The 72,089-nt window shown below is 39.9% G+C and overlaps 1 protein-coding gene, 1 long non-coding RNA gene and 1 pseudogene across 4 annotated transcripts; 1 reads left to right on the top strand and 2 right to left on the bottom strand.

The window, feature by feature from the left end:
* Positions 1-34,046: 34,046 nt before the first annotated feature.
* Positions 34,047-46,298, bottom strand: LOC104118405 (uncharacterized). Of its 3 annotated transcripts, XR_011412044.1 has the most exons (5): positions 45,715-46,298; positions 43,794-43,918; positions 43,638-43,729; positions 42,245-42,323; positions 41,741-41,936 (listed from the first exon to the last, which is right to left on the bottom strand). It is a non-coding gene; the product is annotated as an uncharacterized lncRNA (long non-coding RNA). The 3 variants fall into 3 exon arrangements; XR_691252.4 differs by lacking the exon at positions 41,741-41,936 and adding an exon at positions 34,047-41,730 and having other exon boundaries at positions 43,638-43,918; XR_691253.4 differs by having other exon boundaries at positions 43,638-43,918.
* Positions 46,299-49,928: 3,630 nt separating this feature from the next.
* Positions 49,929-51,062, bottom strand: LOC138901963 (uncharacterized). The gene is made up of 2 exons (XM_070189764.1): positions 50,786-51,062; positions 49,929-50,401 (listed from the first exon to the last, which is right to left on the bottom strand). Exons 1-2 carry the CDS (start codon positions 51,060-51,062, stop codon positions 49,929-49,931), a joined length of 750 nt encoding a protein of 249 aa, XP_070045865.1.
* Positions 51,063-69,829: 18,767 nt separating this feature from the next.
* LOC104118410 (zeatin O-glucosyltransferase-like) lies at positions 69,830-71,296 on the top strand (annotated as a pseudogene).
* The last annotated feature ends 793 nt before the right edge of the window (positions 71,297-72,089 follow it).

Here is a 72,089-nt window from a genome sequence, read left to right as displayed (position 1 = left end):
TAGGGGCCTTTTCTTACTATCCTCTCACTACTTTCGATTGAAAATCTATACTCAGTCATGGTTATACTTGTTTACTGCATAACTCAGTTTTATGACTCTATTTTGATGCATATAAATGTTGTTTTGGGCCGAATGCCCTGTTTTTACTGGAATGCCCGAGTGGCTTGAGAGGTCTATAACTGATTGAGGCCGAGGGCCTGATTTGTGAGGATATTTATAGGATCGGGCTGCACGCCGTAGCATGTTCGATAAAGGTCGAGGGCCTGAGTGATTTATGCCATGATTTGGCTTGATATAGCGCTTGGGCTGAAGGAGCCCCTCCGGGGTCTGTACACACCCCCAGTGAGCGCAGGTACCTACTGAGTGCGAGTGCCAAGTGCCGAGTGCTGAGTGACTGTGAGGCATGAGTGATTGTGAGGTATGCTCGAGTGGTAAGAGTGATTGTGAGGTATGCCCGAGAGGTAAGAGTGATTGTGAGGTATGCCCGAGTGGTAAGAGTGATTGTGAGGTTTGCCCGAGGGGTTGTATATGAGTGATGCTTTGCCCGAGGCTGTTTATGATTTCATCATTTTTGCTCACTTGTGCATTTTTTCTTTGTTTGAAAACTGTTGAAAAATATCTTTAAATAAATTTTACTGGAACTGGGTTTAAACGAGATGATTTGATTCAAAACCTGATTTTTAAAGCATGTGTTATTTTACTGATTTCATAATATGAATGTTATATGCCTTATTGCTCGTCACTACTGCTCAGTTTTTATTTATTGTTGTTACTTACTAAGTTGGCATACTCACGTTACTCCCTGCACCTTGTGTGCAGATCCAGGTGTAGCTGGACACGGTAGTGGTTGTTGATTATTCTGGTTGCAGATTTTCTCGGGGATAGCAAGGTAGGTGCTTGGCGATCGCAGCCCCTGCTCTTCTCCCTCTTATCTTCCTTTAGTTGTATTTTGCTATTTTCCAGGTTGAGTTAGCTTTGATATTGTTAGGCAGATTGTAGTAGATGCTCATGACTAGTGACACCCCGATGTCGGGCTTTTCTTTTACGCACTTTTGTTTTGATTTGAACTCCTTTACGAAGGTTTTTACGCTAAATAGCCTTGAAATTTATCTTTGAAATAAAAATATCGGTTTGTTTAGAAATGAGTCGGCTTGCCTAGTCCCACGATAGGCGCCATCACGACAGGGTTAATTTGGGTCGTGATAGATTGGTATCAGAGCCTAGGTTACATAGTGTCATGACCCAACTGGAGGGTCATGACTAGCACTCGGGCCATACTTGCCGAGCACCAACGTACATTTTATCTAACCTTCCTTATTATCTTTAAGGGCCGACAAGATCAATATAAATAGTAGACATGGATCATGAACATCCAACAATGAAAGATAATGTCATGAACATACATAACATGGGACGACAAGACTGTCAAGAAACTATATATAAGGTACGAGCTACCATGATGCCATGAAAGACTATACAACAAAAATCAGCCGACAAGGCATTCTAAACCATACATAAGTCGACACCTGTCTATGAGCCTCTAAAGGAACATAAGTGCTACAACATTGCCGGAACAGGGCCCCGACATACCCATAATGTCTATAACAAAAATGCATACCAAGACCACGGCAAGTCCGGAGAAGGGATCTCGCCAATAACCGCTGAACTGGACAGCCTACTGTGGTGGGGGAGCTACGTCTACCTGTCTATCAGGACCTGCAGCACGACATGCAGCGTCCACAAATAAAAAGGACGTCAGTACAAATAAAGTACTGAGTATGTGAGGCAAGAAAGCATAAGTAAGAACAGTAATGTAAACAGGGATAGAGAATATACAACCTGTGACATCTGGGTACCTCTGAGGGCTACTGACATGAAATACATGATACATACATATATATACATAAACTTTTAAAACATACGCCTTTGTGGGCATCACCATCATCATATCGTACCCGGCCATAATAGGCTCGTAAAACGTACCCGGCCATCATAGGGCTCGGTAGAATCATACCCGGCCACGTGGAGCTCGGTAAAACCCAACTGATCAGTGGTTGCACAATAGGTGCCGTACCCGGCCGACTATAGCGCGGCTCGGTAGAGTAAAATAGATACATATATATGATGCATGCTGGACTCATTGGAATCACATTTTGAACCTTTCGGAGTGACATAAGGTTGGTATCCTTCGTACACGTTATTAGGATTAACTCTTCATCAAGAATCTTATAAGAATCAGGAACTACCAACAACATTGATAATATAAGAATAAGAGAAGTAACATCAATATCAATCGTTTCATAAGAAGGGCAGCAATGTAAGTACTGCTAGCTTCTAAGAGTAGAGTATCTTTGGGAGCTCGTTCATTACATTATGTACAATCGGAGTCGTGCAAAAGAATGAAGGGGATAGCCTCACATACCTTGTATATACTGCCCAACCTCAAGCTATGCAAATGTCACGACTCCTTAGTCTACAATAAGACAAATGACACTATCATTATCGTTTAAGCGTCGTAACTATTATGTATCGACCGCAACCTATTTTACGATGAAACGGACAGCACCTCCCCTATTTATATGACTTCCCACAAGTCAATACAATCACCAAACAGCCCAAACAACATCATTAATAATCATATTGAGCCTCCAAAACAGTCCACCAACCAACAACATTACTACCAAGCCTTTCGATATATATTTCACAAGTTCTAGCTTCAACGACTTAGCTGCAACTTGGATAATCTTAAATATATATAGAGTAAGAGGTTCCTTACCTTTAAACAGAAAGAACAACTCCAATTTGACCTTAATTTTCCACGAAATATCCCTTCAATTCTGCCACAAGAACAAGGAAGCGAAACTAGCAATTAATTCGGGTTTTTCGGCACTAGAATTACTTTAGAAGACTTGAAATCACCTAGGGTTGATATTAAAAACTTGAAGGTGTATTTACAGGACATAAAACACTTAAAACAACCTCCCACACGAGCTGGAACAACACAAAAATCAGCAACAACAAGAAGAACAAGAAACTTACTAGCGCCACGGGATTCCCGACATTTGATTTGTGTTGTTTGCCCTTTGTTTGGGTCTTGGATCATGAGAGAACCTTGAGAGACTGTTTTTAGGGTTATAAGGTCTGAATATACTGAAAAATAATGACTTAAAACGGGGTTGAGGTATCTTATATATGTCCATATGTCTTAAACCGCCTTTGTGGGCCCCATAGAGAGCAGCTTGGCGCACTCTCGCGAAAACACGAATATCTCTCTATTCCGAGATCGTATCGACGAACGGTTTAATGCGTTGGAAACTAGACTCATAGATATTCAATTTGATAGGTAGATCACCCCATAATTCCAAGCACATTGGGAGAAAAATGCAGTAACATTTGACCTAAAGTTTAAGTAAAATTATAAACCTAGGTTGCGACAACTTTTATCGACTTTTGTTTCATAACTCGCTTGACTTCAAGACTTATGATGCGGATATTATATGATTCAAATACATTAAAACAAGACCTCTTGGGACAATTAATCACCTCTAGTGTTACCCGAAAATACGGGTTATAACATCCTTGATTCGTTTAACTTCAAATACTTGTTAACCACTCTTATACACCCTTGTATCGTTTAAGACCAATAGGATTAACTTCTTATCATCTCAAAGATAATCTCTTCTTGGATTTACGTCGACTAACTTACGGTGTGATCTATGGTATGCGAATTTGGGTTGTAACACCCTCTCCCCTTAGGAACATTCGTCCTCGAATGTAAGGGTTTATGGGGTGTCTAACTCATCGTGGATTCCGACGGAGATTTCCGGCTGAGTTTCCCCTATAAAATGGACACTAGCCAAACTTGCAAGCAGTTAAACCCAACCTATGGCCTTACAAGACTATACAAAGCATTATGGATATGTACATTATCTGCATATCACCATTTTGTATTTAAAAAAAGAGTATTCACAAGCTATTGCTTACCTCATAGAGCCGTTTCACCTTATAATGCGTCCTTCTTTCCCCCGGCATCCTCGTTATCTTCACTCTGGAATAGGTAAGGGTATTTAGACTTCATCTCCTCTTCTGCTTCCCATGTCATTTCTTCTATATTCTTGTTCCTCCATAATACTTTCACGGAAGCTACATCCTTTGTTCTCAGCTTGCGGACTTGTCGATCTAATATAGCCACTGGCACTTCATCATATGATAGATCCTTTGTAACTTGTACATCTTTGATAGGGACGACCCGAGAAGGGTCTCCAATACATTTCCTCAACATAGATACATGGAATACCGGGTGGACAAATTCCAATTCAGATGGCAATTCTAACTCGTAAGCAACCTGTCCAATTCGTCGAAGAATTTTGTACGGCCCAATATACCGCGGACTCAACTTACCCTTCTTCCCAAAACGCATAACACCCTTCATCGGCGAGATCTTCAGGAAAACCCAATCACCAACCTCAAATTCTAGATCACGACGCCGGACATCAGAATAAGACTTTTGCCTGCTTTGTGCCGTCCTCAGTCGCTCTTGTATCACTTTCACCTTCTCAATGGCTTGGTGAATCAAATCTGGCCCATATAATTCTATCTCACCGACTTCGAACCATCCAACTGGTGATCTACATCTCCTCCCGTACAGTGCCTCATACGGGGCCATTTTAATACTGGAATGGTAGCTATTATTGTAGGCAAATTCTATAAGTGCCAGATGGTCATCCCAATTCCCTTGAAATCTAGAACACATGCTCGTAGCATATCTTCAAGCGTCTGGATGGTACGTTCAGCTTGTCCGTCAGTCTGCGGATGGAATGCAGTGCTGAGATTTACTTGTGTGCCTAAACCCTTCTGAAAAGACCTCCAAAAGTTAGCCGTAAATTGAGCTCCTCGGTCTGATATAATAGATACCGGCACACCATGAAGCCTAACAATCTCCTTGATATACAACTTTGCATAATCTTCAGCCGTGTAAGTTGTCTTAACTGGCAGAAAATGGGCAGATTTTGTAAGTCGATCAACTATCACCCAGATGGAGTCAAACTTATGATAAGAGCGAGGTAATCCAATAATGAAGTCCATATTAATCACCTCCCATTTCCAGGTCGGAATCTCTATATTCTGAATCAATCCACTAGGTTTCTGATGCTCGATCTTTACTTGTTGACAATTAGGACACTGGGCTACAAATTCTGCAATAGACTTCTTCATGTTATCCCACCAATACTGCTCCTTAACGTCATGATACATCTTTGTCGAGCCAGGATGGATAGAATATCGGGACTGGTGAATCTCAATCATAATCTTCTCTCGCAACCCTGCCACACTAGGTACACATAATCGGCCCTGGTATCTCAGTGTCCCATCTCCTCCGATCTTGAAAGCTGTAATCTTACACTGCTGAATTCCCTCTCTCAATCTTACTAAGGTAGGATCTTCATATTGCCGTGCTTTTACCTCGGCTACCAAAGATGATTCTGCTGTATTCTGTACAGTAACACCTCCGTCATCAGAGTCCAACAATCTGATTCTCATATTGGCCAGCTGGTGAAGCTCTTTGGTCAACCCTTGTCTACCTGCCTCAATATGTATTAAGCTTCCCATTGACTTACGGCTGAGAGCGTCTGCCACAACATTAGCTTTACCGGGATGGTACAATATCTCGACATCGTAGTCTTTCAGTAATTCAAGCCACCTACGCTGCCTCAAATTCAACTCCTTCTGCTTGAAGATGTATTGTAAACTCTTGTGATCTGTGTAGATGTCAACATGGACGCCGTATAAGTAGTGCCGCCATATCTTCAAAGCATATATTACTGCAGCCAATTCCAAATCATGAGTCGGGTAATTCTTTTCATGCTTCTTCAATTGTCTTGATGCATAAGCAATCACCTTCCCACGTTGCATCAATACGCACCCCAAACCTATACCTGAGGCATCACAATATACCACATAACCTTCTGTTCCTTCTGGGAGAGTGAGCACTGGCGCGGATGTCAATCGATTCTTTAGCTCCTGAAAACTATGTTCACAAGCATCAGACCACTGGAACTTGGTAGCTTTCTGTGTTAACTTAGTCAATGGTGCTGATATAGAGGAAAACCCTTCTACAAACTGCCTATAATATCCTGCTAGCCCCAGGAAGCTGCGGACTTCTGACGGTGTTGTAGGTCTCGGCCAATTCTTCACTGCATCGATCTTCTGAGTGTCGACACTAATACCCTCATCAGATATCACATGGCCAAGGAATGCTACTGAGTTCAGCCAGAATTCACATTTAGAGAGCTTAGCATATAACTTATGATCCTGAAGGGTCTGTAATACTATCTGCAAGTGGCCCGCATGTTCCGCCTCCGAACGAGAATACACCAGAATGTCATCAATGAATACGATCACGAACACATCAAGATAGGGCCTGAATACACTATTCATGAGATCCATAAAAGCTGCTGGGGCATTTGTTAGCCCGAACGACATCACCAAGAACTCAAAATGCCCATATCTTGTCCGGAAGGCCGTCTTTGGAATATCCTTCTCCTTAACCCTCACCTGATGATACCCTGAACGCAAGTCAATCTTGGAGAAATACTTGGCACCCTGGAGTTGGTCAAACAGGTCATCAATTCTTGGAAGTGGATACTTGTTCTTTATTGTAAACTTATTCAACTGTCGATAATCGATACACATCCTTAACGACCCATCTTTCTTCCGCACGAACAAGACTGGTGCACCCCAAGGTGAAGTGCTAGGCCTAATGAAACCCTTATCCAGCAAGTCCTTCAACTGCGCCTTCAACTCTCGCAACTCTGCCGGGGCCATCCTGTATGGAGGGATAGAGATCGGTTGAGTGTCAGGCAATGCATCAATGCTAAACTCAATCTCCCTTTCAGGAGGAAGGCCTGGGAGTTCATCTGGGAAAACATCTGGAAATTCATTGACCACGGGGATTAATTGTAGAGTAGGCGGCTTCGCCTCCGCATCCCTAACGCGAACAAGATGATAAATGTAACCTTTTGAGATCATCTTCCTTGCCTTAAGATAGGAAATAAACCTACCTTTCGGCGTAGCAATGTTCCCCTTCCATTCAATGGCGGGTTCACAAGGAAACTGAAACCTAACCATCTTCGTACGACAGTCAACATTTGCATAGCATGAGGCCAACCAGTCCATTCCCATTATCACATCGAAATCAACCATTTCTAACTCAAATAAATTTGCCGAGGTTTGACGACTACAAATCATCACAGTGCAACCTTTATATACCCTTCTAGCAATCACAGAATCTCCTATCGGAGTGGATACCGCAAGTGGTTTACTTATCAATTCAGGTTCAATGCCAAACTTATTAGCCACAAAGGGTGTAACATATGATAAGGTAGATCCTGGATCAATTAGCGCATATACATCATAAGAAAACATAGACAATATACCTGTAACAACATCCGGAGATGACTCGAGATCTTGTCGACCTATTAGAGCATAGGTTCGATTTTGAGCACCACTCGAACTCGGCACTGAACCTCTACCTCTACCACGACCTGTCGACTGTTGAAAACCTTGTGCTGGAGGTCGAACTGATGAGGAAGAACCAGACACAGATCCAGTCGGTTGAGCCATACCACCACCTCCTCTGTTAGGACAATCCCGCATCATATGGCCACGCTGTCTGCAAGAATAGCACGCATCGGAACCTCGACGGCACAGTCCAAAGTGGGCCTTGCCGCACTGATCACAATGAGGTGTTGGGGGTCTCGTCTGACTAGTATCTCTATGAAATTGTGAGCCTGATGCCCTCGAACTCTGACCTGAACCAGAATAGGTAAATCGATCATACCGAGGCCTCTGAAACTTTGGAGGAGCACTAGCTACAGGTGGCGCCGAACTCCTCAAAGATTGGGGCCTAATACTGCCTCTGAACTCATCAGAATACCCTGCAAATCTCGCCTCTTATGCTGGCCCCTATCCTGCTCCCTATCTGCCCTTTGCTGGCGCTTACGATCCTCTAGGGTCTGAGCATAAGCCTGAATACGGGAAATATCCATGCCCTCTACCAAGGAGGCTATTGTGCACTCATTTATCAGATGTGGTCCCAACCCGTTCACGAACACCCTATCACTCATCTCGGCCACCATATGGGGAGCATACCTTGCTAAAGAATCAAACTGTATACTATACTCTCGTACACTCATATTACCCTGTCGAAGGTTCAAGAACTTATCAGCTCTAGCTCGTCGTATCTCAACTGGCAAGTAGTGACGAAGAAAGGCCTCAGAAAATTCCTTCCACACGGCTGGAGGAGCGTTCGGACCCCTAGATCTCTCCCAACTATCATACCAGAAAACCGCTAAATCCCGTAACCGATAAGAAGCCAACTCTACTGCCTCCGTATCACTAGCATGCATAACCCGTAATGTACGATGAACCTGATCAATAAATAGTTTGTCATGACCCAACTGGAGGGTCATGACTAGCACTCGGGCCATACTTGCCGAGCACCAACGTACATTTTATCTAACCTTCCTTATTATCTTTAAGGGCCGACAAGATCAATATAAATAGTAGACATGGATCATGAACATCCAACAATGAAAGATAATGTCATGAACATACATAACATGGCACGACAAGACTGTCAAGAAACTATATATAAGGTACGAGCTACCATGATGCCATGAAAGACTATACAACAAAAATCAGCCGACAAGGCATTCTAAACTATACATGAGTCGACACCTATCTATGAGCCTCTAAAGGAACATAAGTGCTACAACATTGCCGGAACAGGGCCCCGACATACCCATAATGTCTATAACAAAAATGCATACCAAGACCACGGCAAGTCCGGAGAAGGGATCTCGCCAATAACCGCTGAACTGGACAGCCTACTGTGGTGGGGGAGCTACGTCTACCTGTCTATCAGGACCTGCAGCACGACATGCAGCATCCACAAATAAAAAGGACGTCAGTACGAATAAAGTACTGAGTATGTGAGGCAAGAAAGCATAAGTAAGAACAGTAATGTAAACAGTGATAGAGAATATACAACCTGTGACATCTGGGTACCTCTGAGGGCTACTGACATGAAATACATGATACATACATATATATATACATAAACTTTTAAAACATACGCCTTTGTGGGCATCACCATCATCATATCGTACCCGGCCATAATAGGCTACGTAAAACGTACCCGGCCATCATAGGGCTCGGTAGAATCATACCCGGCCACGTGGAGCTCGGTAAAACCCAACTGATCAGTGGTTGCACAATAGGTGCCGTACCCGGCCGACTATAGCGCGGCTCGGTAGAGTAAAATAGATACATATATATGATGCATGCTGGACTCATTGGAATCACATTTTGAACCTTTCGGAGTGACATAAGGTTGGTATCCTTCGTACACGTTATTAGGATTAACTTCTTCATCAAGAATATTATAAGAATCAGGAACTACCAACAACATTGATAATATAAGAATAAGAGAAGTAACATCAATATCAATCGTTTCATAAGAAGGGCAGCAATGTAAGTACTGCTAGCTTCTAAGAGTAGAGTATCTTTGGGAGCTCGTTCATTACATTATGTACAATCGGAGTCGTGCAAAAGAATGAAGGGGATAGCCTCACATACCTTGTATATACTGCCCAACCTCAAGCTATGCAAATGTCACGACTCCTTAGTCTACAATAAGACAAATGACACTATCATTATCGTTTAAGCGTCGTAACTATTATGTATCGACCACAACCTATTTTACGATGAAACGGACAGCACCTCCCCTATTTATATGACTTCCCACAAGTCAATACAATCACCAAACAGCCCAAACAACATCATTAATAATCATATTGAGCCTCCAAAACAGTCCACCAACCAACAACATTACTACCAAGCCTTTCGATATATATTTCACAAGTTCTAGCTTCAACGACTTAGCTGCAACTTGGATAATCTTAAATATATATAGAGTAAGAGGTTCCTTACCTTTAAACAGAAAGAACAACTCCAATTTGACCTTAATTTTCCACGAAATATCCCTTCAATTCTGCCACAAGAACAAGGAAGCGAAACTAGCAATTAATTCGGGTTTTTCGGCACTAGAATTACTTTAGAAGACTTGAAATCACCTAGGGTTGATATTAAAAACTTGAAGGTGTATTTACAGGACATAAAACACTTAAAACAACCTCCCACACGAGCTGGAACAACACAAAAATCAGCAACAACAAGAAGAACAAGAAACTTACTAGCGCCACGGGATTCCCGACATTTGATTTGTGTTGTTTGCCCTTTGTTTGGGTCTTGGATCATGAGAGAACCTTGAGAGACTGTTTTTAGGGTTATAAGGTCTGAATATACTGAAAAATAATGACTTAAAACGGGGTTGAGGTATCTTATATATGTCCATATGTCTTAAACCGCCTTTGTGGGCCCCATAGAGAGCAGCTTGGCGCACTCTCGCGAAAACACGAATATCTCTCTATTCCGAGATCGTATCGACGAACGGTTTAATGCGTTGGAAACTAGACTCATAGATATTCAATTTTATAGCTAGATCACCCCATAATTCCAAGCACATTGGGAGAAAAATGCAGTAACATTTGACCTAAAGTTTAAGTAAAATTATAAACCTAAGTTGCGACAACTTTTATCGACTTTTGTTTCATAACTCGCTTGACTTCAAGACTTATGATGCGGATATTATATGATTCAAATACATTAAAACAAGACCTCTTGGGACAATTAATCACCTCTAGTGTTACCCGAAAATACGGGTTACAACATCCTTGATTCGTTTAACTTCAAATACTTGTTAACCACTCTTATACACCCTTGTATCGTTTAAGACCAAAAGGATTAACTTCTTATCATCTCAAAGATAATCTCTTCTTGGATTTACGTCAACTAACTTACGGCGTGATCTATGGTATGCGAATTTGGGTTGTAACACATAGGTCTCGCGAGTCATAAGCGGGTTTAGTAGAGTCTTGCGGATCGGTACGGAGACGTTTGTACTTATCTTCGAGAGGCTACAGAACCTTTAGAAAATTCCACATTCTTGAATTTTGTCGTGCGAATCTATTGATTCTAGTAACTAAACATTTGTTGTTTCATTCTCTCACAGATGGTGAGGACTCGTACTACCGGGCAGGAGGGCCAGCCACCAGTACCACCAGCCAGGGTTACGAGAGGCCGAGGCCGTGGTAGGGGCATAGTTGCAGCCCGTACAGCAGCTAGGGCAATACCTGCAGATCCACCGGTTGTCCCAGATCAGGACCAGGTTCCAGTTGTTGATGCACCAGCTCAGGCGCCACCTGTGCCTATTGTGATTCCAGGCCTTCAGGAGGCCCTAGCTTAGATTCTGACAGCGTGTACCAGCCTTGCTCAGGCGGTCTCTATCTCGATGGAAGCAGCCACTTCTCAGGCCGGAGAGGCACTCAAACTCCCGTCGCTCGCACACCCGAGCAGGTTGTTCAGTGACTTCAGACACCAAAGGCACCACCACCCCAGCCGGTTGCAGCTGCACAGGATTATGTAGTTCCTGCTTTGCCTGAGGATGATCAGCATAGGTTGGAGAGGTTTGGGAGACTCCAGCCACCACCTTTCAGTGGCACAGAGAGGGAGGATGCCCAGGACTTCTTTGACAGATGTCATAGGATACTCCGTACTGCTGGTATTCTTGAGACTTGTGGGGTCTCACTCACTATCTTTCAATTTTCTGGGGCTGCACTCAAATGGTGGGAGACTTACGAGAGGCATAGGCCTGTTGGCGCAGCACCCCTTACTTGGCAGCAGTTCTCCGTGGTCTTTATAGAGAAGTTCGTGCCTCGATCCTGCAAACAAGAGCTGCGCAGATAGTTTGAGCGGCTTCACCAGGGTAATATTTCTGTGACGCAGTATGAGATGCGGTTCTCCGAGTTGGCCCATCATGCGATCTGGTTGGTTCCCACGGACAGGAAGAGGATCATGAGGTTTATTGATGGTCTCACTTTTCAACTACAGTTGCTTATGACCAGAGAGAGGGTGTATGGTGCTACCTTTGATAAGTTTGTCAACATTGCTCGATAAATTGAGATGGTTCACAGTCATGAGAGGGTATGGAGGCCAAGAGGCCTCGTGGTCAGGGTGGATTCTGCGGTGCTCCTTTTGGGGTCAGTTTTAGCACGGTAGAGGTCGTCATTTCAGACAGGCTCAGTCAGCTCGGCCATTTCACCATGGTGCATCATCTGGTCATGGTTCTCACAGTTCTCATCAGGGCCACTCATCACTTAGTGCCCTTCCAGCTCAGAGTTCGTCCCGTGCTCCACCAGTTCAGGGCTCCTCTATGCCAGGTTCTTCTACTGGTTATCCTGGTGCTAGGGGTTCCCTTCAGTTCCCGTCACCAGCACCAGGGAGTTGTTTTGAATGTGGGGAGTATGGGCATATGTGGAGGCATTATCCTTGTTGTCATGGAGGTCTATCTCAGCAGAGGAGTTAGCCTCCGACTTCAGCACCAGTTACCTCACCACCCGCCCAGTCAGCTCGGGGTGGAGGTCAGTCAGCTAGGGGTTGCCCTAGAGGGGCAGGCAGATCAGGGGGTGGCCAGGCCCGTTTCTATGCCCCCCCTATTGCTTTAGATGCTGTGATTACAGGTATTGTCTTAGTTTGTCACAGAGATGCCTCAGTATTATTTGACCCTGGTTCCACGTATTCATATGTTTCCTCATATTTTGCCCATTTTTTGGATTTGCCTCGTGAGTCTTTAGTTTCATTTGTTCATGTGTCTACTCTTGTTGGCGATACTATTGTTGTGGACCGCGTATATCGGTCATATGTGGTGACTATTGGGGGTCTGGAGACCCAAGTGGACCTTTTAAGGCTCAGTATGGTTGACTTTGATGTGATATTAGGTATAGATTGGTTATCTCCATGTCATGTTGTTCTAGATTATCACACTAAGATGGTGACGTTGGCTATGCCGGGATTTCCGAGGGTTGAGTGGAGCTGTTCTATAGATTATGTACCAAGTAGGGTGATTTCATATTTGAAGGCGCAGCGCATGGTTGAGAAGGGTTGCCTATCTTATTTGGCTTTTGTGAGGGATGTTAGTGCAGAGACTCCTGTCATTGATTCTGTTCTGGTGGTACGTGATTTTCCGGATGTGTTTCCTGCAGACCTGCCGGGCATGTCACCTGACAAGGATATTGACTTCGGTATTGATTTGGTACCGGGCACTCAGCCCATTTCTATTCCACCATATCGTATGGCAGCGGCAGAGTTGAAGGAATTGAAAGAACATCTTCAGGAACTCCTTAATAAGGGGTTTATTCGGCCTAGTGTGTCCCCTTGGAGTGCACCGGTTCTATTTGTGAAGAAGAAGGATGGTTCCATGAGGATGTGCATTGATTATAGGCAGTTGAACAAGGTCACAGTCAAGAACAAGTATCCTTTGCCTCGTATTGATAATTTATTTGACCATCTTCAGGAAGCGAGGGTGTTCTCCAAGATTGATTTGAGGTCCCGTTATCACCAGATGAAGATTCGGGATTTAGATATTCTTAAGACAGCTCTCAGGACCCTATATGGCCATTATGAGTTCTTAGTGATGTCTTTTGGGCTGACCAATGCCCTAGCAGCGTTCATGCATTCGATGAACAGTGTATTCCAGCCCTATTTGGACTCATTCGTTGTTGTATTCATTGATGACATCCTGGTGTACTCTCGTAGCCAGGAGGCGCATGCTCAGCATTTGAGGATTGTATTACAGAGATTGAGGGAAGAGAAGATTTATGCAAAGTTCTCCAAGTGTGAGCTTTGGCTCAGTGCAGTAGCATTCTTGGGACACGTGGTGTCCAGTGAGGGTATTCAGGTGGACCCGAAGAAAATAGAGGCGGTGCAGAGTTGGCCCAGACTGTCTTCAGCCATGGAGATTAGGAGCTTTCTTGGTTTGGCGGGTTACTACCGTTGCTTTGTGGAGGGATTTTCATCTATTGCATCACCCTTGACCAAATTGACCCAAAAGGGTGCTCCATTCAGGTAGTCGGATGAGTGTGAGGAGAGCTTTCAGAAGCTCAAGACTGGTTTGACCACACTCCAGTATTAGTTCTACCATCAGCTTCAGGTTCTTACACCGTGTATTGTGATGCCTCGAGGATAGGCATTGGTTGTATTTTGATGTAGGAGGGTAGGGTGATTTCCTATGCCTCGCGCCAGTTGAAGACCCATAAGAAGAACTGTCTTGTCCATGATCTTGATTTACCAGCCATTGTTCACGCCTTGAAGATTTGGCGTCATTATTTATATGGGGTTCATTGTGAGATCTATACCGATCACCGGAGTCTGCAGCATCTATTTAAGCAGAAAGATCTTAATTTGCGTCAGTGGAGATGGTTGGAGCTTCTTAAGGACTGTGATATCACTATTTTGTACCATCCGGGGAAGGCCAATGTGGTGGCTGATGCTTTGAGTCGCCGGGCAGAGAGTTTGGGGAGTTTAGCATATCTTCCGGCAGCAGAGAGACCTTTGGCATTGGATGTTTAGGCCTTAGCGGGCCAGCTTGTCAGATTGGAAATTTTGGATCCTAGTTCGGTATTGACTTGCGTGGTCTCCAGGTCTTCTCTTTATGACCATATCAAGGAGTGTCAGTACGATGACCACCACTTGCTCGTTCTTCAGGACAGGGTTCAGAGAGGTGATGCTAGGGATGTGACTATTGGTGATGACGGCATGTTGAGGATGCAAGGCCGGATATGTGTGCCTAATGTAGATGGGCTTCGAGAGTTGATTCTTGAGGAGGCCCACAGCTCGCGGTATTCCATCCATCCGGGTGCCGTGAATATGTACTAGGATTTGAGGCAGCACTATTGGTGAAGGCGGATAAAGAAGGATATAGTTGGGTTTGTAGCTCGGTGTCTCAACTGTCAGCAGGTTAAGTATGAGCATCAGAGATCGGATAGCTTGCTTCAGAGATTAGACATTCCGGAGTGGAAGTGGGATCGGATCACCATGGACTTTGTAGTTGGGCTCCCATGGACTTTGAGGAAGTTTGATGCTATTTGGGTTATTGTGGATCGGCTGACCAAGTCCGCGCACTTCATTCCAGTTGATACTACTTACACTTCAGAGCGGTTGGTTGAGATTTACATCCAAGAGATTGTTCGCCTGCATGGTGTCCCAGTTTCCATCATTTCAGATAGGGGTACTCAGTTCACATCACAGTTTTGGAGGGTCGTGCAGTGAGAGTTGGGTACTCAGGTTGAGTTGAGCACAGCTTTTCACCCTCAGACGGACGGGCATTCCGAGCGCACTATTCAGATATTGGAGGACATGTTGCGCGCTTGTGTCATTGACTTTGGGGATTCATGGGACCAGTTTCTGTCACTCACGGAGTTTGCATATAACAACAGTTATCAGTCGAGTATTCAGATAGCTCTGTACGAGGCTTTATATGGGAGGAGGTGTAGATCTTCGGTTGGATGGTTTGAGCCAGGTGAGGCTAGGATCTTGGGTATAGACTTGGTCCAGGATGTATTAGATAAGGTGAAATTGATTTAGGAGCGGCTTCGCACGACGCAGTCTAGGCAGAAAAGCTATGCGGACAGGAAGGTCTGTGATGTATCCTTCATGGTTGGGGAGAAGGTTTTGCTGAAGGTATCACCCATGAAGGGTGTTATTAGGTTTAGGAAGAGGGGCAAGTTGAGCCCCCGGTTTATTGGGCCTTTTAAGGTGCTTCAGAGGATTGGGGAGGTGGCTTATAAGCTTGCCTTGCCACCCAGCTTGTCGAGTATGCACCCAGTGTTTCATGTTTCCATACTCCGGAAGTATATTGGAGATTTGTCCCATGTTTTGGATTTCAGCACGGTTCAGTTGGAGGGTGATATGACTTATGATGTGGAGCCGGTGACTATTTAGGATCGACAGGTTTGAAGGTTAAGGTCAAAGGATATAGCTTCAGTGAAGGTGCAGTGGAGAGGTCAGCCTATTGAGGAAGCCACCTGAGAGACCGAGTAGGAGATGCGGAGCAGATACCCATGCCTATTCAAGACTCCAGGTATATTTCTAGACCCGTTCGAGTATGAACGGTTGTTTAAGAGGGGGAGGATGTAACGACCCGACCGGTCATTTCAAGAGTCATAGCCCCGTTTCCCCCATTTGTATTTCTTTATGTGTTATTTAGCCGTATTTTGTTGTATCGGGTTAGTTGGTTTGGGTCTAGAGTGGTTTCGGAGTGGAATGAGACATGTAGTCTCTTATTTAGAACCTTAAGTTGGAAAAGTCAACTAGATGTTGACTTATGTGTAAACAATCTCGGATTTGAATTTTGATGGTTCTGTTAGCTTTGTTAGGTATTTTGGACTTAGGAGTGCGTCTGGAATGTGATTTGGAGGTCCGTAGTAGAATTAGGCTTGAATTGGCGAATGTTCAAAATTTGGCGATTTTGGTTGGCAGTGAAAAATTTGATATCGGGGTCGGAATGGAATTCCGAAAGTTGGACTAGGTTCGTAGTGTCCTTTGTGACGTGTGTGCAAAATTTGAGGTCATTCGAACGTGGTTTGGTTGGTTTCGGCATCGGTTGTCGAATTTGGAAGTTTAGAAGTTCTTAGGCTTGAATCCGAGAGTAATTTGGTGATTTGATGTTATTTTGAGTGATTCGAAGGTTCGACTAAGTTTGTATATTGATATATGACTTGTTGATATTTTTGTTTGAGGTCTCGAAGGCCTCAGGGTGATTCCGGGTGGTTAACGGAATTGTTGAAGTTGGAAAATGCAGAAGGAGGAGTCGCAGGTGCGTTTGGGGTAACCGCAGATGTGGAAATGGAAGGCCAAGGCTGCGAACGCAGGTGCAAAGGATTTGCTGCATCTGCGAGCCCGCAGGTGCGAGGCCTTGAGCGCAGATGCGGAAAGGAAGAGTTGTGCCGGTTCCGCAGAAGCGGAAGTGTTGCGCAGGTGCACGCCTGCAGGTTCGGCACCTGGGGCGCATGTGCAGAATTTAGGGACTTAAGTGGTTCTCGCAGGTGCGAGGATTCGACCGCAGGTGCGGTTTCGCAGGAGAGAACATTTGGCCGCAGGTGCGAATATGCTGGGCAAAAAAGCCGCAGCTCGTGGTTTTGTCTTCATTTTTTCAATTTTTGGATTTGAGAAACTCGTGAGAGAGGCGATATTTTGAAGGTTTTCAAGGAGCAACGTTGTGGTATGTGATCCTAACCCATAATGGTATAAATTTCGTGAATATATGGCATTGTTCATCATTAATTAGTAGGATTTTTGAGTGAAAATGAGGGGTTAGGGCTTGAGATTTTTGGAGAGCAATTTAAGGATTTGAAGGATCAAATGATGTCGGATTTTGATAAATTTCATATGTATGGACTCGTGAGTGAATGGGCTTTCTAGTTTTGTAAATTTTGTCAGATTTCGAGACGTGGGCCGGGGGGCGGGTTTGAGCCAATTTCGGGTTTTGGGCTAATTTGATAGTTTTTCTTGTGGAATTCATTCCATTAGTGTATATTGATTGTATTGTACTGATTGTGAATAGATTCGGAGCATTTGGAGGTCGAGAGGCAAGAGCATTGCGGGGTAGAGATTTGACCGGTTTGAGGTAAGTAACAATTGTAAATCTAGTCCTGAGGGTATGAGACCCCGGATTTTCGTATCATTTTACTATTTTGAAGTGACGCACATGCTAGGTGACGGGCGTGTGGGCGTGCACTGTTGGGGATTGTGACATGGTCCGTCCAGTAGCAACTGTGAAGTTGCATATTTTGTTGATACTATATGATACTTAAATGTTTTAAAAAGAGTTTCTGTAAATTGGGCTGAATGCCATATTTTGGGCCTTGTGCCGGTGTTGTTTGGACCCTTAGGGGCCTTTCCTTACTATCCTCTCACTGTTTTCGATTGAAAATCTATACTCAGTCATGGTTATACTTGTTTACTGCATAACTCAGTTTTATGACTCTATTTTGATGCATATAAATGTTGTTTTGGGCCGAATGCCCTGTTTTTACTGAAATGCCCGAGTGGCTTGAGAGGTTTATGACTGGTTGAGGCTGAGGGCCTGATTTATAAGGATATTTATGGGATCGGGCTGCACGCCGCAGCATGTTCGATATAGGTCGAGGGCCTGAGTGATTTATGCCATGATTTGTCTTGATATAGCTCTTGGGATGAAGGAGCCCCTCCGAAGTCTGTACACACCCCCAATGAGCGCAGGTACATACTGAGTGCGAGTGCTGAGTGACTGTGAGGCATGAGTGCTTGTAAGGTATGACCGAGTGGCAAGAGTGATTGTGAGGTATGCCCGAGTGGCAAGAGTGATTGTGAGGTATGCCCGAGTGGCACGAGTGACTGTGAGGTTTGCCCGAGGGGCTGTATATGACTGATGCTTTGCCCGAGGGGCTGTTTATGAATTCATCATTTTTTCTCACATGTGCATATTTCCTCTGTTTGAAAACTGTTGAAAAATATCTTTAAATGATTTTTACTGGAACTGGGTTTAAACGAGATGGTTTGATTCAAATCCTGATTTTTAAAGCATGTGTTATTTTACTGAGATTTCATGTTATGAACGTTATATGCCTTATTGCTCGTCACTACTGCTCAGTCTTTATTTATTGTTGTTACTTACTGAGTTGGCGTACTCACGTTACTCCCTGCACCTAGTGTGCAGATCCAGGTGTAGCTGGACACGGTAGCGGTTGTTGATTATTCTGGTTGCAGATTTTTTTCTCGGAGATAGCAAGGTAGGTGCTTGGCGATCGCAGCCCCTGCTCTTCTCCCTCTTATCTTCCTTTAGTTATATTTAGCTATTTTCTAGGTTGACTTAGCCTTGATATTGTTAGACAGATTGTAGTAGATTCTCATGCCTAGTGACACCCCGATGTCGGGCTTTTCTTTTTTGCACTTTTGTTTTGATTTGAACTCCTTTACGAAGGTTTTTACGCTAAATAGCTTTGAAATTTATCTTTGAAATAAACATATCGGTTTGTTTGGAAATGAGTCAGGTTGCCTAGTTCCACGATAGACGTTATCACGACAGGGTTAATTTGGGTCGTGACACGCGAAAATGTATCAGGACTTGAGGCAGCACTATTGGTGGAGGAGGATGAATATGTATATAGTGAGGTATGTAGCTCAGTGCCTAAACTATCAGCAAGTGAAGTATGAGAATCAGAGATCGGCCGGATTGCTTCAGAGGCTTGAGATTCCAGAGTGCAAATGGGAGTGTATCACCATGGATTTTGTAGTTGGGCTTCCATGGATTTCGAGGAAGTTTGATGATATTTGGGTGATTGTGGATCAGTTGACCAAGTTCATGCATTTCATTCCAGTTGGGACTACTTATTCTTCAGAGTGGTTGGCTGAGATCTACATCTGCGAGATTGTTTGCCTTCATAGTGTGCCGGTGTCCATTATTTCAAATTGGGACATGCAGTTTACATCGCAATTTTGGGAAGCAGTGCAGCGAGAGTTAGGCACCCGGTTTGAGTTGAGTACAGCATTCCACCCTCAGACACACGGACAGTCCGAGAGCACTATTCATATATTGGAGGATATGCTACGTGCTTGTGTCATACATTTCGGGGGTTCTTAGGATCCATTTCTACCACTTGTAGAGTTTGCCTACAATAACAACTACCAATCGAATATTCATATGGCTCCATATGAGGCTTTGTATGGGAGATGGTGTCGATCTCCGGTAGGATGGTTTGAGTTGAGGCTAGGTTGTTGGGTACTGACTTGGTTCAGGAGGCTATGGATAAGGTTAAGTTGATTCAGGATCGTCTTTGCATGGCGCAGTCTAGACAGAAGAGCTACACCGATCGAAAGGTTCGTGATGTTACTTACATGGTTGGGGAGAAGGTACTGCTCAAGGTTTCAACCATGAAGGGTGTTATGAGGTTTGGGAAGAAGTGCAAGTTGAGCCCTCGGTATATTGGGTCATTTGAGGTACTTCAGATGATTGGAGAGCAGGCTTACAAGCTTGCCTTGCCGCCTAGTCTGTCGAATGTTCATCCAGTATTTCATGTTTCTATGCTCTGGAAGTATGTCGGAGATCCATCTCATGTTTTGGATTTCAGCACAGTTTAGTTGGATAGTGATTTGACTTATGATGTGGAACCGGTGGCCAGTTTGGATCGGCAGGTTCGAAAGTTAAGGTCAAAGAACATAGCTTCAATGAAGGTGCAGTGGAGAGGCCATCCATTTGAGGAGGCTACTTGGGAGACCGAGCGGGATATGCGGAACAGATATCCACACCTATTTGAGACTCCAGGTATGTTTCTAGACCCATTCGAGAACGAACATTTGTTTAAGAGGGGGAGAATATAATGACCCGGCCGATTGTTTTGATTGTGGTAGCCCCGTTCCCCCATTTATTGCTTATTCTATGCTAAATTGTTGTTATTTGACTTGACAAATTTGTTGGTTCAGTTCCGGGGATATTTCGGAACAAGTTGAGACACTTAGTCTCAAGGTTAGAAGCTTAAGTTGAAAAGGTTGATCGGATGTTGACTTATGTGTAAACAATTCCGGAATGGAGTTTCGACGATTCTGATAGCTTCGTAGGATGATTTTGGACTTAGGAGTGTGTCTGGATAGTGATTTGGAGGTCCATAGTTGATTTAGGCTTAAAATGGCGAAAGTTGGAAAATTAGAAGTTTTGGAAATTGAGGAGTTTGATCGAGAGTTGACTTTATTTTTACCGAGCTCAGATTTTGGTTTCGGGAGTTTGAATAGGTCCGTTGTGTCGATCATGACTTGTGTGCAAAATTTGAGGTCAATCGGACGTGATTTGATAGGTTTCGGCATCGATTGTAGAAGTTGGAATTTCTTAGTTTTTGTTTGGCTTGATTTGAGGTGCGATTAGTGTTTTTGATGTTGGTTGATATGATTTGAGGCCTCGACTAAGTTTGTATCGTGTTTTAGGACTTGTTTCTATGTTTGGTTAAGGTCCGGAGAGCTTCGGGTGTAGTTTGGATGGTTAACGGATCGAAGTTTGGAATTGAAGGATTGCTGAAGTACACCAGGTCTGGTGCGATCGCACCTGTGGAGTTTTGGTCGCAGGTGCGTGGCCGCAGAAGTGAAGGATTGGTTACAGATGCGGTTTGGACGAAGCTGGGCAGTGGTCGCAAGTGCGAGGGTTTGTCCGCACCTGCGTGGTCTCAGATGCGGAGAGGGGTCGCAGGTGCAAGGTCTGGAAAGGGAGCCTGGGGACGTAGGCGCAAAATGTTATCCGCAGATGTGTATGCATATCTGCGCATGGGCGATCGCATATGTGGAAGTGGACTAGATTCTTTGGATCGCAGAAGCAATGGGAAATCCGCAAAAGCAAAACCGCAGGTGCGGTCAAGTTGAGCGCAGGTGCGAAAGCACTGGCAGATTATATTTCAAAGGGCTTCCGAGATTTTATCATTTTTGGACTTTTAAAACTCGTACTAAGGCAATTTTTTAGCTGGATTTCGAGGGGTTTCTTGAGGTAAGTCACTTGTCATCATTTTCATTTAATAATATTGCTTCTCCATTGAATTTCCCACATAGTTTGTATGTTTTTGAGGTGAAATTTTGAGAGTTTTAGGCTAGGGATTGGAGAGTTAAATTTGGGGATTTGAGTGACGATTTGGTGTTAGAAATTGATAAATTTGATATGGTTGGACTCGTGGTTGAATGGGCTTTCAGATTTTATCACTTTTATTGAATTCCGAGATGTAGCCTAGGGGATTGACTTTTGAGTTGACTTTTTGACTTTTTAATAAAAGCTTAGCATTTTCATATGGAATTGATTCCTGTAACTCGTGTTGATTGTATCGAATTTTTTGTGGCTAGATTCGAGGCGTTCGGAGGCTGATTGGCAAGGCAAGGGCTTGTTGGAGTAGAGGTTTGTATGGTTTGAGGTAAGTAACACTTATAAACTTGATTCTGAGGGTATGAAACCCTGAATTGTGTGTTATGTGATTGGTGTTGGGGTGACGTACATGCTAGGTGACAGGCGTGTGGGCGTGCACCATAGAAATTGTGATTTAGTCGATTCCGTGGAACTATATAGTTGAATAATCTTGTTGTGTTAGAGTAATTGAGCTGCAAGTCATGTTAGAAATCATGCTTAGGCTACATGCTGGTACTGTTGGGACCCATAGAGGTCATGTTGCATGTTGAATTGTTTGCTTAAATTGCAACTATGTACTCAGTCATATCTATTATTTGCATATCATATCTCAGTCTCTATTTCCATTATTGATACATCATATCATCATTGTTTGATCCCGAGAGACTGGAGAGATAGATGATTGAGTGAGGCCGAGGGCCTGATTGTGAGGATATTTATGGGATCGGGTTGCACGCTGCAGCATGCATTATTGATTCATGCCATGATTGTCTTATTATAGCGCTTGGGCTGGATCTGTCCTTCCGAAGTCTGCATACCCACAGTGAGCGCAGGTACCTACTAAGTGCGAGTACCAGTACCAAGCGCGATGTAAGGCCCCATAAAATTTTGTAAAAGAAAATAATGTTTCATGGTGCTGAATGGTTTTTACGTGTTGAGGATTATAGAAATTCTGCGGGCCGCATAATCACTCTGCGGGCCGCATAATGGCCGCAGAAGTAAGCAGGAAAGGGGCCATTCTGGCAGCAGCTATGCAGTCGACTATGCGACCGCATAACTGTTATGCTGTGCATTATGCGACCGCATAACAGTTATGCGGACAGCATAGTGACCGCATACACAAACAGTTCTTTTGGATATTTTGTAACCAATTATGCGACCGATATGCAGTTCGCATATCGGTTATGCGATCGCATACCTTATTCCGGAGCTCTATTTTTGTGTTTTTAAAACCTGACCCTACTTCGTTAAATACACTCTTTGGGTCATTTTTGAACTATAATCTGATATTTTAGAGTGAGAGAGAGAGTACCCTAGAGTGAAAAGGTATTCTTCAATAATTGTTCTTCAATTCATGCCCAAGCTTTGGAAGATTAAGAAGGGAAACTCACTAGGTCTTCATCCTAGAGGTAAGATTCTACACCCTAACCCTCACTTTCGAATTTTATGTAGAAATGGACAATTAGCAAGATAATTTCCGGGCAGGAGGGTTGTTTATTTACATGCATGTGTTATAAAAGGGTGTAGGAAGATTGTTGAGCTAAAAATGGTAAAGATTGGGTTGTGGGATGATGGAATTCTCCATAAAAGTACCTTGGAATCTTATTGCACACTTAGTGTTTGATAAAATGCTCAAATGAGCTAGGACCATGATCATCTTCCTAATTTTAATTCAATTTGTTATATTTCTACAATAGATTGAAGTTGCTAAGAATTTCGGAACATTTAGAGTGTAAGGAAGCTCAAGTGAGGTATGTAGGCTAAACTTTCTCTCTTGGAATAGATATCCATAATGTCTCCGTAAGATCAAGTATGATTGGTTCAAGATTCCTAACTTCTATATTCCGGGTTATTCCCTATAAACTTATTTATTCCGAATGAGCCTTATGTCGAAAGATAGATGTTCAAAGTATTGTTTGTGTATTAAAATGGTGTGGCTTTGAGTCGTGTTTTAAATGAAAACTAGTATACCAATTGGGAGAGAAAAACTCGATATGCTTAAGACTCATAATTTCTCCAATGTGTACCTAAACTCTCGATTGGAAATGTATTATTGTTGATAACCTATAAAGGTGGTTGGAAATGAAATAATTGAATTGGGGTATATAGTGTGTGGCCAATGTGTCAAGAATTTAAGTTACGACTTTGGCTAGTAGTGCAAATGATTTGAGAGAATGAAATAAGGAATATGAAATGAATCTCGACTCAATTTTTTAAAAACGATTTCGAAATTAGAATTGCCTAAAAGCTTTTGTACTCAATTCACGCCCATAAGTGGCTGCTTTAACTAATGCTTCGCTTTATAAATATATACAGTGTGATTCGAGTTCTATATACTCATGTATTGAAGTTGTACATTGTCATTTCTGGGAAGAGTATTGCAAGAGTAAATGGTGTATTGATTGTTTATGATTTTTCATGTGTGTTTCTATTGTTGGTTGGTAAGCCTCATTCTTTGGAAAGAAACCGTTTGTGTTTAAAGTTGCCATTACAAAATGGATTTGAAGTATATGATTTCTGAAATGTTCTATAAGTTGGTATTTGATGGTGATCTTTGAAATTGAAAGAGTTGAAAGTGTGGAATATCAAATACGGTCATCGTGCCAGGAATAAAGAATCTTGTGAATGGCCCAATGTGCCAAGGAAATATTGTCGTTGTGAATGACTGGAAATACTAATGAGAATTTATACAATGTGAAAACGTTGAGGTGAGTAAAAATTGTATTTATGTTACCTTTGTGTGCAAATCAAATCAAAAATATTTTTGGGAGCATCATTAGCAAAACTGAGGAAGGGTGGGCCATAAGGCCCACACCTGAAACTACACGTGCTGGTGTAGGGGTGGATTGTGATTATTCCCCTTATTTGGGATGAAATTGGAACCTTTGGGAAATTATGATATTATTCCCCTTTATTGGGATAAAACTGGAACCTTTGTGGATTGGAAAAAGTCAACCCACACGGCATATGTGGGAAGGTGGCCTAGTTGATCGGGTGGAGATCAGACGCCATGTTGCGCACATGGTGGTACTACTCTTGGTAACAACTTTCTTTCACATCACCTGTCAAACCACATTGTCCGTGGGGAGATGGCCTAGCCGATCGGGCGTGATCGTACTCCGTGCTAACAAAGACGGTGGTATATCGGTGTTAATGATCTCCCAACCAAAAATTATATATGAAGTTCGTATTTTGAAAATTATTATATTTTAACTGGACATTCGGACATTGTTGATTGTGACTTGTTGTTTCTATGTGTTGCCTTTTCTTATAAGGGCATTCTATTTTGAAAGAGGATTTTTAGTTATACATACTAGTACTATTCGACAGTACTAATGTCACTTTTGCCGGGGGCGCTGCATCTTTAATGGATGCAGGTGGTTCTTCAGTAGGCGACATTGATCTGTGATAGCAGTACAACACTCTTTTCAGCTGATTTGGTGAGCCCTACTTCATTTCGGGGTCATGTATCTTTTGTTTCTCATGTACTGTGTTTTGAGGTATAGTTGGGGCCTTGTTGCCGGCATTTTCATATTACTCTTCTATTATACTTAGAGGCTCCGTAGACAGGTTGTGGGTTATGGTTGATGTTGGGAATTGAACTAGAAATGTTGGTACTTGAAAATCATATTTTTCATTAATTCTATAAACTTGTAATGTTTTGTAAATTATGAATGAAGCTGCTAATGGGAATGAAAAGGAAGTTGTTAATAAAAATCTTTTCAGTGAATGATTAATGGAGTACATCTCCTCTTTATTCATGGATGAGTTTGGGTAGAAGGAAATCTAACAGGTTTGCTCGGCCGGGTTCTCTCAGTTGAGTGCCGGTCGCGCTCCCCGAGTTTGGGGCGTGATACGCGAGTGCTGAGTGCGAGTGCCGAGAGCGAGTGCCGAGCGGTTGGGAAGATTGAGTGACTATGAGGATGGAGTGACTGTGAGGATGGAGTGGATGGGAGGACTGAGTGATTGATACTCTGAGAATATGCATATGATTTCATCACTGCTTTGTATTATAGTTGACATACATAACTGACATGTAGACATCGAGATGTATCATTTCTTATTTCAGTTACACTTGACATATCCTACCTGTATAAGCTTTAACTGTTGAACTTGAAAGCATGCCTATATTTCTGCATTGTATTTTTGTAATTAGACTGTACTTGTGAAGCTCGTCACTCCTTTCAGCCCAAAAGTTAGACTTGTTACTTACTGAGTTGGTTGTACTCACGCTACACCCTGCACTTTGTGTGCAGATCTAGGTATTTTTAGGTACGGTGATTGCTGACTTTGGAGCTATTGTTCAGTTCGGAGATCCTCGAGGTAGCTGCTTTGGCATCTGCAGTCCTTGACTCTCCTTCTTTATCATTTAGTTCTATTGTACTATTTTTCCTCTTCTAGACAGTGTTTCAGACTATGTTACTGTATAGATACTTATGTACTCAATGATACCTGGGTTTTGAGAATTTTTGTATTGAGTTGTGACGTTTTCATCCAGTTTTTATGAGATTTTCACTTATTTAAACCTGTTTTAGTACAATATGAATTTGAAAGTGTCAACATGTATAAGTTGTCGGCTGGCCTAGTATCATGATAGGCGTCATCACGACGGGTTGTGATTTGGGTCGTGACATGAAGATAGTTGGAGTCTCTTCCACGAGCAAACGGAAGAATAAATGATAAGCATATCTCCGGGATTCAACTAAGACACACAACAAGTAGCATTCAAAAATGTTGCTCTTCAATTCTTGAATCTATGATTTCACCATTTGAGCAATATTGTCTCTTATAATATTTTAAGAGAAAAGTAGTTTGTGAATTGCTTGTATTTTTTCAAAGAAAATCAGCCATATTTATAGGTTAAAGACTCTTGAAAGATGAGTTTTTTTAATTTAATAAAGATCATGAATATGTTCATGAATTTGGGAGATCAAGATATATGTGCTAATAAAAGAAGCGATGTAGTAAAACAAGAATGAATTCACATTCATTCACTTTGAAAAATAAGAGCCTTTTGATCAAATACATTGTTTCAATTTATTGAAACACTTATTCCAACAAGCCATACTAAAGAAACCACATATCTCTCCTAAACAGCCAATGTGGGAGTCTTCACACACACAACACCCCATCCCCATGCCTAGGGTTGGACATTTGAAGCGTGTGCAATATAATACGAGGGCCCAACATTGGGGAATCAAGAACTGGAATGGGTCCTGCTCTAATATCATTTTGAAGAATGGATCTTGGGTTTTAGTGAACCTCAAAAGCTAGTTCAAGAGGTAAGGATTGCCCTAGCCATATTAAAAAGATTACCTATTTCTTAAACCACCGATGTGGGACCCTTCATACAATGCGAGTACCAAGAGGGGCAGATCTTTCACATTGTTGCTACCACTGTTGTTCCTATGACGCATACTTCTCCGACTATTCCACTGTCTAGAGGAGGACTATATATATATACACTCCCTCCGTATTATTTTATGTGGCAAAGTTTGAATCAGTGCGAAATTTAAGGGGAAAAAATACTTTTGATTTGAAACATGTAGTCTAAAATAAGTCCTAGATATTTGTGTTGCTATAAAATTTTCTCGTTAACGGTAAAATAAAAAAAAAACTAAATTAATTTATTTCCAAATTTCAAAAGCTATCATTCTTAATTTTTTGGACGGAATTAAAAAAAATGTTAGCCAATTTAATTGGAACATACAGAGTATTACTTATCAAAATATAAAAATAATAGGGTCAAATATTACATTTCAACCTTAGTTATGTATAAATTTCACGCCCTAAGCCGGAAACACACAATGAAAAGACAGAAAGGTAGATATTTTTCGAAATTTAAGCAAAAGCGACAAACTCACAAGGCAGTAATTTGGTTATTCACACCAATAGACACGAAAATACTTGTAACATAAAAAGAAAAATAAAGTCGTAACTAAAAAAAAAAAAAAATATGAAGGGGTTGGAACAATTAATCATTTGTCAAAGCACCCATTTGGTAGATGGAAATGATACTTGTTTACTAGCAACACCTGGGGGTGATGCGAGCTCTCAGTGGATATTTCATGGTAATAGTGAAATCAAACTCCTCTGATAGATCAACTTCATCTCCCTCCACAGGCATCCATTCGAAATGCCAAACTAGATTAGCAGCAAAGTACTGTAAATGGAGCAAAGCTAATTCATAGCCTGGGTATATTCTCCTCCCTACACCAAATGGCATCATTTTGATCCCCTTGTTCCCTGTTATATCAAAATCTTCATCCACCAAAAACACCTCTGGCTAAAATTTCATTGGATCTTCCCACACATTTGGGTCCAGACCCATTTCTCTCACCAAGAAGTTGATTGTAGCATTCTTGGGTACGGAGTAGCAGTTCAATTCCATTTCTTCTGTCACCCTATGCGATATCACAAAGTGAGTTGGTGGGAGCTGCCTAAGACCTTCCAAGACTACTGCTTTCAACAAGTATGACATTTTATGTAAATCCGCCTCTTTCACTTCCTCCACCGTATTATTATTATTGTTGTTATTATTGTTTTCTCCCATAACTTGGCGTATTTGTTGGAACAATTTTTCCTGAATGGAAGGGTACTTGATCAAGCATGCCATAATCGACTGCAAGGTGGTAAACGTGGTATCGCTGGCGGCTCCCAAGAACTCGCCGCAGAGGCTGACCATCTCTTCATAATTGAGTTTTCTCTTTTCTTCTGGCAATTCCAACTTCACCAGTGTATCAACATAAGCGATTGGTGTGTGATCTAGTTCTTTGTGGTCATGAACTAGTATTCCAGTTTTAGCCGCCCTTTCTAAATATTTTATTCGATCTTGGATCAAAGGGATGAAGACCCCATCAAACTCTTTTCGTAGTTCAGTGCTCTTTCCACAGATTTCTGAATATTATATTTCCTAATCTGGGAAAGAAATCGAGTATTCTAAATCGGTGAAAAGCTACAAGTACTCTATGTTGTACGTCTTTAATTTGCTTAATTTGATCCTCCTCGAGTTTATTCCCGAAACACATAAGGACAAGAAGACAGAAGATTGCATGCGTACAATGATCAAGTAACATCACTTCATTAGTACTACTGGAACCTTCAGAATATTCATATTTGAGCCTTTGAATGAGAATTCCAAGAACCCAAGCTCGGTTCTTGGAATGGGACTTGATATGAGAGGGATGAAGCAATTCTGCGATAAGGTTTCGACGAAGGAGCCGCCACGTTGGGCCATAAGAGATTGATGTGATAGTCTTCTGGTTGCAGTTGAAAACATTACTTGTTGAAGCAATTGGCCTATCGGGGCAAATGGCACCATTTTGAACTAAAGCTTGGTATGCTAAGAAATGGCTGCTGATAAATACGGAGGTAGAAGACCATATTTTAATGGAAATGATATGACCCAATTTTCGTTTGAGGTCTCGGAATATGACTTCAAAATCGCCTGGGGTTTTTCTTAGCCATGGTAAGATCCCAATTACTGGGAATATAAAGGGGCCTGGTGGCAGCTTCTTCTTATTAATTTTCTGCTTGCGTTTATTATGAAAGAAAAATATGAGGAAATAAGATGTACATAATATTGTGACAATTATGAAGAACCAACTTCCCATTAATGTCTTCTTTAATAGCTTGAAGAGTAGAATTTGATATATCTGTCTTATGGAATTTTGTATTATGAGTCCCCTCCCCTTTTATAATGAAAGAATTTGAACAAGATCTACTAATTAATCAAGGGACTAAATATACTGACGAAGTCCCTATGAATATTTATGTTTTTGTGAATCATATTTAACTTTAAAATTTTTATTGCACTTGAATCACTAATATCATATCTTTTGAAGCAATTAAAAAAGGACAATGATCTAGCGTATGGCTGGATTGATTGAAATATTCTTGCACTACCTTTTATTAACTCTTTATCTTCTACATTTCACACTATGTCACACCTCTTTTTTTTTTTTACGGGGAAATGAATTTTTTTAATTTAAGTGACATTATTTGAAATGAGATTTATTTAATTTTATTTTTTATAGTCGTCCCTCGAAATAATTTAATTACGGTATTCCGAGTCACCATTTATTTTAAAATCTCAAATCAAGAAAATTTGACTCTATTTATGGTCCGCGAACACATAAGACCGGGTAATGAATTCTGCTGAACCGGGAGAAGGTGTGAGGCACTCCCGGATTCCGTGGTTTTAACATGATCGCTTTACCTTTACACGTGGCTTAATTATCCGAATATTACATGTTTTAAACCTATTGTGCATTTTTACCCTTTACCGCTTTTAATTAGATATCTACACCGCTTTTAGTATTTATGAAATTATTTAAAATAAGGTACGATGTCGTACACTTGTTTGCTTTATACACATCGCAAATCACGCCGCATGAAACGCACCAGCAATTCACATGTTTATTTTAGAATTACTTTGATGTTGGTTCAAGTCGCACAAGCGTGCGCTCGAGTTTGGATTTACGTATCATGACTATGCCACGGGAACCCTACCCATAGTCACGATAATTTATCATTTAATCACGCCTAACATAAACTATGAATGTTCATAATTTGTTTATTTTTCTAAGGTTTGTGATTGAGTGTGAAGGTCGGGATGTTATTGTAAGGTCCCTTAAAAAAAATTCGTAAATGAATTTAAGATTTCATAGTGCCGAGGTAGGCTTACGTGTTGGATTAGTGCGTTGGGGAGTTGAAGCAAATCTTCGAAAGTATAGGGCATTTCTGTGGTTCATTCTGCGACCGCAGAATCACTCTGCGGGCCGCATAACTACCGCAGAGTGAGGCAGAAACTTGAGATAAATTTTAGGACCATTGTGCGGTCCATAATGCGACCACATAAACCGTTTTGCGGGCCGCAGATCCCATCGCAGAACCAGCATGAGTAATTTTTGCAGTGTTGCCCAGTTCCGAAGGGCCATTATACGCCCCATCTGTGTCGGGGCGTCATTTTTCTGATTTTTATAACCCGATCCCATTTTTATAAAAAGGCTTTGGGGGTCATTTTTAAGGGTTTCATCTCATATTTTTAGAGAGCAGTGAGAGTATCTTTGAAAGAGAAAGAGAAGACCTAGCCATTTTATTTATCAATTCTTGCTCAAGGCTTGAAGATTTCACAAGGATCTTGCTAGGGTTTCAAAGACCTAAGAATTTCTTTCCCTAATTCTTTAATTTTGAGTTTGGGGTAAAAGATAGGTGATTGGGAGTATGATTCTTGGGTGTGAGAGTATTATGTATGCATGCATGTACCAATAAGGTTTATGGAAAGATTGTTGAGCTCAATATGTAAAGATTGGGTAGTGGAATGAAGAAAATCTTGCAGAAGAAAATTGTAGCAAAATCTGCACACCTAGTATTTGATAAAATGCTCAAATGAGATGAGACCATGAATAACTTCCTAATTTGTGTTCAATTTTGTTATGTCTCAAAATAGATTGGGATTTCTAGGATTTTTGAAACGTTGTAGTAATTTAAGAAAAGCTCAAAGCGAGGTATGTTAGCTAAACTCCTCTCTTAGAATTGAATCCCACGGTATTCATATAATTTATGTAAGTCCCGAATTGTTCATTATAAAATTGGCTATTCCGAATAAGCTTGTGTTGAAAGATATATGTTCAATGTGTATCCCAAATGCTTTTATCATGCTATATTATCATTTGAGAATGTGTTCAAAGTATGGGTTGTGCATTAAAAATGTTCCGACTTCAAGTCAAATTCAAACGAAGGCTATTATGCCAAATTTTGTGAAAAATCTCTATGTGCCTAACACTCTTAATTGCTTACATGTGTACTAAAAATCCTGATTTGAAATGTCTTGTTGTTGTTGATGATGATGATGCTTGAAAGTGAATAAGGTGAGCATGAAATACTAAATATTGCAGACGTGCCAAGAATGATTTTGTAATTATGGCCATTAGTGCCAATGAAATGAAAAGATGTGAAAAAAGTATGAAACGAGATAATTGGTAGAAAAGGATGATGTCGATCCACACATAATTGTGGTGAGATGGCCTAGACGATCGGGTCGTGATTGGACGCCATGCCGCACACATGGTGGTGATTGTGCTGGAAATTGTAATTGAAATTATGATTGTGGTTGATGTCTCGCATGAGGCGTCCTAGCCGATCGGGTCGTGATCGGACTCCGTGCTAAAAGTACGATGGTAATGGTATTGTGAATAGTGACATATTGGTACTAAATATCTCCCAACTTAAAATATAAAAATTTATTTGAACATTGTCTTGGTCCTAACTTAAGGTTTGATATTGTTTGAGGCTTCCACTAATATTATGATTGTTCTTGCTTGTATTATTAATCGTTCTATTAAAAGGGTGTTTTGTCATTCATACTACTACTATTCGATATGTACTAACGTCCCTTTTTGCCGGGGGCGCTGCATCTTCAATGGATGCAGGTGGTTCTATAGTAGGAGACATTGATCAGTGATAGCGGTACACCTTCTTCCCAACTGACTTGGTGAGCGCGACTTCATTTCGGGGTCATGTATCTTTTGTTCCTTGTGTATTGTGTTTGAGGTATAGCCGGGGCCTTATTGCCGGCAATATTATAGTACTCTTTTGTATCTATTAGAGGTTCCGTAGACATGGTGTGAGTTGTATTGGTATTGGGAAGGTCAGGATAATATTATTGTATGTGTGGTACATCTTCCGCTTCAAACTATGAAAGTGTGCGTAATTTGAAACTTTAAAATGAAATAACTACTGGTAATGAATTGGTATTGTATACATGATCTCTTTTTGGTCTAAATAACGAAAATATGTATTATCTTTATTCATAAGTGAGTTTGGGTAGAAAGTATCTAACAGGCTTGCTTGACCGGGTTCACTCGGTTGAGCGCCGGTCGCGCTCCCGAGTTCGGGGCGTGACAGTTATGGAGGTTGATTTTGGAACAAGTCTTACAAAGTAATGTACATGGGTTTTTACGGGACTTGAAGATTTATTTGGCACTAATTACCACAAGGCAAGAAAGGACGAACATCTTAGTTAAAAAGCAATGACAGATGTTTAGCTTGTAAATTAGAAGTTTGTTTCATGCTTTATCCATACTTGGCTTAATACTACATTAGTTAATGGGTAATTTAGTGATATTACAAGTTACATGCGATTAACAACCCACATTAAAAACTCCAATAAGTCTGAGTGAGTCAAAATTGGGCTTAAGGTGAAGCCCAACGCTTCAAAGCCTGTCCGAAATGGCAGACCCCCTTTTGCACATGAGGTTACAAACCTCTAATTGGACCTGGAATTGTGACCCGACCTGTATTGTGGTCCAAAGTCCTCAAGACTTCAAGCTGATGGTGCAACCTCGCATGGGCCAATTATTCAGGCCTAAGAATTTTGGAGTACAAAGGGCCAATGGATATCCAATTGTTTTTCCAGACATCTTTCATACTTTATCACATAAATGACAATAATAACAAGCTGCCCTAAGTATCATTACATGATTATCTGAATTCCAAATTACGGTAATCGTACAGTTCATATATTCAGAGGCATTCGTATAGTTGACATAAATGAAGGCTGGCCCAAATTGATTTTAAAACATTTCAGACATAGCCATAAATTGCTACCAAATTGATTTTGGAAAATTTAATATTACTTGAAACAATCACTATTACATGCCCAAATCCAAATAAATTATCATACAACTTGTCAATTTACAAAAGAATCTCAAATTCTAGGCTAGTCAACTAGGATTAATTGTTATACAGATAACCATTTCATGCTTGTTTAGCATTCCAAATCTATTCAAAATTGATTGAACTCATGACTTGAGGCTAATACTTTCCTAATCTCAAATCGACCTGGAAATTATAAACTTCAAATATGATTTCAAGTAGACAAACAATACTCGTATTTTAACACATCCAAATACACGAGTCTATATCACAATTATGCATTAGGATAGTTTATCGAAATAGCAATTGTACTACTCGAAATCAGAAGTCACACCTTCGTAGCATGTAAACAGACTTCAAAAAAACTCAATAAAAGAAGAATAGGAGATGGATTCAACATATAAAATAATAGCACATCTAGACTTCATGGAGAAAACAAAGGAAGTAAGTCATTTCTTCCAAAAGCAGTACTCAGGTTCGTAAACAAGTACCTGATTGCACAGTAGTCACTTTTGAACTGCCAAAAAAAGGCCGAAGAAAAAGAGTGTGAATAAGTTGGATCTACTTCTTCGAGGCACATAACTTGTGTAATGTTTTTCATATGTATTTACTTCTCATTTGTAAAAGTTGGCATCTGCTGTCATACAAGGGTGATCTAGGGAATTAGCTAGTTTATCTATACTCCCTCATCTCAATGTATCTTTGTTGGAGATGAATAAAATGCGCAGCTCATTTAATAATAATAATAATAATAATAATAATAATAATAATAATAATAATAATAATAATAATAAATAAAAAATAACAGCAGAAAACAACAGCTTATTCTACTCAAACAGCTTTCCAAGATTCAGAAAATATACAACAGCCAAATGAAATTAGTAACAACTTCTGAATCTTTTTTTTTATTGTTTTTGTTTTGTTTTGGGAATTTTAGCTTTTTCACATCTATATTTCAAATTTCAGGCTGCTTCTAAACCGTGCAAGTGAGTGTGGAGTTTTTTGAATGACCTAATGCATATGATTGAGGTACTGTCTTATAGAAGCCTTCTAGGGCTTCTTTCAGATTTTTCCTTTTCTTTTAGATCCCTCTCTTTTCTGTTTTTTCTCATTAAATCCCTCACATTTGGCCATTGTTTTTACTTTCCAATGCTAGTCAGTTCTTTTACCCTCTTCTAGAAGCTCCTAATTACTGGTTTCACCTCTACCTGCTTTAATTAGAGTTAATTGCTTCATGATCCACTCTTGTAGTTTATTTAATTCATCTGTGCCTTAACTGAAATTGTTATCTCTTCTATTGTCATGTTATCTTTCCCCTAACTGCTTGTCATTATTTGAAGTTATAATTTATCTCTTCTGTAATTGTTCATCCTTAATTGAGACCGTGATTATCTTTCCGTTGCTTATCCTTAATTAAATTTGTTGTGTCTCTTTCATAATTGCCCGACCTTAAAAGAAGTTTAGATATCCTATATCTTAGTTGACTTGCCCTTATTTGGAATCATTCGACTTGTGTTAGCTCCCTTGTTTTTTGAACTGTACATTGCGGGATGTTGTTACATATTATTTCTTTCCTTGTTGAGTTGTTCTTATTATGACTAGCATTCTCTATTGTGACTACTCCTTGTGAATTAGTTCCTCCGTTTCTTTGAGTTCTGAAATTTCTGAGTTGACTTATTTGTCGTACCCTTGTGCTATTGTCATTATTGTTGTTGTACTTGTTATTGTGATGTACGAGGTTTCTGTCGTGCGGTTGTGATTATTGTGATGCACGAGGTTTCTGTCGTGCGGTTGTTGTTATGGGGTTACACGAGGTTTATGTCGTGCCATTGCTACTATTGATATTTGCACATGCGGCGTGACAAGGCGGGATATATATATATATATATAAGGTGGGATATATATATATATATATGGGTTGCGCATGTGGCGAGACAAGGTGGGAACATTGTTATGCACGTGTGGCGAGACAAGGCGGGCACTTACTTTATTATTGCACACATAGAGAGACAAGGTGGGTTGTGTCAGGGATTGATTTGTGATAATTTGTGATGGCCTAGGGGCATTCTTGTTGTTGATATTGTGTAGTGGTATACTTACCTGTGTGAGCTTTATCTTGTAAAAGCTGTGAGAAAATATTCTACTTGATGTCCGTTACTTTTCCTTATGTGTATTTGATGGTATGGACTATTTTAAGACACTTGCACAAGCATACACGTAGTTAAGCACTCTTATCGGATAAGAGGTGTTCTTAATATTGGTGAGCATAGATGCTCACCCTTGTTTACTTTCCTTCTATGTGAGAATGGCTCTATTGGCACGTGAGTAGTTAGTGTAGTTATGAGGGCACATGATGCCAAGTGTTAGGGTTCAGGCATTGAGTCCCGTGAGTTGTGATTTGTCCAAGGTTCGGTACCTCGTGTAGTTTGTTGAATAAAACCTAATGTAAAAACGGTTGTAGTTGTTGAGTTATTACTTGTCCTTGCTATATTTGTGATTCCGGATTTAGGTTGTGTTCCATTCATTTTTTTCTGTGTCATTTCTATGGTATTTCGCTGATACTTGTTGTGTCCTTTCTTATTTCCATTACTGTATTGTGAGGCATATTGCATAATATTTATGTAGATGTCATATTTCTGTTATTCATATACTTATACTTGTTCAGTTTATTAGACCAGTGGGTGTCTTGACTATTTCTCGTCACTACTCCACCGAGGTTAGTCTTGATACCTACTGGGCACCGTTGTGGTGTGCTCATTCTACACTTCTACAAATTTTTATGCAAATTCAGGTATTTGTTTGTTAGTAGCTATGCGGGTCATTGCTGTGGAGACTCGAGGTAAACCTGTTACTGCATTCACAGGCTTCGAAGTCACCTTCAAGTTTTTATTTTGCACTGTTTATTTTTATTTCTGGAAAGTTGTATTTAGAAGTTTTCTAGCAAACACTCTATAGAGATTATAACTTGTACTACCAATTTTGAGAGTTGTAAATTTTATAGAGATTTCTTTTTTCAAAAGTTGTTAGATGTTATTTCTTATTGTTGTTATTCAGTAAATGTTAGGATTACTTAGTCCCTAAGACTATGTGCCATCACGATACCCAACGGAGAGGAAATTGGGTCGTGACAAGTTGGCATCAGAGTTCTAGGTTCATAGGTGCTACGAGTCATAAGCGAGTTTAGTAGAGTTTTGCGGATCGATGCAGAGACGTCTGTACTTATCTTCGAGAGGCTACGAAACTATTATGACAATTTCACTTCCTTCATTCCTATCGTGTGAGTTCATTAATCTCGAAGTTTGAACTTTTATCATTCCATTCTCTCACAGATGGTGAGGACACGAGCTGCAGTTACTGATGACGTTATCCCCGAAAAAGATGTCGCTAGGGGCAGAGGCAGAGGCCGAAGAGGAGCACGTGCCGCAGCTAGGGCACCTACCAGAGAAGCAGTTGAGGAGGCATCAGTAGTTCCAGTTGGGGGGCAGGTACCGGAGGTGCCTACTATTACCCTCGGACTTCAGGAGACCTTAGCACAGTTCCTGAGCATGTTTGGTACATTGGCTCAGCCAGGGTTAATTCCGGTTGCACTAGCTACTTCACAGACCGGGGGAGGAACCCATACTCCTGCCGCCCACACCCCAGAGTAGCGAGTTCATATTGGTCAGGTTCCTGGTGTCATGGAGACACAACCTATGGTTCCAATTCAGCCCGTGGTCAGGGCAGCAACATCTGAGGAAGAACAACTTAGACTTGCAAGGTTCAAGAAATATGACCCTCCTACATTTAGTGGTTTGGCTTCAGAGAGTGCACAAGGTTTACTGGAGGAGTGCCATCGCATTCTCTGCACTATAGGTATTGTTGAGATGAGTGGGTTGCTTTTACTATGTTCCAACTTAAGGGAGCGGCTTATCAGTAGTGGCGGACGTATGAGTTGGGTAGTACGACCGAGTCATCTTCACTTACTTGGGTTCAGTTTTCAGAGATGTTCTTGAGAGATTTTGTACCTCAGTCCCTTCGAGATGCATGGCACGCAGAGTTTGAGCAGCTGTGCCAGGGAACTATGTCAGTGTCAGAGTATGCCGTGAGATTCAGTGATTTGGCCAGGCATGCACCTGATTTGGTCGCTACAGTTAGAGAGCGTGTCCGTAGATTTCTTTAAGGGACTCATGCATAATATTCGGTGCAGCATGGCTCGGGAGTTAGAGTCAAATGATTTGTTTCAGCAAGTGGTAGGGATTGTTTGCTGCCTAGAGGGCATGTGGGATCAGGAGAGAGAGGACAGACGGGGCCATGAGAGTGAGTATATGCGAGATCAAGAGAGAAAGGACAGGGAGGCGAGGAGGCCTCGTATATTGGAGAGATTTACTGGTCCTTATTTTGGAGGCAGGGTACGACATGGTAGAGGTTTTGTGGGTCAGATAGTTCAGTTTGCACTTCAGGCTTTGCACAGTGTTTCAGGTGATCATGGTTCTCAGAGTACCCGTACGGCACAGTGCCCACAACCACATCAGCAGAGAGGTTGCTTCGAGTGTGGAGATACCATCCACAGGGTGAGGGATTTTCCTAGACTCCGGACAGGTGTGTCATAGCAGAGTATTCAGGCGGATAGAGGGCGCCCAATGTACAGTACATGACTTAGTATTCTATATATGTGTTTGCCCTGTTGGGAGATTCTATGAGTGATAGCCGTGTCTATCATTGTTTTAATTCATTATTGAAAATAATGAGACTAGAAGTGAATTCATGTTGTCTATTATGGCAGGTTTGATGTGATTCCTGAGTAATTTGGTTACGATTTGTGATTTGATACTCTACAGGGGTGAGAGTTCAGTAAGTGTTGTGATTTTATTGGCAGAATTGAGTTAGTGGAAGATTTCCATTGGTATGATGTGTATTCGACTTGTGATTCAGAGTTGAGGGTGAGACCCTCGTGACTCCATGTGATTTGATATATTTGAGCTGGGCTGCGTGCCGCGGTGGAAGTTATATCAGGATGAGATTCTTGTGATTTGTTTTTATACTTTGATTTTTCCTATTTAAATTGATTCGTAGTATGGTACTGTTAGAGAGTTGTGCCTGTCATGCTTGTTTGATATTTCTCTTATGTGTTTCTCTTTACATATTCTGTCATTTTCATTCTGTGCTTCTTGAGTTTTAGCTTGCGGGGTGTATGTCCGGTGGTGTTAGTTGTGACTTGTTGATTCGGGTGTGTAATGAAAGGGTCTTCATGTTTCTTTCATCGTTGTTAGTGTTGTGGATGTTTGAATCGGGTTCCTATCGGATATGAGGTTAATTGTCGGTGCTGGTTTTGCTTGCGGGCAACTATTGTGATCAGAAATGTCATTTTGGGCCTATGTGTGGCGTGTCATGTTGAGTGGTCGTACCTTGTGGGTGTAGGCATGAGTTGTTACAGCTGGTTGAGACTGATACCGGGTATGAATTTATAATCAGGTCTTTTGGAGATGAATGGAAGGTGAGGTAATATTTTTTCTTCGTGTTCGCATTCCTCATTGCGTGATCGCGGAAGCCAACCTTTTCCTTCATCGCGTTCGCGTACTACTTCACGCGTTCGCGAAGAGCAGTCATTGGGCCAGAAGATTTTTCCTCTCCGCGTTCGCGGTCGTGTTGTCTCATTCGAGAAGCACAACTGGGCAGCTTTCATTTTTCTTCTTCGCGAACGCGAATACTCCTCCGCGTTCGCGATGCACAAACACCTGGGTAGAATAAATAGTACTCTATTCCGAGGGTTTTTCCATTTTCACTATTTTGGAGTTCTAGAGTGCGGTTTTAAGCGATTCCTTGTGGGTTTTTCAAGCAAAATGATTGGGTAAGTTTCTTCACCTAGAATTTATTATATTCCATGATTTTTATATTTATTTTTATCATTTAATTTGTGTTTTGAATGGGGGGAAATTGTGATTTTTGAAGAAAATTTTTCAAAATGAAAAATCATGATTTGAGGGACGAATTGGTATCGTAAATTGATAATTTTAGTATGGTTGAACTCCTATCGGAATGAGTGTTCGGGTTTTGTAAAAAAATTCGGGTTCCGATGTGCGGGCCCGGGGTCGACTTTTGGACCGATTTTTAGATTTTAATAAAGATTGAAGCTTTATGATCCGGAATAGTCTCTTATTAGTTTTATTTGTGCTTTGAAGTTATTTTGATTAGATTTGAGCCGTCTAGAGGTCATTTCACCCGATAAGTTCATTTTAGAGTAACGATTTATCTTCTTTAAGGTAAGTATCTTGCCTAACCTTATGGGGGGAACTACCCCTTAGGATTTGAGTCTTCTATGCTAATTGTAGTCCGTGTACGCGAGGTGACGAGTATGTGCTCGGACTTATTTGTGGAAATTTGGACTTTTAGGGTTCTTGTATTTACTGAATATGCAGTTGCTTTGTTATGAATACGTTTCTTAACTACTGGTTTCACCTCTACCTGCTTTAATTAGTGTTAATTGCTTCATGATCCACTCTTGTTGTTTATTTGATTCATCTGTGTCTTAACTGAAATTGTTATCTCTTTTATTGTCATGTTATCTTTCCCCTAACTGCTTGTCTTTATTTGAAGTTATAATTTATCTCTTCTGTAATTTTTCATTCTTAATTGAGACTATGATTATCTTTCCGCTGCTTATCCTTAATTGAATTTGTTGTGTCTCTTTCGTAATTGCCCAACCTTAAAAGAAGTTTAGATATCCTATATCTTAGTTGACTTGTCCTTATTTGGAATCATTCGACTTGTGTTAGCTCCCTTGTTGTTAAACAGTACATTGCGGGCCGTTGTTACATATTATTTCTTTCCTTGTTGAGTTATTCTTATTATGACTTGCATTCTCTATTGTGACTACTCCTTGTGAATTAGTTCCTCCATTTCTTTGAGTTCTGAAATTTCTAAGTTGACTTATTTCTCGTACCCTTGAGCTATTGTCATTGTTGTTGTTGTACTTGTTATTGTAATGCACGAGGTATCTGTCGTGCGGTTGTGGTTATTGTGATGCACGAGGTTTCTGTCATGCGGTTGTTGTTATGAGGTTGCACAAGGTTTCTGTCGTGCCATTGCTACTATTGATATTTGCACATGCGGCGTGACAAGGCGGGATATATATATATATATATATATATATATATATATATATATATATATATATATATATGGGGGGGTTGTGCATGTGGCGAGAGAATGTGGGAACATTGTTATGCACGTATGGCGAGACAAGGCGGGCACTTATTTTATTATTGCACACGTGGCGAGACAAGGTGGGTTGTGTTAGGGATTGATTTGTGATGATTCGTGATGGCCTAGGGGCATTCTTGTTGTTGATATTGTGTAGTGGTACACTTACCTGTGTGAGTTTTATCTTGTGACAGCTCTGAGAAAATATTCTACGTGATGTCCGTTCTTTTTCCTTATGCTTATTTGATGGTATGGACTATGTTAGGACACTTGCACAAGCATACACGTAGTTAAGCACTCTTATTGGATAAGAGGTGTTCTTGATATTGTTTAGCATAGATGCTCACCCTTGTTTACTTGTCTTCTATGTGAGAATGGCTCTATTGGCACGTGAGTCGTCAGTATGGTTATGAGGTATTATGAGGGCACAGGATGCCAAGTGTTAAGGTTCAGGTATTGAGACCCGTGAGTTCTGATTTGTCCGAGGTTCGGTACCTCGTGGAGTTTGTTGACTAAAATCTGATGTAAAAGCGGTTGTAGCTGCTGAGTTATTACTTGTCCCTGTTGTATTTGTGATTCCGGATTTAGGTTGTGTTCCATTCATTTTTTCTGTGTCATTTTTATGGTATTCCGCTGACACTTGTTGTTTTCTTTCTTATTGCCATCTCTGTATTGTGAGCCATATTGCATAGTCTTTATGTAGATATCATATTTATGTTGTTCATATACTTATACTTGTTTAGTTTATTAGACCAGTGGGTATCTTGACTTTTTCTCATCACTTCTCCACCGAGGTTAGTCTTGATACCTACTGGGCACCGTTGTGGTGTGCTCATTCTACACTTCCGAATATTTTTGTGCAGATTCAGGTATTTGTTCGTTAGTAGCTGTGCGGGTCGTTGTCGTGGAGACTCAAGGTAAACCTGTTGTTGCATTCACAGGCTTCGGGTCACCTTCAAGTTTTTATTTTGCATTGTTTATTCTTATTTCTGGACAGTTGTATTAAGAAGTTTTCTAGCAGACACTCTGTAGAGCTTATGACTTGTACTACCGGTTTTGAGAATTGTAAATTTTATAGAGATTTCTATTTTCAAAAGTTGTTAGATGTTATTTCTTATTATTGTTATTCAGTAAATGTTAGGCTTACCTAGTCCCTGCGACTAGGTGCCATCACGATACCCAACGGAGGAGAAATTGGGTTGTGACACACATGCAAACATTTCTGGATCTTTGTGTAGCACAACTGGAGCTGTCACTGGTTTCTCCAAAGGAGAATTCCCTTTCACTTATCATGGATGTCCAATCTTCTACAAGAGAAGAAGAAAGGAATATTACAATAATATTATTAAAAAGGTCAAGAATCAACTGCATTCATGGAAGTGTGAGCTGCTATCATATGGAGGAAAAGCTACTTTGATTTCATCAGTTTTACAAAGTATGCCAACACACATGCTATCAGTGCTTGATCTACCAATATCTTAGAACATCTGCATAAAACCTTTGCTCGATTTTTCTGGAGCAACAATGATAAAAGAAGAAGTGGGCATTAGAGTAAGTGGCAGAATATGTGCTTGACAAAGGAGGAAGGCGGACTGGGTTTTAGATCCCTTTTTGATGTCTCAAAATCATTATTTGCCAAATTTTGGTGGAATTTTATGACTACTAAAACACTCTAAACTAATTACATGTGGAATAAGTACTGTAAAAAGGATCTCCCAACTACTGTCCAATTAGTGAGGGTTCACATGTTTGGAAGAAAATGTTAGAGTCCTGAGAAGAAGTAGAACATGAAATATTACGAGAGATGAATAGAGGCATTACCAACATATGGCATAAAAATTGGACTGGTCTAGGCTCATTGTATCATGTTGTTCCACAAGACTTTGACTGCAATGAAAACCTGAAAGAAGTTGATGAATTGAGAGAAGAAAATGCTTGGAATCAACACCTATTGGAACAAACTTTTCCACCTGACATTTCAGAACACATCGGGCAAGAACTACACTTTGAAACAACTGATGACCATTGGGACACACCTAAATAGATGCCTACTGCATCAGGAAGATTTTCAGTAACTACTGCTTTGCAATTAGTTCGCCACAGGGCAAACTTCAATCAGGATTACAAGCAATTATGGACAAAAGGGATGCCCTTCAAAATATCATTCTTTCTTTGGCGACTATGGAAAGAAAAAATTCCAACAGATGATATGTGAAGAAGGATGGCTACATAGTGGTGTCAAAATATTGGTGATGTATTCAACCTCGGTCTAAAACTCTTCAACATATATTCTTAACAAGCTCAACAGCAAATAGAGTTTGGAGAGTTTTTGGACAAGCATCAGGTATAGTAGATAACCTAGTACAGGTTCATCAAGATATAAAGACATGGTGGAATGTGAAATGCTGTCCAAAATTAAAGCCCTTACTCCAGGCAGCCCCAGTAGTGATTACTTGGGAACTATGGAAGATAAAAAACACAATGAAGCATGGTGGAACAACAACCTACAGCAGGGTCATTCATGAGGTGAATCAGACATTGCATTATCTAACAAGGATCAAATATCCTTGGTTAACAAACATACCCCTTCGATGGCCAGACATGATTGCATTATTCGAGGGGTATAAACCCTATGTGGTGACCAAGAGAGTTACATGGAACTCACCATACAAGGGCTGGTTCAAATGCAATATGGATGGAGCCTCAAGAGCCAATCTAGGACAGAGCTCCTATGGCTTTTGTGTGAGAGATTGGAGAGGTGATTTGGTTGTTGCTAAAGCAAAAATGATTGACGACACCACCAATATGGTTGCAAAAGCAATGAAAATTAAAGAAGGGTTGACTTATTGTATTACTAATCAGATTCATCCTCTAATAATTGAGCCTGACTCACTTGCAATGAAAAATATAATAGAAGGTGAATGGAAAACCCCCTGGTGCATAACAAAGGAGGTAAAGAGGATAAAGGGAATGAAGGGCAATTTCAATGTCATCTTCCAACATGTTCTAAGGGAGGGAAACACACTGGTAGACTTTTTAACTAACCTTGCTTTTTCTTCTGCAGGTACAACTATATTTAACTCATTTTTGGAGTTATCAAGTGCAGGTAGGAGGTTACTCAACCTAGACAAGGCCCATATCCCAAACCTTAGGATAAGGGTAGCAAAGAGGAAATCACCAGACTAGTTATTCAAAGATGTAGCATGTTGTTTACCTGTACCATGCTGTTTGAGTTTGACAAGATTCTTTTACTAACAATGAATGTGACTTCTGTCAGCTGTCCACAACTTCTGCTGACCATATGCACTAAAGACAACAATTGTTATTCAACCAAACAACATCTGGGTTGGGCGAAAAGATCACAACTTACAATTATTGGCAAGTACTTATCAAATGCAGCTTCCTGCTTCGGCAACTTATCGGTCTCAACTGGTCCTTTAGGCTGTGGAATATTCATTCACTATCTAGTATTTTTGCACTCATTTTACATAGTTCCTAGACATGATAAGATCTCATACTATCAGTTTTCTTCAACAAACAATTACTGCAGCAGTAGACATGATATTAATTTCACCAAGAATGGATACAACAGTACTCATTCTTCAACGCACATTTACATTCCATCCCAAGCTAGTTATCTGAGAATTTTCGATGCAAATATGAACCTATTTACACTTGATGTTTTGGACAGCTTGGAAAAAATCCCAGACTGTATGGAGATGTGTCATTTTTCAGTGGTGTTAGCATTTTACAATGTTCATTCTGGATATGATAGTTCACTATATGGAAGGAGTTGCAGTGGTTGTTCTGAACTATGGGCGTTTAACTTTTACATAGCTACTTGGTTGATGGAAAGTACAGAATCCAAAACTGGTTTCACGCAAGGAAAGATCAAAGTTAGATGCTCAACACAGCTGTTGTTATTCCTGTTCTTCACCACTATAATAACTATGTCTGAACTATTATTTTGTATATGTTGCGGATTAACACACACCTACTTAGCGCTTTGTAGGTGTTACGTGGAGTTGTTTGCATTGACTCTGCCACTGCAAGTATGCTCCTACGAAACTTCAAAAGATCAACATTCAACAAAAATATCATGATGCACTGTTCCCACACAACACCTTACTATTACTGGTTTAATTTGGAAGAAGCTTCTATTGAGGAGACTTACTATACTTGATTCTTTAGGACTGTATCCTTTCTGTTTGGAGATGTTTCGACATTTAGTGGTATTAGCATTACATAATGCTCAATCTGTGGTTGCCGCATCACCAGATGGGAAGATATAATTCAATTTTCCCAACTTTTGGTTTCCCCTACTACTGTGTTGCTGCCAACACAGTCATTTCCCAGTGATTCAATTGTCCTGTCCTTGGCTGGTTTATTGTTCAAAATTTACCGCTTCAAACTTGATCTCAACCAAAGAAAAATCAAATGCATGTTTTCTGTATCAGCAATGTTGTTGGAGTTCTTCAGCCCCAAAATGAAGATGTCCAATCTGCTTTGCTTTACAACTAGTGGATTAAAACATACCTACTTCATTGGATTACAAAAATGGCACCCGGTGAGAGCTTTGTAGGTGCTACAAGAAATTGTTTGCAACTTGTGTGCGAATTCATTATCGTCGGCAACAGTTGGATGTTTCAAATTAGTAGCTTAGTACTTTTCATTTATCTTTATGCTACTGCTACATTGTATTTGGTAGGAATAACCATTGGCTTTCTTTGTTTGATTTATTTCTCTTTTACTTGAACATTGTGTAACTTTTTCCCAGTTTAGGAATTATTATATATAACAGCTACTAGGTGAATAACTTAGTAGTATATTTGCTTTTAAAATAAACTACCCTTCCAACCCCTATTTTTTAAAATTTTCTTTTAGTATTAGGCTTGGGCCAGAGGCCAACAGGCCCAAAATCAAGGTCTAGCCCACCAATCCTTTCTCAACTCACCCCCTAATCTAGTGAGTCTGCCAAGACCAGGTCCAATTCCAAACAAATCCCAAGCGGCCAAACAAACTAGATGTCGAAATTCAAAATTGAAAACTAAGTAAACCACTTTGAAATTGAAACAAATTCTAGAACTACAATCTATACTAGCATATGCAAATAATTGAGCAATTAAAGTTACCTTAAAACTTGCAATTACTAATTGAAATTACAGCATGTATTTAATTATCAAGCCACCTAAACACTAATTGATTCCAAATTATTGATTAAACGTGCTTGGACAGAATTCATCGAGACACATCAATTAGAAAGAATTATACAGAAGGGGAGGAGTGTATACCAAATCTGCTATACACCCGATCAGCGTCAAAGAAATGCGGTGATTGTAATGAATTCTGGTGACGATCAATAGAACTCCGACGAGCAAAGAGGATTGTCACATGAGCATTGGCCGACAAATGTTTATGCGATCCAGTGCTACATGTAACAATGCTCATTACAAGCCGAATTGAAGAAGAAAAGATGAAGTTTGGGGAAGTTCGGCCTGTCTACGACGGTCAACGATGTTTCGGCCACCGAAAAATGGTAAAAAAATGACCTCAAACGAAAGGTCTTTCCGAGACGTATCATTTGATGTAAAATTTGGGTAAAGAGGAGGTCGGGTTGATAGTAATTTAGCAAAGGGGCAAAAAAGTTGGGACTTTTATTCCTAGGTCTTCTAATCGGCAGGATTGGGAGGTTTTTTGGGGGAAATGATGCTGGATTAAGGGTGAGGAGGTGGTGAGGAGTATTTGATAATTTTTTGGGTGGTTTAGTGTTGATCCGCCGCCGGATGGCGATTTTCGGGCGGTGGAAGACGGCGAAGTAAGGTGGCTGATTTGAGAGAATGAGAGAATTGGGGGCATCTAGGGTTTGGCATAGTGGGGGGGCTATTTAGATTATGATACAACACAAGGGGTGTTTGGTTGTTTAAGTGAATGGGGAAGAGTAAACGACGTAGTTCCTGTATGAAACTACGTCGTTTGAGAGGCCTAGCGGGGGAAGCTTGTTGGACCGGGTTGCAGGGTTGGACTGGGCGGATTTCGGGTGGATTTAGGCCTCTGGAGTTGGACGAATTTGGGGCATGAAGCAAACAGGCCTTCTTCTTTTTATTTGATTTTCAAAATTAGCCAAATAAAATCTAATAGAGACTATTTTACAGATTTGACCTACAAAACTTATTAAAATTGTGAATTAATAAACTAATTAATTAATTAACCTAAAAATGCAGAAAATAGGAGTAATTAAAAATATTTTGTGATTTTCATATTTTAGAGATGCAATTAATCATGCAAACGAAATGTTAATAATGCAAGTAAAATCTAAAAATGCAAAGAGAAAAAGATAAGATAATTTTTGTCATATTCATGATTTGAAATGCTACTAAATATACTAAAAATGCAAATAAATGCCAAACAAAATAAAACAAAATAGAGAAAAAGTCTTAAAATTCCATAAAGGCAATTAAAACTATTTTAGAGTATTTTAGATCAATCAAACAGTAATGAAATCAGGGAGTGGTGTATCCTGTATTTCAGATCAATCAAATAATAATGATATCAGGGAGTGATATACCCTGCATTTAAGATCAATTGGTAATGATATCAGGGAGTGGTGTACCCTGCATTTAAGCTCAATTCACTAGGGAGTGGTGTACCCTATGTTGGAAAACTCAGCTAGAAATTAGTGTACCCTATACCGGTGAGGAGACTAGGGAGTGGTATACCATATGTCTAAAATATCATCAACTAGGGAGTGGTGTACCCTATATTGGGAGATACAGCTAGGGACTGGTGTATCCTATATTGGTAAGAAGACTAGGGAGTGTTGTACCCTATGTCTAAAATAATAATGAACTAGGGAGTGGTGTATCCTATATTGGAAAATACAGCTAGGGATTGATGTACCCTATACTGGTAAGGAGACTAGGGAGTGGTATACCCTATGTCTGAAAGAATGATATCACAGACTGGTGTACCCTACATTTAAACTCAGTCAATAAAGATACCAGGGAGTGGTGTACCCTACATCTAAGCTCAATCAACTAGGGAGTGGTTTACCCTATGTTGGAAAACACAGTTAGGGATTGGTGTACCCTATACTAGTATGGAGACTAGGGAGTTGTGTACCCTATGTCTAAAATATCATCAACTAGGGAGTGGTGTACCCTACGTTGAAAAATGTATCTAGGGATTGGTGTAATCTATACTGATAAGGAGACTAGGGAGTGGTGTACCCTATGTCTAGAAATGTTGTCAAGGAGTGGTGTACCCTGCATTTAAGCTCTGTCAATAAAGATATCAGGGAGTGGCGTACCCTGCATTTAAGATCAATCAACTACGAAGTGGTATACCCTAAGTTGGAATATATAGCTAGGGATTAGTGTACCCTATACTATCATGATTTTGAAAATTCCTTTTATATATATATTTAGAGAATGAGTAAAAGGGGGGAAGGAATTTTGAAAAGACTTCCCTTTTTTGAGATTTTTTGCTGTAGTAGAGCTATTTTTAGTCTTCGCGCGATTTCCTCTTATTGGCACCTGCTTTTTACGAGGTTGTTTTTCCTACATTGTGTGTTTCCTGTTTTTCAACAAAGAACAATTGTCAGTTTAAAACGGTGGTTAGTTTTGTGGCCTTGAGTGTTTCAGTCTCTTGATAGCGGCCCATTTTCTTGATGATTTCAACTGCAATTGGTTATTTTCTCAATACCAACTGTATTTTTGACCCCAAAGAACCTTTGACTTTTCAAACTTTTGCAATGACATCTAGTCATGTAATGGGACTTAGCCTCTCCAACTTTTTGTTTTTGGGGCATTTAACTTTTGACTTCTTTGTTCAAAGTTCCAATTTCAGAGTATTAGGGAACCTTTGACTTTTCAAACTTTGTAAGACAGTTAGTCGTGCGGGACTTAACCCTTTCAACTTCATTTTTCCCTTGTAGGCATTTCCATTTGATTTCCTTCTTCTAAAGTTTTCAATTTCAAAGCATCTGTCAATCATGCCCAGTCGAGGTCGACTTGATGCCCTTGCCAAGGCTGGGTGTCTTTTGAATATATTAGCTTGTTTCGAACGAGAGCCCTATAAATCAGTCTTGCCATCTCTTCTTTGCCTTAGTTTTTTGGAACAAAGTTAGACCGAAAGAGATTCAAAGAAAAACTAGCAAAAGAATAGAGAATAAGTTTAGAACAAGAGGTGTCCCTTACGAGGAAAAAAAGACAGACTTATCTGGGAGTACATGAGGACTTCAATGAACATGACATAACTTTTAGACTGGATGCCAGATCTGTGTAAACCATTTGAATCTCAAAAAATCATCACAACCTTTGCCTCAAAACCGAGAAACCTTGTCCAGGACTGTGTTGATGTCATGGCTGTGAGGATCCTCTTTTCGATCAGTAGTGCCCTTTACGGGTTTTCACCAGCTGACCTATATCATTTCTCTTCTCACCATCACCTTGTAGTACGCTTTGCGGGTTTTCACTAACAAGACTCTCTCATTTTTAATTTCTCTACTCACAACCACCTTACGATTCCCGTGAGGGTTTTCACCAACAAGACTCTCTTATTTTATTTCTCTCATTTTGGTCGCATCAGATCCGAGTAACTGTATCCTCCAATTCTTGAACATTCTCGATGACCGACCAGAAGGACTTGAAAAGGATTTGGGTAAAAAAAATTGGATTGAATTAAAATTTTGGAACCTTTCAGGCGAAAACATTGCCGAACTATGATAACAACTGCCCAATTTTCACTTTTGGATGAATGTGGATTTTTTTTTTTGTGTGACTAAACCCCAGAGTGAGGTTGCCTACGTATCCTTTCGGAATCTGGTCGAACGTAGTTCAATTACATGAACTTTGTTTTTGATTTTCTTTCTTCTTCTTCTTTTTCTTCTTTTTTTGTCTTTTTCTTTTTCTTCATCATTGTTTTGCCTTTTTCTTTTTCTTTTCTTTTCTTTCTTTTCTTTTTCCCTTTTCTTTCTTTCGAGGTTCCAAAGAGGGTAATCAAAGAAAGGTAACCGTCTCAAAGAGTTTGCAAAGGGTTGATAATGTTTGGTTAGCGAGAATGAAAGCCTTTTTCATCCCAATCAGAGAACATTAAAGCTGCTTAAAGGGTCAAACATAGTACCTTTTGACCGCATTTGCATTAATAGTTGTCTCGGGGACATTTCTTTCGATTTCTCCCATAATACAGTGCTCCCTTTGGCAGCACTCTTATTACAATACATGGACCTTTCCAATTTGGAGCAAATTTTCCTTTAGCTTCTTCATGACACGAGAGAATACGTATCAAAACGAGTTGCCCAACTTCAAATTTTCTGGGCCGCACTTTCTTGTTGTAGGCACGAGCCATTCTTTGTTGGTACAACTGCACGTGGTAAATTACGGCCAGTCATTTTTCATCAATCATAGTCAATTGTTCCTAGTAGGTTTTGACCCATTCATTATTCTCAATCTCGGCTTCAACAATGATCCGAAGAGAGGATATCTCAACTTATGTAAGTATTACGGCTTCAGTGCCATAAACCAATAAGTAGGGGTGGCCCCAGCTGATGTGTGCACTGTTGTGCGATATCCCAATAGTGCAAAAGGTAAATTTTTGTGCCACTGCCTGGAACCCTGAACCATTTTCCTGAGGATCTTTTTATGTTCTTGTTTTCATCTTCAATAGTGCCATTAGCTTTGGGTCGATAAGGAGTGGAATTGGGATGCATAATTTTGAATTGCTCACATATCTCCCTCATTAAGTTACTGTTAAGATTTGCAGCATTGTCCATAATGATAGTTTTAGGAATACCGAAACAACAAATGATGTTGGAATGCACGAAATCCACCACTGCTTTCTTTGTGACAACTTTGAAAGTGACAGCTTCGACCCACTTTGTGAAATAACCAATGGCAACCAAGATGAATATGTACCCATTTGAATCTTTTGGCTCGATTGGCCCAATAACATCCATGCCCCAAGCAACGAACGGCCAAGGTGCTGACATAGGACGCAACTCCAAAAGCGGTGAATGAATCAAGTCACTATGTATCTCACATTGGTGACATTTTAGGACAAAACTGAAATAATATTTTTCCATGATCATCCAATAATAACCTGCTCGGAGTATTTTCTTTACAAGGACATACTCGTTCATGTTAGGCCCATATACTCATGAATGCACTTTGTTCATGATCATATCAGTTTCTCGAGAATCTACACATCTTAACTAATTCAAACCTGGAGTTATTTTGTACAGGATCTCCCTACTCAAAAAGAAACTACTTGCAAACCTTCTAATAGTTCTCTTTTGATTCCTACTGGCTTGCTCGGGATATTCTTTTATTTTTAAGAATCTTTTGATATCATGATACTGTGGCTCACCATCTAGCTCCATTTCAGTTGCGTTACAATAATCGTGCCTTTCTCGAACCTGAATTTCAAATGGGTCAATATGAGAATTACCCGGGCATGGAAGTATTAAGGCCAAAGTAGCTAGTGCATCTGCTAGCTCATTGTGGAATCGGGGAATATACTTGAACTCGACGGACTTAAACCGTTTACTGAGATCTTCCACGTGTCGCCTGTAAGGGATGAGTTTGATATCCCGAGTTTCCCACTCGCCTTGGGCTTGTCGAATAATTAAATCAGAATCCCCCATGATTAATAACTCTTATACATCCACATCAACTGCCATGTTCATGCCCATGATGCAGGCTTTATACTCGACAGTGTTGTTTCTACAAAAGAACCGAAGTCGGTCCGTGGCCAGATAGTGTTGACCTTTGGGAGATATTAGAATTGCCCCAATCCTTACGCCTTTTGTATTTACAGCCCCATCGAAGAACATTTTCGAGGCATTGATGTTCTCTGGAATCACTTCAATCGAGTTTACTTCCTCGTCCGGAAAGTAAATGCTTAAGGGTTGGTATTCATCATCGACTGGGTTCTTAGCTAGATGATCCGCCAAGGCTTGAGCTTTCATCATCGTGCGAGTGACATGGACATTGTCAAACTCGGTGAGCAAGATCTGCCATTTTTCTAACCATCTAGTGGGCATCGGCATCTGGAATATATACTTCAAAGGATCCATTTTGGTTATGAGGTACGTTGTGTAAGCCAAGAAATAGTGTCTCAGCTTTTGGGCGACCCAAGTTAGGGCACAACAGGTTCTTTCCAACAAAGTGTACTTGACTTCATAACCGATCAACTTTTTGCTCAGATAATATATGGCTTGTTCTCTCTTCTTAGTTACATCGTGTTTCCCCAGGGAACACAGCCAAAAGAATTTTCCAAGACTTTTAGATACAAGAATAAAGGTCTTCTGGGTTCGAACGGAACCAACACCGATGGATTTGACAGATATTCTTTGATTTTATCAAACGCTTCTTGACACTCATCTGTCTATTTGATTGCTACGTCTTTCTTCAACGGCTTGAATATGGGCTCAGAAGTGGTGGTAAGATGAGCGATGAATCTGCTGATATAATTCAATCTCCCTAGAAGACTCATGACCTCTTTCTTGCTCTTCGAAGGTGGAAAATCCCAAATAGACTTTATATTTTTCGGATTTTATTCGATACCCCTATGATTGACAATAAACCCCAAGAGTTTCCCGGACGGAACTCCGAATGTGCATTTAGCTAGGTTTAATTTCAAGTCGTACTTATGCAAATGCTCAAAGAATTTCCTCAGATCTCTCACATGGTCTTCTTGCGTTCTAGATTTGATGATCACACCATCCACGTATACCTCAATCTGTTGATGCATCAATTCATGGAAGATGGCAGTCATAGCTCTTATATAGGTTGACCCAATATTTTTCAAACCAAACGGCATGACCCTGTAACAGTAAGTGCCTCAAGGTATGGTAAAAGCAGTCTTTTCCGCATCTTCTTAATCCATTAGAACCTTGTGATAACAAGCATAACAATCCATGAAAGACGGTATCTCGTGTTTAGCACAATTGTCAAGAAGAATGTGGATATTTGGAAACGGAAAGTTGTCCTTCGGACTCACCTTGTTAAAATCCCGATAATCAACACAAACTCAGGTTTTTTCATCTTTCTTTGGCTTAGGTACCACATTTGCCAGCCATGTGGTGTATCATACCACTCGGATCACACCAGCTTTCAATTATTTTGTGACTTCTTCCATAATCTTATCACTTATGTCTGTTTTAAACTTTCTTTGCTTCTGTTGGACAAGCGAATAACCGAGATAGGTAGGCAATTTATGTACCACCAAGTCAATACTCAACCCTGGCATATCATCATAAGACCATGCAAACACATCTTTGAACTCAAAAAAAGTTGGATCAGGGCAACCCTAGTTTTCTCATCACCGTGAATGCTTATCTTTGTTTCCTTAACCTCTTATGAGTTTCCCAAATGAATTGGCTCGGTTTCTCTTAAGTTTGGCTTAGGCGTGTTCTCAATTTTTTCCAATTTTCAATTTATTTCCCTAAAAGCCTCATCTTCGTCATATTATGCATCTTGATTCATTATTTCAAAGTTATACGGAGTTTTAGGATAAGGGCATGGAGTCCGCAAGCATGTCATGTCATAAAGTTCTCATTATTAGAAATGAAAAGGAAAAGATAAGAAAAATAGCAAAATCAGAAAAAGAAAAAGAGACATCTATGAACGATGAAATATTTGATTCTATTTTATTGAATTGAAAGATAGAAGGGTTTACATCAGAATTTAAAGACAGTAAAGTAAAACACTCGAGTTACACCCTGAAATAACTCGTAATGCAGAAAAGATAGCAAGACTGAACTACCGAAATTCTCGCCTGATAGGGAACGGGGTATTCTCCTAGTTCTGGAGCTTGAAATTGGGTCCCATGTATTACACCTCGGCACGTCTCGTGCCTTCCCCTGGCTGGACCATGTCGGATTCATATAGCATTTGTTTCAGAGCTCCGCAGATATCGTCTATCTCTTCGGCCGTGAAGGCCTCTTCTTCTTCCTTTACATACTTTGATTTGACAAATAACCGGGAGAGATGTGGGATGGGTTGTGACAGGACCCACCCGTTTTCTTTGCATTTTCCAGCCCATGTTCTGTCAGCTGATGTAGCTCGAAAACCCAACCCAAAAGGCTTCTCATTCACGACCAGGGAAATTGGTTCAGTAATGCCCTGCAGTAATGCCCTGAGCCCCTTTCCAGGCTTGTACCCATTTATGATCATTTGGGTGGCAACCATAATTGAAGCACTAGACAAACAAGGTTGAGGTAGTGGAGCCCCCTCTTCAAACTAGTCAGCAACCACAATTTCAAAAGCTTGATACACGATGTGCTCATTGCCCTCCCTGGCTTTAAGACATAGGATCGGGGGGTCCCGCTAAATAGATTACTCCTCTTCTCCATGGACAACGATTTATTAATTGTCATATTCAAACTTGACCATCTGATGGATAGTGGACGGAATAGCTCCGGCAGCATGAATCCATGGTCTGTCGAGAAGAAAATTATACGAGGTTTCCATGTCCAAGACTTGGAAGGTCACCTCAAAGTCCATAGGGCCAATAGTTAAAACTAGATCAATTTCTCCGATTGTATCCCTCTTAACCTCATCGAAGGCTCGTACACAAACATTGTTGGCCCGAATTCTTTTGTACCGATTTCTATCCTATGGAACATTGAGAGGGGACAAATATCTACTCTAGACCTCCCATCCAACATCACCCTTTTCACATAGTAGCCCTCACATTTAACAATCAGGTGGAGGGCTTTGTTGTGGGCAACTCCCTCTGCAGGCAAACTATAATGGCTAAATGAGATCTTATTAACTTTGAAAAAGCTCTCTGTCATTCTTTCTAATAATAGTTTTATCTGGGACATAAGCTTCGTGCAAAATTTTGAGGAGCACTTTTCGATGTTCATCTGAACTCAACAAAAGAGATAGAAGTGAGATCTGGGAGGGAGTTTTCTGGAGTTTATCAATTATCGATTACTCCGAAGTTTTCATTTTCTTAAAGAATTCCTCTGCTTCTTCATTGCTCACGGGTTTCTTAGGTGGCATCTGGTTGTCCCTGTTTTGTTTAGCTTTCCTTATCTCATCCGGAGAATAGTACCTCCCAGACCGAGTCATCCCATTTACTTCTCCTACAATTTCTTTCCCCTTGTAAGTAACCAAGGTTCTGTTGTAGTTCCAAGGGACTGTTGTAGGATATTTCATTGGACTTTGTGGTGCGAGACTGATAACCACAGGTTCAGTCAGCCTTGGTGATATTATCAACCCCTGCGCCATATGTGTTCCATTCGGTACATACAACCTTGGCAAGTTCAATGTAACTTTCCTTTCATCAAACTTCTTTGGAGTGTTGAGGACAAGTTGTTCTTTCCTCGGGGCTTTAGGAACATAAAGAACCAAATTCTTGGCAGGTGCCGGCTCAACTTTCGTTTCAACGGCTTGAGGGACCAGAGCTATTTACTTTTCAGTTTTTGCAGGTTTTGCTGCTGCTTTAGGTTTTGCCTCCGAACTAGCAATGACAATAATTGCCTTCAGCGCTGGGTTGAATTCTTTATCAACACAGATCATACTGATAACTGGCCCGTTATTGTGAGCAGGAATGGATTATTGGTCACATTGGGAGCCTTCTCGTCCCTCAGCACAATTCTTATAGCTTCAATCAAGTCTTATATCGCCCTCTTGAGGGTCCAGCAATCTTCTGTATCATGGAATAACACCCTCGGGTGGTATGCACATATGGCATCAACCCAGTATGTCGGTGACTCGGGGTTTGGCCGATTCGGAGCCATAGGTTATAGTAAACCCAATTGGGTTAACTTCTTGAACAAACCCGAGTATGATTCACTGATGGGGGTGAAATGGTTTCTTTTGGGAGGCTCTCGGGGACGTGGATTATATTGGGGTGTATTTTGTGGTGGGCGAGGATTATATGGAGCTTGGTAAGGACAGTTATTTCTGGAAGGTGGATCTCGGTTTTGATTGTATTTTTGTTGGGGTCGTGTGTAGGGTTGTGCATTCATCACTGCATAGGGAGGCGGTGCCATGGCGTATGCAGCATCATGGTGCAGGTAGTAATGTAGTGGGGTTCGGGGTGGCATATAAGATTGGTTAAATGATCTGCGATACCCCCTCGAGCTTGAAGCCATTATGGATCCCTCTTCTCTCTTTTTTCGATTTTTTAGACCCCCCGAGCCATTCTGGATGGCTTGCGATGTAGCTTTAAGGGCTGCCTAACTCAATATCCTTCCTGTTTTCAACCCATTTTTAATCATTTCTCCAATCTTTATGGATTCTGCAAATGGTTTTCACATGGTAGACATCGTGTTTTGGAAATAGCCGGCCTCTTAGGCCATTAAGAAAACCGTGACCATCTCTATCTCATCCATTGGAGGCTTCAATCAGAAAGCCTGCTCGCGCCACTTAACAGCATACTCATAGAAACTTTCTGTGGATTTCTTTTTCAGATTAGATAGGGAGTTTCTATCTGGAGCAATATTCATATTATATTTAAATTGGGGGACGAAATCTCTGGCGAGGTCGTCCCATACGTGCCAGTGAGCGATTTCCTGGTCCATGTACCATTTAGAGCTAATTCCTACCAGACTCTCTCCAAAATATGCCATTAGAAGTTCCTCTTTTCCGGCAGCACCCCTTAGCTGGTTGCAGTACCTTTTCAAATGGGCGATCGGGTCTCCGTGCTCGTCGTACGTTTCAAATTTTGGCATTTTGAAACCAACTGGCAAATGGACGTGGGGAAACATGCACAAGTAGGAGTTGGAGACACTCTTTTGGCAACTCAGGCCCTACATGTTCTTTAAACTCTGCTCCAGGATTTTCATTTTTCGAGCCATTTCTTCATGCTCGGATATTTTGGCTATTCTTTCCGGTTCAGCCAAAAACTCAAACTGTAGATGTTGAGCATACAAGTCTGGAATGATATAGGTCATATCCTACTGAAATTATGGGCCCTGGAATGTGAAAGTCGGGGGTTCAAAACAAGGCATGAGCACGGTTGGTTATGTCGTGGTGAAGACAGGCGCTGCAGAGAACAATGGTGAAGGTGCCCTAAAAATCGGTGCATGGGGGTGAACCACAGAAGGCTTGCTAGGACAGTTAGACGACATTGGAGGGTACCCACATGGAATGAACGGGTTGGATACAGGGACATTGATAGCCCCACCCGACCTTAGGATCAACTCAGGGAACCCAAGAATTGCACTCGGCGGTTCCTTACCATTAGACAAGACGTCCCACATTTCTAACATGCGGAGAGCCAACTTCCTAATCTCTTCAGCAGTTGCTTATTTTGGATATGGAATAGTCAGTGTCGGGCTATCCTCAGGGTTGATAATGTGTAGATTGCTTTCAAAGGCCATCAGAACCTTTCCTTTAGATCTTGTGAAGTAGGGATGGGAAGCCAGATTACCAGCAAAAACCAACCACCTGAATAGAACCTGGCTAAAGCACACACAACAACCTTGTTAGTTTTAAGGAATTTAACAGATAGAAAATCAAACGTTGGGATGTAATGCATCTAAATAGTCTTCTACCATGCGTTTGAATGGTTGTGTGTTTCATCCCGACTTTCAAATGTCTCCACTCTTTTCTCCCATTTCTGGCTCTTTGTTGGTTTTACCACTATCTTTATTTTTGATCTTATCACTCTTGATTTTTTCCTCCTATTTTTGTCACTCCTTATTTTCTTTTTTTTTTGTTAGTTTTTCTCTCTTTTTGTTGGATTTTCACTCAGGTTGTTTATGGCTATGATCGCATCCGATGGAGATTGCCTATGTACCATTACGCCGCATGAATCAAACGATTACGTAGTTCAGGGAAACGAATGTAAAATGAAAGCGAAGAAATTTTGGGGTTTTCAATATCTCATTAATAAAATCTTTTTGGGTTTTTCATTACAAAGATTTGAAAACATCGACAACTGACTTTAAAAGGAAAACATACATACTCGAAGCAAAATAACAACAGACTCGTAATGGACGAAGGACAAATAGACTCGAAGCAAGAAAAGTAAACTATTGACTCGATAATCGAAATGGCTAATACAATTTAAAAGACAGATGAATCTCAAACTCTAATATCGGGTTCTGGGTAACATCAGTCGGTCATGGCGCGAGTCCGCCTGTAAGCTCATCATGAAGGAACTCTAGGTCGGCCATGACCTGGCGAGCGAAAGACAACACTTCAGCAAAGAACATATCTTTAGTCATATCCCCATATTCATTGCATTTCATCACGGTGTAGTCAGCTATTTACTTGATTCTAAGCTTGGTAGCATTCTGTTCTTGGAGCAACCATGTAATTTGTTGTTCTCGGGCTTCCACTACTTGCATGGCCATGTTGTTCTGGTTTTGTAAATGATTCCCTTCCAACTTGTTAATCAATGCATAGCAAAGCTCCCTCTCCATCTAAAAGTCTTTTACTTGTTGACCCGTTTCATTTTCAAGATCGGCCAACTCTTTCCTTAAAAATGCGACCTCTTTGTCGTAATTTTGCTTTACTTGGTGGGCTAACCTCGAGAGTTCTTCCGCATCTTTCCCCAATTAGACCATCCTTGCCCAAGCTTTTGCTAAATCTTTTTTTGCCTTTGTTAGATCGGCCGCATGGCCGTACACCTTTTGCCTCAAGTTGCCCATGATTATTTGGTCTCTTTCATTTCTTATAGGTGTCTCAGCGGATACTCTCATTTCCTGGAGTTGTGCTCGGAGGGCTTCATTTTCTCGAGCTAACATATTCTTCTTTCCCTCATCTTCGGTGGTTGGCAGATCACTCTCAAATTTAATGGCTCTGGCCTGATTTTCTAATTTGCTGATAGTTACATGCTATTCGTTTTCTTTGGCTACCCAAACCCACAATCCCCATCTGTGAACTGTTGGACATAGGGCCTTTTGGCAGGACATTTCGGCTCTTTATTGAACCAAACTCTCTTATCATATCATGCCATATAACTAGACTCTACTTCCCAGAATGATAAATCACGCACCCGAGTTTGTGGCTCTAGAAACCTACACCGATGCCAAATATGGCGGACCTTTTTTCCAGAAAAGCAGCCCCTGGGCGTAACTCAACAACTTGTGTACTCAGACCATTTGATACCTTCCCAACTGGCGTAGAACCCGATATAGAGCGTAAGGCTGAATACTCCTAAGACCCGTCAATATCAGAAAGCACACGTCGGGAGACATGTAGATAACCTCTTTGACCGACAATCAACTGAAAGTCCACTCAATTTGATTTGTAGTTAGCGAGCACAGAAGTCTGAACCAAGCCTCGGTACCCTCCGGCTTCTTATCGCCACTTACCTTATTTTCGTACTCCTCAATGCAACGGAGTCCGGTTAGCCCATAGTTTATGTATCTTGGGCGGTGAAAAAGATGCTCCACAAGCCACATTTGCAATAACAGATTACAACCCTCAAAAACTTCGCACCAGCTCGACAAGGGGTTAGAGCTCGATAAATATCTGCAAGGATCATTGGCACGAGAGTACCGTTGGCCTTCTTGGCCAAAAAGTCAGCCACCCCTGCAAGGCCCAACTCTATATGTTCGTCCTCCCTTGGGAATATTAGAGTGCCCAAAAAGGCTACTATGAAGGCTAAACCTCTGCGCGACTCCCACTTATTTTTCTTCCCTTGATGACACAAGCCAGTGTCTGGAGCATCAAATCCATGAGGGTCCCCGTAACGACTATACAAAAAGTGAAAGGTACAGTACCAAATTTTCATTCTTAACTTGTCGATTAATGCTAAAAAGGTCCAAAATTTTGTGAGGGGTCACAGCTCTCGGGGCTACTAGATACTGATGCCTAAGACTCCCGTCATATCCGGTATAACCTGCTATCTCCTCCAGCATAGGAGTCAACTCAAAATCTGAGAAGTGAAAAACAATACGTGCCAGGTCTTAGAACGGTATCAATGCCTCTATCATATCAACCCTTGGCTTAATCTTCAAAAGACCGGTGAGATCACCCAGTGTCTTGGTCACGGAACGTTGACCGGCCTCCCCCAGGTCATTCCACCGCATGTGGAGTCTTAATGGAATCTCGTCTACGACCCGAGAAGGTAAATTCTTGACAGTGCTCATTCTGCACGCAAACTAGGACAAAGGGTCAAAACCGACACTATTTTCAAAACATAAAAAATGGCTCAATTAGTTTAATAACTCAGTGAAAAAACAGGGGTCGTTTTGGCAAATACGGCCCGACCCTTCAGCGCTTGAGGAAAGTTTTTAGGGTTATTTCTGCCAAATGGTGTTGATTAAGGGGAAAAGACTAACTCGGGTTAACATTGTACTATTCTTGCAAAAACAGCCTTCCGGCATCCCAGGAGAACATTTTGAGGTTATTTCGATAAGAACGGCCCAGGGTGATGACCATGTTCCAAAAATTTTGCCATATTCCTATTTTTGGTTATTTTTGCAAAAGTGGGGTCAGACCTAATGAAGGTTACCTACATATCTCACATCCGGTGAGAATCAAATCTGCGTAGTTTGGGGGATTTTGTTTTTCAAAATTGGGGAGAATGTCATTTTTTGAAAGTTTGGACTCATTTTGTAACATCCGTCTAAAGATTCGGCAGAGTTTCACAATTTTTCTTTCTCTTTCTTCTTTTTTTTCAAATATTGAGATTTTCAGGACCCGTGTAAATTTTCTCCCTCCTATTTTCTCTCTCTTGGGTTTTCTTGATTTTTAATCCCTATTCTATAAGTTGGTCAACATGCAAACCAGAACAAATGCAACAAGTAGCACGTAAGATGCATTAGGATGGTCTTTTATTTTGGGGGTACACCTGTCCTAGACGGACCCAACCCCTGTGTTGAATCTGCAAAATCAAATACACGTGATGCAAACAAGCGTACCTACTAGGGATCCAACATGAGGCTTTGTTCTTCTAAGTTTAAACCTTAAGGTGCGGAGTTTTAGATAAGGCTTACCCAAACAAATAACTCGAGTCGAGGGGGGCAGCGTACCGGGAATATAGAAGTTTCACCGGCTTTGCAACTTGTCCGATCCTCGTTATAAAATTAAGGGTATGACATCTAGAAGAAAAGAAGCCACGCGAAGCGTACGCTTCCTAGAAGATTTAAAAGACTCAGGAAGAAGAAGAATGTCGTAACAGTTTATATACAGTTCACGGTAATATTAAAGTGGTAAAAGCGGCAATTAGCACATTAGGCCCAAATATGTAATATCAAACAATAAACAACAAGCCAAGTATAAAAATCATCTAAGCTCGAATTCTGAACCCTAAACTAGAAGTTCTGGGTTCGCATTCCCCAGTAGAGTCGTCAGAGCTGTCATACCTCCTTTTTACGGGGAAAGGAGTTTTCTCAATTTAAGTGACATTATTTGAAATGGGATTTATTTTATTTTATTTTTTAGAGTCGCCACTCGATATTATTTAATTACGGTGTTCTGAGTCACCATTTATTTTAAAATCTCAAATCAAGAAAATTTGACTCTTTATGGTCCGCGAACATAAAAGATCAGGTAAGGAATTCTGTTAACCCGGGAGAAGGTGTGAGACACTCCCGGATTCCGTGGTTTTAGCACAATCACTTTACCTTTACACGTGGCTTAATTATCCGTTTATTACATGTTTTAAACCTATTGTGCATTTTTATCCTTTACCGCTTTTAATTAGATATCTACACCGCTTTTAGTATTTATGGAATTAATTAAAACAAGTTACGATGTCATACACTAGTTTGTTTTATACACATTGCAAATCACGCCGCGTGAAACACACCCACAATTCATAACATGTTTATTTTAGAATTACTTTGATTTTGGTTCATGTCGCACAAGAGTGCGCTCGAGTTTGGAATTATGTATCATGACTATGCTACGAGAACCATACCCATAGTCCCGATAATTTATCATTTAATCACGCCTCACGCAAACTACAAATGTTCATAATTTGTTATTTTTCTAAGGATTGAGATTGAGTGTGAAGGTCGGATGTTATGGAGTTTGGTTTTGGAATAAGTCTTACAAACTAATAATGTACATGGGCTTTTACGGGACTTGAAGATTTGTTTGGCACTAATTACCACAAGGCAAGAAAGGACGAACATCTTAGTTAAAAAGCAATGACAAATATTTAGCTTGTAACTTAGAGGTTTGTTTCATATTTTATGCATACTTGGCTTAATACTATATTAGTTAATGGATAATTTAGTGATATTGCAAGTTACATGTGATTAACAGCCCACATTAAAAACTCCAACAATTTTAAGTGAGTCAAAATTGGGCTTAAGGTGAAGCTCAGCGCTTCAAAGCCTGTCCGAAAAGGAAGACCCCCTTTTGCACGTGAGGTTACAAACCTCTAACTGGGCCTGGAATTGTGACCAAACTTGTATTGAGGTCCAAAGTCCTCAAGACTTCAAGCTGATGGTGTAACCTCGCATGGGCCAATTATTCAGGCCCAAGAATTCTGGAGTACAAAGGACCAATGGCTTTGCAACTGATTTTTCCAGATATCTTTCATACTTCATCACAGAAATGGCAATAATAACATAAGTATCAATACATGATTATCTGAATTCCAAATTACGGCAATCGCACAATTTATATATTCAGAGGCATTCGTACAGTTAACATAAATGAAGGCTGTCCCAAATTGATTTTAAAACATTTCAGGCATAGCCATAAATTGCTATCAAATTGATTTTGATAAATTTAACATTACTGGAAACAATCACTATTACAGGCCCAAATCCAAATAAATTATCATACAACTTGTCAATTTACAGAAAAATCTCAAAATCTAGGCTAGTCAACTAGGATTAATTGTTATACAAATAACCACTTCATGCTTGTTTAGTACTCCAGATCTATTCAAAATTGATTGAACTCATGACTTGAGGCTAATACTTTCCTAATCTCAAATCGACCTGGAAATTTCAAACTTCAAATCCTATTTCAAGTAGACAAACAATACTCACATTTTAACACATCCAAACACACGAGTCTATATCACAATTATGCAGCAGGATAATTTATTGAAATAACAATTTTACTACTCGAAATCATAAGTCACACCTTCGTAGCAAGTAAACAGACTTCAAAAAACTCAATAAAAGAAGAATAGGAGATGGATTCAACATATAAAATAGTAGCACGTCTAGATTTCATGGAGAAAACAAAGTAAGTAAGTCATTTCTGCCAAAAACAGTACTCAGGTTCATAAACAAGTACTTGATTGCGCAGTAGTCACTTTAGAACTGCCAAATAAATGCCAAAGAAAAAGAGAGTGAAGCTCAACTAACAGCAGACTGAATAACAGCAGAAAACAACAGCTTCTTCTACTCAAACAGCTTTCCAAGATCTAGAAAATATACTGCAGTCAAATGAAATTAGAAACAACTTCAGAATATATTTTTTTTTTATTTGTTTTATTTTCGGGAATTTTGGTTTTTTCAGATCTGTATTTCAAATTTCAGGCTGTTTCTAAAATGTGAGAGTGAGTGTGGAGTTTTCTCAATGACCTAATACATATGAGAGAGGTACTGTTTTATAGAAGCCTTCTAGGCTTCTTTCAGATTTTTCCTTTTCTTTTAGATCCCTCTTCTTTCCTGTTTTTACTCATTAAATCCCTCACATCTGACCCATTTTTTACTTTTTCTTTGCTAATAAGTCCTTTTACCCTCTTCTAGAAGCTCCTGGGTAGTTATTAAAATTATTCCCTAAGTTAAAACCCTAAACTACCCTTCCAGCCCCTGTTTTTTAACATTTTCTTTTAGTATTAGGCCTCGCCCGGAGGCCAAGAGGCACAAAATCAAGGTCTAGCCCACCAATTTTTTCTCAACTCACCCCCTAATCTAGCGAGTCTGCCAAGACCAGGTCTAATTCCAAACAAATCCCAAGCGGCCAAACAAATTAGATGTCCAAATTCAAAATTGAAAACTAAAAACTCCGGTGATTGTAATGAATTATGGCGACGATCAATAGAACTCCGGCGAGAAAAAGGGATTGTCACATGAGCACTAGCCGACAAATTTTTATGCGAGCCAGTGCTATATGTAATAATACTCATTACAAGCCGAATTAAAGAAGAAAAGATGGAGTTCAGGGAAGTTTGACCGGTCAATGGAGGTCAACGATGTTCTGGCCGCCGAAAAATGGTAAACAAACTTCCTCAAATGAAAGGTCTTTCCAAGACGTATCAATTGATGTAAAATTTGGGTAATAAAGAGGCAGGATTGATGGTGATTTAGCAAAGGGGCCAAAAAAAATGGGATTTCTATTCCTAGATCTTCTAATCAGCAAGATTGAGAGGTTTTTTTTGGGGAGGGAAGGGGGGATGATACTGGATTAGGGGTGAGGAGGTGGTGAGGAGTATTTGTTGATGTTTTGGGGTTGGTTAGTGGTGGTCCATCGTGGCGATTTTCGGGCGGCGGAAGACGGCGGAGTAAGGTGGCTGATTTGAGAGAATGAGAGAATTGGGGGCGGCTAAGTTTTGGCATAGTGGGAGTGTTTGGATTATGAGACAAAACAAGGGGGTTTGGTTGTTTAAGTGAATGGGGGAAGAGGAAACGACGTAGTTCATGTGTGAAACTATGTCGTTTGAAAGGCCTGGTGGGGGAAGCTTGTTGGACCGGGTAGCAGGGTTGGACTGGACGGATTTCGAGGGAATTTGGGCCTCTGGAGCTGGCCCAATTTGGGGCATGAAGCAAACAGACCTTCTTATTTTTATTTGATTTTCAAAATTAGCCAAGTGAAATCTAATTGAGACTATTTTGCAGATTTGACCTACCAAACTAATTAAAATTGTGTATTAATTAATAAACCTAAAAATACAGAAAATAGGAGTAATTAAAAGTATTTTTTGATTTTCATATTTTAGAGATGAAAGGGCAAAAGATAAGATATTTTTTGTCACATTCATGATTTGAAATGCTACTAAATATACTAAAAATGCAAACCAATGCCAAACAAAATAAAATAAAATAGAGAAAAATTCTTAAAATTTCATAAAGGCAATTAAAACTATTTTAGAGTATTTTTAGGAGTATTTTAGGCATGGAACAAACATTACGTGCTCACACAATATATCTCCTTATACAACTAAATCCAGTAGTTTAATATATATAGTGACTAATATATACTTTATTTTATTATTATAGTCTATTAAACTACGTTTTTCTCTGCTATCTGCCCACCGATATTTCTAGTGCCCGCTTGCAGAGTTCCTGATATTCTGATAAGCTTATCTTGGGAATTTCCACAAAGGGAAACTTCTTCAATGAAATGAAGATCAATCTCTGATTTGAAATTTTAGAAATATAAGCAATTATGACCCTCAAGAGTTTCATTTCACTGAATGATTAACTTTAAGCTTTCTGCAATAGCTTTTACCCATTAGAAATCTTTAATTATTAGTTAAATTCCTATTACTATTGTTATATCGTAAATTTCACATCAAGATCAACATAATATCATTTGGAGAATTGGTACATATGGTAAGAACACAATCCTAATGTTGATCAATCAAGCACATTTGTTTATCATATCGCCAAATCACCCTCTCATTCATAGGATGAAATAAAATCTTAGCACATTTTTTAAGCATTGTTGATTCTAAAACACAGTCATGGGAGGCATGTACGAAATATAAGAAATGTAGAGTACTTTTTGTTGGTTAATGGTCGTCATGTATAATGTTTTTGAACCTTTTGATGTAGTCCAGCTTAAAATACTTAACGATTTTGCTCTTTTGCGATGGAATTGTTTCTATCATTCCGATGTTCTTTTTATAATTAATTGGTACGTTAGGATCTCGTTTGAATTTTAGTGTTTAGATCGTTTACTCCTTTGTCAAAAAGTCGCGAATGAAACAGAGAAAATATCCTATGCCCAATTACAATTAGAAGAAAATATAATGATCATAAAAATATCTTTTGAATGTATTGATTTTTGCTCATGTCAAATCGCATAATCACTTTATTTAGAACGCATTTATGTTGAATCATTATTTTATTGTAAGAGAATCATTTCGATCTTGCAGGTATTCTGCAGTTTAGATATATCAACAATAGGGTTTGAGCAGTCAAAGAGGATCGATCCATCCCAGTCCAACTCTTATTTTGAAGGATCTATATACAAATAGCCGGCATATTTACTGCTTACTTGTCATATTCAGTATATATAAAATCATACACTAATTAAATACAGTTGGGTGGACCGCCATTTAGGTTAAACTACTTATAAGGAGTTGGATACTTTCAATGGTGTAAGGTTTTTTGGAAAAAATCGGTGAAAATAACATGGGCTAGCCAGTTTTCGGACTGGTAATTAAAAAATAGGCAGCGTTTGCAAAGTCATAGAAAAATAGCTACTATTTTGCTGCAACACGGAAAGTTCCAGCATAATATACTGGAGATTGATACACCTGTGTATGAACTTCCAGCATATTATGTTGGAACTCTAACAAACGGAAAATTCCAGCATAATATACTGGAGATTAACTTCCAGCATATTATGTTGGACCAGTATATTATGGTGGAACTCCAGTATATTATGCTGAAAGTCTAGTATATTATGCTGGAAGTCCGCTATATTATGCTGGAAATCCAGTATATTATGCTGGAATATTTTTCGGATTTTGAACAGTGTTTTTGTTGAGTTTTATCTTTATATGAAAAGTGGCTAAAATTCAATTACTTTTGAAACTGTGGCTATTTTTCAATTACCACTTGTAAATCTGGCTATTTTTTAATTTCACCCGAAAAACCGTGCAGGCTTGGCCCAAAATGGACAATATCACACCATGTTAAGAGTATCTTTGGACCGTTTTAGCCTAACAGAATACATCCTCTCTATATTTTTGTATATCTTCCATGTATTTCCATGTGTCTCATGTTATCATGTATATCATGTATCCCTATTTGTATCCATGAAAAATTTATGTAATATACATGATATACATAATATATATCCGTGATATACACTATCACAATGACGAATTTTAACTCCAAACAAATCTAAATTACCTCCGATCTTCTTAAATTTTTTGTGGGAATGGTAACAATTTTCATATGTCAGAGCACAAAGTTTTGCAATTTTCACCCTCAAATATTGTATATAACTTTGTCAAGTTTTTTTCCGACGAATCCCAACCACATTTAAAAACTAATTAAAAAAAATTAATTCGAGTTCAATTGCGATTTCAAGATTGAAATTTTGATGAGATTTTGCAAGTGATGATCCAGCTTGCGATTTCAACCTTTGTAGGCAGTCTTAAGTTTTTTTTCAGCTAAATGGAGGCATAATATAAACAATTTTGCTTGGTTGCAACCTTTGCTGGGACGTTGATTTATTTCGTGCCATTGTGGAAACTTAACACCTCAAATATCAGAGTGCAGTGTTATGTAACATATCAATTATTCGGCCTTACGGACCAGCCCAACTAACCTCACAGGCCATTTGAAAATGCTTTTTAACGAGGGGCACTAAAAGGAAAACTACCAAATTTGTCCATTTATAAGTAGTTTATTACAAAAAGTAGCCAATTCATAAAATATACTAATATTAGCCAAATGTTATCAATATTAGCCAATTAGTTATTTGTAGCAAAAAAGGGTCAAATTTCTGCTTTCTTTTGAGTGGGTGTTATTAGAATAGAATGGGTACATCTTAAGGAGTTTGAATCTCAGTTTTGGGATGATTTGGCAGAGTTTTGAGGTGGTTTGAATTGTAGAAGATGAACATGAAAAAAAATTATATGTGTACCATTTGGGTATCGCATGTGTATCATATTTGTATCAAATCCATATCACGTGTATATCCATGTATATTTGTATCTGTGATACATACGTGATATATGTTTGATACATGTGTCGTATAAATATTTTTTTAACTCGATTTTAACTACGAATTTTGATATCAAACCAGTCCAAATCACCTCCAATCTTCCTCAAATTTTGTATATTGACTCGTCTATATGTTTTCAATGAATTTCAACCATACCCATTGAAAATGATCCTTTTTTGCTTAGATTTTTGAAATTTTGTATATATTTTTTTGTATTTATCACCTTGTTTGCTACCTCATCCATGAATTTCCTTTCCGTTTTGCATCTAATATTGTTGATCACGCTTAAAAGTATGGAAGGAGATCTTTTCGTGTAATTCTTAAAAAAGAAAGTACCTTATTTATTTGGGTTTTCAATTTTTATATGTGTTTGGCTAGTTTTGGTAAGTCTATGATTAATGGCTAGAGGTTGGTAAATTAGAACTTATTTGGGACATTTATGTAAGATTTCCGGCAATAAATAAGTAAAAATTTCACCGAGCACCCTATTTGGTCACTCCATTTGACCCGTACCTACTTTAAAAAAAAAAATTTGATATATACCCAATATTTGGGCAACTTCAGATGCATACACTTTTCTCTTCTTTTTCGTTGTTGCTTTCTTCTTCTTTGTATTCATGTCACGTGTGTCCAAGAGCTTTGTTGTTGCTTTCTTCTTCTCTATATTCATGTCTCATGTATTCAGAAGCCTTTTGGTTTCTTCTTAATTGTAACACACCATTGTATGTTATGCTTAAAGTTTCTTCTTCTTCTTCGTTGTAAAATGGGTTTATTAATTTTTTATTATGCTTTTGACAATTTGATGATTGGAGTTTGATCTTTATGATATTTTAAAATTATATTTTAAATTTGAGTTTATTTGGAGTAGATCTGAGCATTGAATTGTGTGTTGGATTGTTGAAATTCGAAGAACAAGTTATGATTAAGAACTTGGAGATTCGAAATCTGAAGTTGTATTAAAGAGATTGAACTACTTAAGACTTGAATTTTCTGAAGTTGCATTTGAAAGATAGAACGATTTAAGATTTGATTTCTGAAGTTGAATTGAAAAGATATAACTATAGATTTCGGTGGATAAATTTTATAAATTTTTTTACAATGCGGATATAAATTCAACGGCGACATGCTGCATCTAAGAGTTTAGTCAAAAGTGGATATATAAGCAAATGCCCCAAATAGGCACCTCAATAAAGAAACATGACAAGCACAGAAGAAAACACATACAAAGTAGGATTGTTACAACTTACTTCCCGAGACAAAATAATGATTACGACTAACTTAAAAAAAGAAAAAAAAGAAATATTAGCTAAACAGTAAATGTATCTAATCTAAATGGCTTTAAGAAGAAATAAAGAGAAACGTATTCAGCACAAACCTCAATGAGAATTTTTTTTATGAAACAAACACATAAATATTTGTTTAACAAATCTTAAAGGCAAAGCTCAATATGAGAAGTTCTTAAGCTTTAACATTCAATAATTGACCCTGATAAAAATGAACGACATTTTCAAACTTGAAGTTGTAAACGCACCAGTGGATATTCGTAAAGGTAGGCGGCTAAAATTTATAGCATGAGCAAATATCGATTTAAAATTTTCAATTACCCTCTACGTGCATCGAATTGATCTTGAAAATTTCCAAATCCACTATGGCAAACTAATCCTGCACTTTTGAAGCGTAGATACATTCTTCAAAAAATCTTCCTGTAGATTCTGATATTATTTCTCATTATCTTCATTGGCCACTAACAACATTATGTGCTTAATAATTTTATATCAAGAAGTTTTCCATGACGAAAACGAAAGACGTTATCCAGTTTGTTTGAATGGTTGTTATCCATTGTATTGTATCGTATTGTTACTTTAAATAATGTTTGTTTTGATTGTTACTTAAATTTTATTGTATCGTATTGTTAAATTTGTCGTTACATAACGACGAAATGTGTCACTTTATGTAACGACCGATTTGGTGTGGTCGCGTCGTTACCTTGTCTTTTTATCTCAATCTCACCCTTCATTATTATTAAATAATTTTATTTTATCATTTACCCTACTTTTTTATATAGTAATTTTACCATGTGTCATAATTTTTTTTTATAATATTGCAAGTTTATTCTTCATATTGCTGGTGTGTGATATCATAAAACGATGACAAACGCCGCAATCTATCCAAGCATTGTATTTATTTACAATACAATACAGTACGATACGATACGTAACAACCATCCAAACAAGCTGAAATAGTAAGATTGACATAAACTAATTACAAGTTTCAGGTTTAATTCGTAATGATATCAGCTTGATTTGCAAGTTTCTTGTAGTCTTGCGGGTGAACTGACCATTTCTTACTCCACATAGTTGTATCGCTTATTGGAGTCCCAATAACGGTAAGGGACATCTCTTATATTACGATATTAAAAGAAATTACAAATTTTAAAATAGCTAACTGACTAAGATAAATCATTTAGCAAACACTCTATCTTGGTAACGGGAGGAGTGTTTTTGCTGTGTAAGATCGTTAGTCGACCCTTTTTTTCTCTCTTTATTCATTTAAAGGTTTATTTATATATTTGTCGAGATACATAGTTTCTGAAAGAAGAACATCAACAAGAGCATTTTATGCAATGGCTCGCATTGTTACTTCATCTGAAAACCATAGCCAAAATGACATCAAACAAAGTGAAGTTGTTGTGGTCATGGTTCCCTTTCCAGCACAAGGACACCTCAATCAACTCCATCTCTCGCGCCTCGTTTTATCATACAATATACCAATCTATTATCTCGGGTTTAGTACTAACATTAGCCAGGCCAAAGATCGTGTCCACGGCTGGGATCCTCTAACCACTCCTAACATCCATTTCCAAGAATTCCCAACACCATCTTCTTATTATGCAATACCTCCATGTTCAGATCATAATTCTTCTGAAGCCTCGTCAAAAGTCATAGTATCGGTACTTGATGCATCTCTTGAGTTGCGTGAGCCTGTAAGCGAATTTTTACTCGAGCTATCATCGAGTAAAACCCATTGAGTGGTGGTCATTTACGACTCTCTGATGGCTTGGGTTGTTCAAGACATAGTTTCAATACCAAATGCCGATCGAGGCCTATTGTTTTCATGCTGTCTCTGCTTTTGCCACAAGCTCCATGTATTGGCAAACAACACAAAATGTCTCCATCTCCCAGCGTTTCTTGGTAAATTTATTGAGAGACTTTTACTTCCTTCTGGAGCTGAATTTTTCCATGGCCTTCCATCCCTTCAAAATAGTTTCACACCTGAGTTCTTGGATTTCGTTGGGAGGCAATATAATAAGCATAGTAGTTTCTGCTCAGGAAATCTATACGATACGCGCAAGGTAGTAGAGGGTCCTTACCTCGAAGTGCTTGCAAAGTTCCATAGGTTACTAAGAAGAGGCAAGCAATGGGCTATTGGTTCCTTCAACCCAGCAACAGTACCTGAGAGCAAACCCTCAAACAATCCGCGTCACAAATGCTTGAAATGGCTGGGCAAACAAGAAGCAAACTTGGTATTATTAGTTTCATTTGGAACAACAGGTTCCTTATCTACTGAGCAAATCAAAGAGCTCGCAATAGGGCTGGAAAAGAGTTAACAAAAGTTTATTTGGGTAGTGAGAGATGCTTTGTTACCAAAAGGTGAACAAGTCCAAATTCCCAACGATTACCAAGAGAGAGTAGAAGGAAGAGGAGTCATAGTGAAAGATTGGGCACCCCAATTGGAAATCTTAAGGTACTCATCAACAGGAGGTTTCATAAGTCATTGCGGGTGGAATTCTTGCATTGAGAGTATTACTATGGGAGTTCCATTTGCTACATGGCCTATGCTTTTTGACCAGCCAAGGAATGCAGTACTTGTGACAAAGGTGCTGAATATTGGTATTGCTCTCAAGGACTGGGAACGACGTGATGAGTTAATTACATCGACAACTATTGAAGCTGCTATAAGAAAACTTATGGCTTCGCCCAATGGGAATGAGATGAGGATGAGGGCGAGAGAACTGGGTAAAAAAGTTAGACAATCAGTCACTGATGGTGGCGATTCTAAGAGGGAGATGGATTCTTTCATACATTACTAGATCCTAGTTTATCTTTATGACCAATAATGTATGATTTGTTTTTTTGCAACACATAATTTGTATGTATCGTCCTTCGTTGCTGACGAAAGTACTCCGTGTGAAGCCACGATTGTGCTACTTCGTACTTTGTACTTAATATGTTGTTTATTCCTTGTATTTCACCTTTGTTTATTATTGCCATTTGATAGTCATTTTTTTAACAAGGAAGTCCAGTAATTGCATTACCCAACTCACGTCTTTCTCCCACCAAAGGGAACGAAAAAAGAAAAAAGGATTTCCCCATTGCTATGACAATGAAACTCCACCACTAGTCCCCCTTCATAAAAAGGGTGAGATTTTTAATTGGATTAGACGGGATTGATTGGGCTCAATACCTCAAACAAGCTCCCTCCCATCTGAGGAATAATTGAAGAGAGAGAGCTTTAATTCACCAATATTGGAATAAAACCGTCGCGAGGTATTCCAAAAATGTCGGAAAATGTCATATGTTCGGCGGTATCTTAATAATGAGCTTAGAGTTTGTGATTGGGGCACCAACAGTAGAGAGTTCATCAGCAAAGATTGAATGCTTTGCAAGTATTGGGATTCTTTAGTGAGTCGTGCAGGTCGATCACGAAGGCTGAATATTCTGGTTTGAACCTTATTTGTATAGGCAGTACACGACGCATCCCAGGCACTTACTGTTGTATCTACATCTGCAACAGTAGAGGTAATTGTTGGATCAACAGATGCCATTAGGGCGTTTTAAATAAGTTGATCTTGCCGGAACCAAAAAGTGTATCTGTGTATGTAT

Source organism: Nicotiana tomentosiformis, chromosome 11 (genome assembly GCF_000390325.3).
Source record: "Nicotiana tomentosiformis chromosome 11, ASM39032v3, whole genome shotgun sequence".
In the NCBI taxonomy this organism is placed as follows: domain Eukaryota; kingdom Viridiplantae; phylum Streptophyta; class Magnoliopsida; order Solanales; family Solanaceae; genus Nicotiana; species Nicotiana tomentosiformis.
This window is presented reverse-complemented; position numbering and strand designations above follow the sequence as displayed.

Excerpts from the sequence above, each read along its gene's own strand:
- LOC138901963 (XM_070189764.1), bottom strand. The coding sequence starts at position 51,062 with ATGGGGGATTCTGATTTAATTATTCGACAAGCCCAAGGCGAGTGGGAA. Across the intron at positions 50,402-50,785 it reads AACTGAAATGGAGCTAGATG|CACCTTGGCCGTTCGTTGCT; the intron begins GTGAGCCACAGT and ends GTCCTATGTCAG.